Source organism: Chiloscyllium plagiosum, unplaced genomic scaffold (assembly GCF_037043375.1).
Source record: "Chiloscyllium plagiosum isolate Xiang-an unplaced genomic scaffold, Cpla_swu_hap1 HiC_scaffold_25, whole genome shotgun sequence".
Taxonomy (NCBI): domain Eukaryota; kingdom Metazoa; phylum Chordata; class Chondrichthyes; order Orectolobiformes; family Hemiscylliidae; genus Chiloscyllium; species Chiloscyllium plagiosum.
In genome coordinates, this window is record NW_028270163.1 from 37,975,693 (window position 1) to 38,047,781 (window position 72,089).

The 72,089-nt window shown below is 41.2% G+C and overlaps 1 long non-coding RNA gene across 1 annotated transcript; it reads left to right on the top strand.

The window, feature by feature from the left end:
* Positions 1–19,005: 19,005 nt before the first annotated feature.
* Positions 19,006–45,517, top strand: LOC148145319 (uncharacterized). The gene is made up of 3 exons (XR_015761461.1): positions 19,006–19,044; positions 28,186–28,333; positions 45,496–45,517. It is a non-coding gene; the product is annotated as an uncharacterized LOC148145319 (long non-coding RNA).
* The last annotated feature ends 26,572 nt before the right edge of the window (positions 45,518–72,089 follow it).

Sequence of the window (72,089 nt, forward strand, 5' to 3'; positions counted from 1 at the left end):
GTGGGCCTGGCAGGGAGAGCTGATGATGAGTCTGCTGTGGGCAATGGTGCCAGAGGAAAATCAGCTGAGTAGTGAGAGATGGCATTTGAGGAGCAGCAACTTCAACGTTGGTGGAGTCCGGTGTAGATGGCGGTGAGGCAGAGGTGGAGGGATGATGGTGCAGGCATCATTGATGATAAGCTGGCTCAGGACCGATGTAGCTCTTTAAGCTACATCTTTTTTTTCCTTATTTTTAAAACTATTCAAAATGGCACCGGATAGTGGAAACATCGGACAAGCTTTTCGCTGAGGTTTATTGTTTCTCTCACCATAATATAACATGATATTTTATCATTCATTCATTCATTCAGAGTCTATCTCAGATTTAAATGTAACTATTGTCACAGTTTTCATCACAATCGCATCCATTACATTTCCCTGGATAATAGCCCCTAAATATATACAGCGTTAAGCCAAAGACTCCACATTCATTTGCAAATAGTTAATTCCTCAGTTATTTCCAGATTTCCGGGCACCCAATTAGCTCACTGTTTCCTTTGTTGACAGGTTGTAAGCTATTGTCTCTTTTTTGCAGCCCTCTGCTTTCTCCCACTTGCCCACTTGTAACCTCCCTGACATCTCCTCAACTAATCCACAGCCTCCCCTAGCCCATTGCAGTCTCCCACTAGCCCCCTTGCAGCTTCCCTTTCTGCCAACTCTTCTTCAACCTACATCTCCTCCTTAATCCCCCAACCTCTCTCACAATCTCCTCTTCACCTTACACCCTCCCAAGTATAGTTTCTAAGGCCTAATTCTTGGCAAAAGGCAGATACAGCTCCCTCTGGTGATGGCTCACTACTGGCTATTGTTTTCTTTATTCTTACTGTGTTTACTGCTTACAGGGTTTCTACTGAACCAACCAGTAACCAACATTGGAGGAATGCCGTATTGGAGGAGCCACTCTCACTGATTGTACTTAGGCAGGTAGCTATTACCTGTTTGGTTGCCCACGTGTTTGAATTTTTCTGGGCCCTGGTTTGGGGCCTTGCGTGTATGCTGTGCATTGGAGAATACTGTTTCCTTTAACGGAACTGTCCCTGCATGGAAAGGTTATATCTCCCTAAATGCCCACACACACCCTCTCACAGGCTTATACTCCATCAAACTCACACACACACCTTACCAAGCATGCACATACACAAACACATACTCTCTCACCTGCACTCACACTCACATTCACATGCACACACTTACACTCCCTCTCTTATGACACGCACGCACACATATAAGTCTATGGGGTGAATTTGCATTTGCAGAATTGTAATTGCAGATACATTCTATTTTGTTCAAAAAGCAATCTGTAGGCAGTCAATGCAGGCAGTCAATCCATGCAGTATTTTATAAATTCCACTTTGGAAATAGAACCAGTCTGACTCAAAATTGGAATACTGACATACTCTAACCTCACCATGCATTGTCTGAGCTGAGATGTCACTTTTTTTAAATAAAACCTTAAGTTATCTCGAGAATGTGATTTTAGATTAGATTACTTACAGTGTGGAAACAGGCCCTTCCGCCCAACAAGTCCACACCGACCCGCCGAAGCGCAACCCACCCATACCCCTACATTTACCCCTTACCTAATACTAGGGCAATTTAGCATGGCCAATTCACCTAACCTGCACATCTTTGGACTGTGGGAGGAAACCGGAGCACCCGAAGGAAACCCACGCAGACACGGGGAGAACGTGCAAACTCCACACAGTCAGTCGCCTGAGGCGGGAATTGAACCCGGGTCTCTGGCGCTGTGAGGCATCAGTGCTAACCACTGTGCCACCGTGCCGCCCACCCGAGGCACGGTGTGATTTAAAAGAAGTTCTGGGATTTACATATTAATGAACTGAAACCTGCAATCCATTCTAAAAGATGGAAGACTTGTCAGCAATTTAGGTTTGTTCCATATATCATTTCAGTTGCATGACACTGTAATCTTTTGCTATAAGTTCTGTGTCTTATGATCCTGCTCCACAATCACCTGATGAAGGAGCAGCGCTCCGAAAGTTAGTGCTTCCAAATAAACCTGTTAGACTATAACCTGGTATTGTGTGATTTTTAACTTTGTCCAACACTGGCTCCTCTACATCATGGCTCACCCTAAATGCATCAGGGGAATGAATGTGGTTACATTTGCACTACATCATCCAGAATGCAAGCTGGTTGTCAGGACTATTGGCCACAAGGACTCACATCCTCACTCCAGGATGATTTGATTTTAAACAAAAAAAACTGAAAGAAATGCAGTTGCTGGAAATCAGAAACAAAACCAGAAATTGCTGGAGAAACTCAGCAGGTCTGGGAGCATCTGTGGAGAGAAATCAGAGTTAACATTTTGGATCCAGTGACCCTGCTACAGAAAAAGATTGGAGTGAATTGGAGCTTAAGTTCTCGAACTTTGTCTTGAAAGCACAGTGCATGCTGCTCTTTGAGCATATTGAGGGCTTCAACAGAGGGGCATACTGCAGACATCCAGGCCCCACCTCAGGCGTGGGTTTTGTAATTAGCGCTGCACCCTAACACTTCTGCACAGTAGCAGCAGTGTGAACCATCTAAAAGACACAGTACAGAAACTCACCAGGCTTTTTTGACAACATCTTCTAAACTCATGACCCCTTCCACTTAGAAGGACAAGAATGGCATTTATACAGCAACATCACCACTTTCAAGTATCCCTCTAAATCACACAACACCCTGAAATGGAATTATTTCATTTATCCTACACTGTCACTGGGTCAAAATCCTAGAACTCCCCTCCTAACAGCACAGTACGTGTATCTATGCATCACAGACTGCAGTGGTTCAAGATGGCGGCTCACCATGACCTTCTTAAGGACTCTTAGGGATGGATAACAAATGTTGGCTTAGCCAGTGATGCTCATTTCACATGAAAGCATTGAAAAACAATGAAGGTAACAACCATTTTCAGAACAGTGTGGAAAGCACTTGCAATGAATTCATTTCAGGAGTGAATTTGTCAAATTTCAACATAAGGTGCTATAAGAATGCATCTCCAAACATTCAGTCTTGCTGCATGTTGATTCAACTTCAGGGTGCTTTCCACAGTTTTCACCACAGAGAATACCTAATTAACCAACACAACTTTACACTTTACAATGCACAACCATTCACTTCTTTTCTCTTGATCACAAGCTCCTGCAATATTTACTCAGGAATGACAGAATACAGATGGTTAATGGTGATGACATTCAGTAAAATGTAAGTACCCTGCCGATGTATTATATTGTAGGGGGATATTTATGCAGAAAGCATTGGTGGGTGATTAAACTGATTGTGATAAGTAACTTGTGGTTAATGTACTTGATTTATTCACATGGAAGGCTTTATAAAATCTCTCTTTGTACACATCTTGATCGGGCTGCTCTGAAAAATAAAGAACACAGATTTTCTTGCAGTTCCCTGAAGCGAAAGACGATCGGTGTCCCTCACAAACATGCCTGTCAGAGATCTGTCACACAGATATTAGAAACGATTGCAATAATCAGAGTCCTGCCCCTCACACACATGCCATGGGGTGTTTCTCTCCCTCTAATGCATCACACATGCCAACCTTTTCAAGCAGAGCAGCGAAAGATTTTTGTGAGATGCTGTGGAGCCAGCTAGCCCCTGCCTTGTGGGTAATCCTGCTAAAACCTGCCCTAACACCATGGGCTCTGATGATACTTTCACAGTCCGGAAAAGTGATCTTTCACCGCAGTGAAAATGAAAATATTACAGTGGTGTGATAAATCGCACAATAATATAATTTAATAATGCAGGCCTTGTCACTCTCCACGGCTCATTTGAGTGTTGTTTGGCTATCTTTTCCTGTATTTAATTACCTTTGACCTTTGGGCCTTTTCATTTTTGTTCTGTTTGCAATGATTTGCTGTTGTGGTTTCACTGATATTGTCTTTCTTTTTCTGATACAGTAGTTTCTCTCACAGTTAAGGTGTTTAGTAGAGACAGATATAAGAGTCGAACCTCATGTGAAATGGTATTATTTATAAAATACAATCTCACATCCATTCCAGTTATGCAACTCTCCGGTTAAGTCAAACTCTGGCCCCAAAACCCTTGGTGGTCAAAGGGAATGAACATGGAGTTTTTGGGATAATCTTCTTCAGGATTCAGCCCCATTGTTGCTGATGTTTTAAATTCTAGTAAATATTTCCACTGCCCCCAATACCCCAAGCCAGTAATTATTGGAAGAACCTCAGAATCAGGTTGTTTTTTGCAAAACAATACTTTATTCACAAAAAAAGAAAATCTTTATGTGCGTACACATTTAAAAAAGCAGTTCAGATCTGCACAGTTGTTGTGTACAGAAAAAAAAACAAACATTGGGTTTGGATTTTCTCGATAGTTACAACTAATTCAAAGGCATTTCTTAATTATGCTAGATGCTAGGAACTATTTAGATGTATCTGAGGCATCGGTAGGGTCCAATAACTGAACGGAACTTTGTTGTACATTGACATGAAGGCCTCAGACAGTGGTCTTTCCCCACTGTGCCTTGGCAGCAGCTGCCCCAAGCTTTAGTACGTCCCTCAATACGTAGTGCTGGTTTTTGGAATGTGCCAGTCTGCAAAACTCAGTCAGGGTCAACTCCTTGTTCTGGAAGACCAACAGGTTTTGAGCAGACCAAAGAGCATCTTTCACTGAGTTGATCGTCCTCCAGGCGCAGTCAATGTTTGTCTCAGTATGCATCCCGAGGAACAGACCATAGAACACAGAGTCCTACGTCGCAAGCTGCTTGGGGCGATCCTTGATAAAAACCGCTGCATCTTTCTCCAGACTTCCTATCAGTTTGTTTGTACCAGGAACTCCACCCCTGAATCTGTTCAGCAGAGCTCAATCCAGTGCATCACTGAGTGCTTTCGAAAGACCTCTAACCTTTTAAACATAAGGACTTGCATTCATGTAGTGCCTTTTCTGATCTCAGCATGTCCCAAAACTCTTGGCAGTCAATGAAATGTTGTCATTATTCAAATGCACATAGGGAAATGTGGCAGTGAGTTTGTGTGCAGTAATATCCCACAAGCAGCAATGAGATACATCTGTGTTGATGATGTTAAGGCAAAAATATTGGCTCAAACTTTGGAAAAATATCCCCTATTCTTACTAAAATTGTTGTCATGTGATTTATGAATTATTATCTTGAGCAACAACGTAAAGAGATTTAAAGTGTATGGAATAATTTGGGCCAGTCTTTGAAATTAGAGTCATAGAGATATACAGTACAGAAGAAGGCCCTTCAGCCCATTGAGTCTGTGCTAGTTAAAAACAATCACCTCACCATTCTAATCCCATTTCCCAGCACATGACCCATAGCCTTGTATGCTTTGGCATCACAAGTGCACATCTAAATACTTTTCAATGTTATAAGCATTTCTGCCTTTATCACCTTTACATCCAGTGATATCCAGAGTCACACCACCTGCTGCGTGAAACAAACTTTCCTCACATCCCCTCGAAACCTCCTACACCTTACCTAAAATCTATGTACACCCATGGTCATTGATACCTTTACCAAAGGGAACAGTTACCCCTCAGAATTTTATACATCTCAATTATTTTCCCATCAGTCGCCTCTGCTCCAAGGAAAATAGCCTCAATCTATCCAATATCTCTTCATAACTAAAACTCTCCGGCCCAGATAACATTCTGGTAAATCTCTTCTGCACTCTATCATACTCCTCCTTAACATGGATTCCAGAACTCCCCACAATATTCTCGCTCAGAATTCCCTCAGACAATTCAACTTTGTCAGGTAACAAATAGACAAGTTCCAATGGTGTTAATTGACCTCTCTCTCCCCCTTTAACCCCTTCTCTGCATGTATCATCTTTGATTATGGCTTTGGTCATTGCTCTTAATGTCCTGCTCCTTTGGCTCAGTTGTGCATCTGTACCTTGACTATGCCACTACGAAGCACCTTGAGTTGTCTTTCTGTGCCGAAACATGTTGTAAAATTTTTCCATGGGTTATTTGTTATTCTTCCCTAATTGGTTTGGAGAAGATGGTGGTGAGTTGCCATCATGAACAACCACACTTCTTGGACAGTAGGCACACCCACAGTGTCTGCAGGGGAGTTTCAAGAGTTTGAACCTGCAATATTGAAGGAACACCAATTTCTGGTTTTTTGTAACTCCAAGCAATCTGTGCTGAGTTGATCTCTGCCGGAGGTGACCACTGTTTTCTGCAACCTGCCCTCAAGTCAAAAGGAGTAAATCATCCCAACTTCCTGTTCGTTATTGCAATCCAGCGGTTTACGTTGAAAGGCCGTGTGGCTGGATTGCAGGTGGAGATAGAATCTGATGCCAATATGTTGGTTCCCACTTTGTATAAAAGATTCACAAGCGGGAATCTGGTCTAGTCTTAGGAATCTCCTCGGAGCTAAACTGCCCTGATCACCCTATCTTTACCAGGAATGCCATAGGGACCCTCTTTACACACAAAAACAGGGTCTTGGAAGGCCTTCATGCTGTTCTAACAGCAGAATAAAGAACTTAAAAACAGTTTTCTGACAACTACAATTACTAACTACAATTAGATGGGCAGCATGGTGGCTCAATGGTTAGCACTGCTGCCTCACAGCACTAGGGACCCAGGTTCAATTCCAGCCTGGGGTGACTGTCTATATGGAGTTTGCACATTCTCCCCATGTCTGTGTGGGTTTCCTCCCATGTCCAAAGATGTGCAGGTCAGGTGAATTGGATGTGCTAAGTTGCCCATTGTGTTTAGGGATGTATAGGTTAGGGACATTAGTCAGGGGTAAGTGTAGAATAATAGAGTAGAGGAATGGGCCTGGGTGGGTTGTTCATCAGAGGGTCGGTGTGGACTTGTTGGGCCAAATGGCCTGTTTCCACACTGTAGGGGTTATAATAAAATTTTTGGAACAAAATGCAAAGCAACATGAGAAAAAATGAATATTTCACTCAACTGCCTGTATTGAATTCAGCCTGATGAAGGGCTTTTGCCCGAAATGTTGATTTTCCTGCTCCTCAGATGCTGTCTGACCTGCTGTGCTTTTCCTGCTCCACACTCTGAACTGAATATACAAACACATTATGAAAAATGACAATTAGGACTGTGTCTAAAATTGGACAAATTTAAATTGGACTGAACCGTTCCAGGTCAGAGCAGCACAGGATGTGCAAGATTGACCGTTTGCTAGTCATCAGCCAATGTGTTTTTGCTTGAATTGTTGAGTTGCTGATTTCCTGCTTCCCTTCAATTCTCTTTCCTGAAGGAGCTGGCCCCAGGTTGACATGTGGTTGCAGGCAGCAAGTCCCTCCAGGCCCTGCACTTGAATGGCCATTCCTCAGCCATGAGCACAGTGACTGAATATTTGGAGGAATTTCCAGTTGACAGAAAGACACTGTCTCCAAATGACTGGAGAAATGAGGGAGGGAATGCACAAGCAGTGACAAGGTGGAGCAGAAAATTCTGAAAGGGTTGAGGGCTGGAGGAGGTTACAGAGATAGGAAGGGGTGAGGCTAGGAAGCACTTCAAACATGAGGTGTTTGGAAAATTAGGAGTCAGTTAGCAAGGGCGTGACAACAGGCTATCGTCCGGTAGGATTCTGTCATGTACTAAACTCAAAAGAGAATGCAAAATTGCAGATGCCAGAAATATGAAGCAAAACATTAAAGACTGAAAACACTCAGCAGACCAACATACGCTCTCACAATGAGGATCCTATAAAGGTATATAACCAAACAAGAATCACTGTCAGTTCGTGTAACCTTGCCCCCTCCCCTGACCCCTCTGCACAAGGTTAAAATTGGTTGTAGAAGCTTTACAGTGTCAGAATTATGTTTATCCAAGGACACTTGTTGTTAATTTTCCCATTCACCGGCAGTGATAATTCACACTTCACGGAATACAAAAGCGATAACACTGTGCACACATGTGAATCATCACTTAATGCTCCATGCTGCATGAAATCTTTCAGAACCATTTGGAAAAAAAAACCATTCCCCGGTCTCTGTAGATGGTAGGTTTCCATTGTTCTTTCATTGATGGGGTACAGTATTGTGAAGGTGGTTCTTAAAACTCATTGAGAGATGTCAGAATCTTCTCACAATAACCTGACAATATTTTGAACTAAAATTAACAAGGATTAAGGTTTTGTGCATTTACTATTGTGAGATACCTAAAATATAATTTCAAGTCCTGACAGAGGGGCAAGAACATTCCCATCTCCCCTTTTTCTTTTCAAACTGTGGCTTAATATTTCAGCTTTTGGCGATGCAATCACAAGATTAATTATACTGCTGCATGCACCTAGGCAATCCGGCTCCCTTTAAGACCTTTTTTTTATATCGAAGCAGATGCTCTATTACTCCTGTTATCAACAACATGCTTTAATATAAAGAGATTGACCATCAGTGAACCCGACAATATTATTGTTCCAGATTTTGCTGAATGTCACAGGCTAAATAGACTGCCTCCATCTTAACTACGACTATCCTCTAGCTCTGCTTTCTGACAGACTTTAATTGGAGCGACAGTGGCAAGCAAGCTCAGTAAGGGACAACACTGTATAGAGGTCACAGGTCTCTGTTTGAGATCCAATTCCATCTCCCCCCACCTCACCCCCCTTCTCCCAAGACAACTTAAGACAATGTTAAATATTGCAATCACCGCTTCCAGTTTCCCTGAAAGCATCTTCTGCAAATGCTATCGCGTTTACCAAAAAAAAAGACATAGCGGGGATATTCTCGAAACGTCCTCGTGATATTTTGTAAACTATTGCAATCATAGGACCAGCAATCACACTTCATTTCTACTTTGTCGCCTTCTGTTTCATGCCCACATTTTTAGGGTGGGTAAACTCAAAGTGACAATAGCAAGATGGACTGTTTCTAGAAACGATTTGGAGGTATTTCTGAATATTTCAAGCTACCTCAAAATGAATTTAAAATATCGCTAAATGCGAATTTGTCTTGCCACCAAAGCATAAAGGCATTCAGCTGAGTGCGAGTAACAGGCAAGTCAAGCTGTCTGGGCTTGAGGTGCTGTGTAAATAGCTGGAGCTAATCTCGCCCCACGTGGTTTTGACATTCCCACTCGTCTAGATCATCATAGGGCTAATTCCAGCCAATCATACTGCCTCAAACCCTAGGCAAGCCCTTATTGGCTGAGAAATCCTTTTGTTCTCTTCGTTTCGAGGTTAACTCCTGCAGTGCTGAAATTTTGGCTGCTTTCCTATTTAACTGCATTCATGTCCCAATGAATGATGTTAAATTTCTTTCACCAGTTCAAGCCCACAATAAAGATTCGAACAAGCTGCCCCCAGGACATAGTTAACCTTTATTTAGGTCTGTCCTGCTATTTTCTTTCTTTCCGCAATCACGAAAACCTTTAATCTGTGAGACAGTGTTCTGTGACTCAGGGATAGGGAACGGACGAAGCTTCATAAATGTTAACTTTTGCTTGATTAATTTCAATATTGATAAGAAGAAAATTTCACACAACGTCCAACTTTTCATCAGTCAGAAATTAAGCTGTGGAGACAATGACGGTATGGATGGCAGAACACATGCCCCGCAAATTGTAGCTATTTGTGAAATGTTTTCAACTTTTATTCATTTATTTACAGAATGTACTATTAAGTAAATAAACTGCAATATTACTGGAATAAAATAATGCTTTTGTACTAACCTTACGTTGTTGCAGTTTGTACTGCAAAGAGCTGCAATATGCTCTGAGTGCACTCTTACCCAGAAAATGACCGTTCCATGCTCCCAGCCCTCCCTTACTTTTGGTCCATGTTTCCTCTGGAAACTCTCTATCTCCCCCAGCCTTTCTTCCTCTCCTTCCACTTCTGAATACCCCCTCAGGACACTTCTCGCCATGGTTTTTGCTTCCCCCGCAATACTTTCTGCTTTTCTGTTTGATATCCTTTTGTATCCATTAAGCTACAAAGAACTCTGAGTTATCAACCTGGTTGTAATGAGCACTATAAAAATGTCATTTTTGCCCTATATTTTATGCCTGGCATTTGAACAACAGTAAGGACATTGTTGTACTAAGAGACTCCAGACTCCCAACAATGTTGACTCCTAACTGCCCTCTGGAGCGACCTAACAAGCCATTCAGTTCAAGGGCAATTGGAGGTGGGCAATAATTTCACCTGAAAATGTGTTGCTGGAGAAACGCAGCAGGTCAGGCAGCATCCAGGGAACAGGAGAATCGACGTTTCCTCATTCCTGAAGAAGGGCTTATGCCCGAAACGTCGATTCTCCTGTTCCCTGGATGCTGCCTGACCTGCTGTGCTTCTCCAGCAACACATTTTCAGCTCTGATCTCCAGCATCTGCAGACCTCACTTTCTCCTCAATAATTTTCACCTTACCAGCGATGCCCACAACCCAAGAAAGAATATTTCTTTTAAAAATCAGTTTAGGACCAGTACCTTCTGAGAGTGACTCAGGACCAATAGTCTTGAGTTATACTGCTGGTCTTATATTGCTTTCTACTCTGATTAAAGAGAGCTTTGGAGACAATATCCACATAAAGGTTACCAGTATTGTGAGGTGTGAAACATGACAGTTCTGTTAGAGTATTTAGAGATTAAACATTAATTTAAAATCTTTCTGTGGCCTCCATTGCTAAATTCACTTTGCTCTGGTCCCACAACATGGGAGCATAAAGCTTAGTCCAGAGAAATTCAAATTCGATCCAAGCTTTCCCAGTCACATTAACACTACAATTATATAAATGTGAAGCTGAAACTGAATATAGTAGGTTCTAAGCTGATATGTTTAAAAGTAGCATTTGTTATGAAAAATAACGTATTAATGAGAGAAAGTTAAGCCCTCACCTGAATCTTGAGATTGAGGTTATCACCTTAAGAGGCTAAATCCATGTAGCAGTGTACAATATCACCTCGAGTCTTGGAGTGTATTACAGGTTGCAGAATTTAATCCCAATTATCTTTTGTTTTCTATTATACAATATAATGAAGAATGTATCGCACCAGGGAACAGACCCTTGTAAAACCCTTCAACTATTCATGTGATTGATATCTTGCACTTACTTATGTTAGAAAGTCTTGTATCTTGCTTTTGGTAACATTACAATGTGGAGAGATTCATAAATTAAAAACAAACTAACCTAGAGTCTGGTCTTTTATTCACAGAGTGTGACCACTTATATTCTAGGAGGAAAAATGGGTGTGCTAAGACGAGTGACAAAGAAGTATGTTCAAATTTAGCAGCATTAAAGATTTTGAGTGTGAGTGGTTTATTAAGCTTTTGGGCATAATTTTCTATTCACTATCAGTGTGCCAGCTGTTGAGGAGATATGCAGGCTGCCTGGGAGGAGCAGATGCCCAAAGTATTAGCAAGTGGAGCCCTGTCTTCCCCTCTCTCAGTCTGAATATTTAAACATTTATTAGAAAACATAACAAAAGACACATATGCCTTTGTGTTCCATTTTGTACAACCCTTTTTATTTTTCTATGTGGAAAACATAAAAGCCTTTCCTATGTCAAAAGGTAGCGTTGTTTATGATGGTGAGCAATTGTGTATAATGGCAGCTTTCTGGTAGATTGCAATTCACTGGAAAGAATTTCATTTTACTGTCACCATCTACTTCTATCCAAAAACCACATGCCTTGCTGCAAAATGTGAAGAATAATTTTAACTTTGATAAGAGCATAAAACAACAAAATTACAGCCTTTTTACAGATTCCAACTGATTTGAAGATATGTTGTGATGTGCCATAAATGAATGTGGCATGAGCATTTTAGTAAGTGACTGATGGATCTCCATATGAGATGCTTACTATTTATATAATATAGATATTGGATATTAGTAAGCATCTACAAATACAATTGTTACCCCAATTTTACATTTCAGGTCCCACTATTGTGTGTTAGCACCATCCTTAACACCACACAGAATGGCACAATTTGGGACACAAATCTTTCCTTAGCAACTATTCAGATTGTGAAATACTTATGGATCAGGAAGCTATTCAGTCTTATATTAATTAATTCATTCAAAATAACCTACATCCTCCAATCCATACAGTCTGGCAGTTACTTAAATGATTCCTCAATTTTTTGAACTCTATCATTTTGCCTTGGAGTTGATTCAAGTATTGGTCACTCTCTGCACAAAGGGGAAGCTCATGATAACAATCCTACAGTTACTTTTTACAAGTTTGAGCCTACGTCGCTTAACTGTGCTCTCAAAGTCCTGTTTACAGTGTGTTTTCCAGATTGTTCTGTTGTATCATTTACCATGTTGCACACTTTTATGCAATAATCTCACAAGTTTATTTTTCCAGTGGAAATGTCTTATATACTCCTGCTGTTGCTTTATATATCAGACCCCTGAAACACAATCAGTCTGTGCCTAATGTCTATAGTGTTAAAACTTGTTGGCTACTCACCTTGTTCCTTAAACAGTAGAATGCAATTTAATTAACTTGCATTCTACTGTTTCAGTTATGTGGTTTCATTTTCTATTGGCTTTTTAAATTTTCTCTCTGTTGATCTGATATTTTGAGGTTGTTTAAAGTTTTGTATTTGTCAAATTTCATTTAGTTATTTCTACAGCATTTGTTAAGTTTGTCTATTGTCTATTTTTCCTTTCTTTAAGCATTACTGGACTTTGTGTTAAATTTTACCTAGCATTGTTTGGCTAACTCTTGTGTTTGACCTGCTGTTGGCCTTCCTGGTTCACTGTCACCTGCCAATGTCACTCAGTAATCATCTGGCAGGAGACATGTGATGTTACCCCATGCCCAAGTTAGATCATTCAGTTATTATTAAACTACTCCCAGTTTTATTTCACACACAAACCAGCAAAGCCGTTAGACATCAGGGTTTATGTTAGTCAAGGCGGAGAGTCACCTGAAACTTGTGAGGGTTCACATCCATCAGTGTGACTGCAGCAGGATGAAGCCTCTGACCAACTATAGATGGGGCAGGACCATTTGCAAAGCTGGCACAGGAGCATCACACTTGTAAAGGCACTTTGAGTGACACCTGCTAACTGTTCTTTCACAGTGTAGGGACCTGACAATGGCCAAGGAAATGTTTTTAAAAATTTCCTCTTGAAACACGAGTGTTGACAGCACGACCAGCATTTAGTGCCCGTAATGGCGTTCCACCATCTTGAACCTAAGTAAATGCAGAGCACCTTTTTTTCTGTGAAAGTTTAATATTTAGGGCGGGATGGTGGCTCAGTGGTTGGCACCGCTGCCTCACAGCACCAGGGTCCCAGGTTTGATTCTGGCCTTGGGCGACTGTCTGCGTGGAGTTTCCACATTCTCCCCCTGTCTGCGTGGGTTTCCTCCGGGTGCTCCGGTTTCCTCCCACAGTCCAAAGATGTGCAGGTCAGGTGAACTGGCCATGTTAAATTGCCCATAGTGTTAGGTGCATTAGCCAGAGGGAAATGGGTCTGGGTGGGTTACTCTTCAGAGAGTCGGTGTGGACTTGTTGGACCGAAGGGCCTGTTTCCACACTATATGGAATCTAATCTAATCAAACTGTGAGGCTTCTTACATCATTTCATGCAATGAAGTGTCAACCACATTATTGTGGATCCAGAGACCTATGCAGACCTGACTTGGTACAAACAACTGACTTCTTCTCAGGACATTATGGTGAACCTGATGAGATTTTTACAACAGTCTTTATTGAGCATGTTATTCCTGGTTTGTTAATTAGTTGAAGTTAAATTTCCCCAGCTGCGATGGTGGATTTGAACTCGTGTGTTTGGGACCATTATGCCTCTGGATTAAAGTTATCACTATGCAATCCCTCGATTACTTAGATTACTTACAGTGTGGAAACAGTACCGTGTCTGGCATGATTATTTTTGACAGATCCAGTAAACCATCTCTTTTGCAACATGACTTTAAACAGGGACAGAATCGAAAACAAGACCAGCCCAAAACTACAATAGAGGAGGAAAAGGGTTTGCACATTTATTTGAATACTTTAGACATAAACCTGTAGCATCCCAAAGTATTGCTTTTATATTAATGAAGAGGTTAATTTAGTTCATTTTTAAATTAGTTTAATTGCTTGGAGGTTGAATGAACACAAAAAATACTCTCACCAGTGTGTTGTCCCTTTCGGCTCCTCAATTCTTGAATCCTGGTATGCAAGATCTTGATTGAGTTGTACTGTATGAATCCTACAGCGTCTGTATTACCTATTTTGTACGGCATTGGACATCAAATTCATCTGACCTTGGTGCTCCTGTCAGCTTGTTAACCCAGTCTATTCATACTAGGATGATTTTTATGAGGTAGAATAATAAATGACTATCAAAAATCCCTCCTGCCTTCCTGAGCTGGTTTGGCCTCCCATGCGTGCTTGCTTTACAGACTCCCAGCTTCTGCGCTTCAAGTCCTGTTGTAAATATTTCCCTGGAGAAAGTGAGGACTGCAGATGCTGGAGATCAGAGCTGAAAATGTGTTGCTGGAAAAGCGCAGCAGGTCAGGCAGCATCGAAGGAGCAGGAGAATCGACGTTTTGGGCATTCCTGAAGATGCTGCCTGACCTGCTGCGCTTTTCCAGCAACACATTTTCAGTAAATATTTCCCTGAATACTTTCAGAAAAGAAAATGCACAATTTTTTGTTATTTTGGCAGATAACTTCTGGCTATTTTGTCAACTCTTAATTTGTCCAGGAATGCACCAACCCTCAGGTTCATCCAAAGCCTAGGGCATGATTTGGAATGCTGCAGCTACTGTGAACGCACTGAAGGGGGAAAGGGACGATGCTGTCCATTAAGGGGCAGAGAATCTTTTTGTATCTAAGAACATTAACAGCAATTCTTTCCAATTTAACTTTGACTGCCAACTTAATTTGGAACATTGAGTTTTGCTTCTTGCTGGCAGCCCCTGCATAGTAGCCACCAAGGTCCATGTTGAGGAAGCGTCTATTCAGCCATCTCAATTATGGGCAGGTGCTGTAATCCAGATGTTTTGACATGGATCCACAGTAAAGGCTCAATATTGAGGCCCAGGATTGCATGGGAGTTTTGCAGGTAGGAAGCCTGGAGCAGCGGGGCCACATACACTTGTCTCCTTTTGCTGCCTCGACACAGACAACACTCATCAAACATTGGCTCCAGTGTCACACCATTGCCATGCTTGTGCCATACCCAGTGCCAGTCTCATGCTGGTGTGAACCCATGCGGAAATTCAATCCAGAATCCTGGGCGAGCTTTAGAAGGTACATGCCTGAGATTATCCTGTTCCCACTCCTGGAAACAACATTGGTAACACACAGACTGTTTAATGAATATTTATTTGATATGTGCTAGAGAACAAATAAAATGTAAATTGTACCAGCCTCCTGCCAGGCCTCACAGACACGACTCAATATTAGGCAGCCATTTTAGTGATTCATTGCATATTTTGTTCCTCCTGCACTAAAAGACAAAATTTTTTTAAGGACAGACTATCACTTTAAAACCCAGAAACATCGATCATTTAAAAACTGTGAAAAGAAATTTCTGCAGTAATCATTGTAATAAAAGTTCAACCTTTTCAGAATTTTAATTCACAAATAAGCACGCTATTTCTCACTTTTCTTTGCTGATCTCTTAATTCAGCAGAGTTTCTTCATTCAATTTGGGGAGTGTAATAACATCCTTCAAATCAGAAACAGCTCAGAGGAGGATACTCAAAACACTGGAACTTACCTTCCCCTGAGAAGCGGTTGTGGGAATATTTGAAACTGAATGTGTAATTTATATCGAACAACATTACTTAAAAATGTACTTAAATACATAAAATTTGAAAAGACATTAAGATATAACTCCTTAAGCAAAAGTGCAGCTTCAGATTTATTGTTTAGTCATATGTCATGATGTGGAGGTGCAGGTGTTGAACTGGGTCGGACAAAGTCAGAAGTCACACGACACCAGGTTATAGTCCAACAGGTTTATTTGAAATCACAAGCTTTCAGAGCGTGGGCCCTTTGTGAGGTGTAGTCTTTCACCTTCTGCCATGTCCTTATCCTGGCCCCCACGCACCAGGCCCTGCCATCACATGGGCTGCTAACACAAACATTTTTGATGAAGGGCTCCAGCCCAAAATGTCAATTTTCCTGCTTCTTGAATGCTGCCTGACCTGCTGTGCTTTTCCAGCACCACACTCTCAACTGCTACCACAAACAACTCATTGTCAGCCACTATGGCCCCCAATAGAAGCTATTCATTCTCCCAGGCTGTCCTTTCCCCATTCCTTTGTCTGCCCAACTGTTTTTCTCTCACTGGGCTCCATCTCAATCTATTGCTTACTCCTACCTCCTCCTCCTACCCTATCTTTGGCATATATACTAACCTTTTCCCAAAGACATTCGGATCTGAAAAAGGGTCACTGGACCTGAAACATTAACTCTGCTTTCTCTCCACAGATGCTGCCAGACCTGCTGAGTTTTTTCAGCAATTTCTGTTTGTGTTTATATCCATTTTGCATCTTTTTTCTCTCTCTCTCCATTGTTAATAACCCCCTTTGCATTGAGTATCTACCTTTGTCAAAACTACAAAAAAAATTCTTTTACCTCTGAAGAAGTCATACCAGACTCAAATGTTATTTCTGTCTCTCTCTTCACAGATGCCACTAAACCTGTGTTTGTTGCATCCAGGTTAATGGTGGGACAAAAGACATTGAATAATAAAAAGAAATGCAAAGTATCACAATTCGGATTCATTGGGCAATTGTGAAATGCTTTTTCTCAACCTAATCAAACTTCCCACACCCGATTCCAGATCAAACAGTCATTTAGATACCATTCTGTTCAACAGCTCCTTTCAAATACCAGATGTGCAATACACAGGAAGAGATGCACTCCAAAATAACGGAACTTTTCATACTAACCTATATCAAATCAAACTAAAGAATTTTGTAGATCATGCATATGTAATTGCACAGGAAAATGCACTGTATTGAATGATTTATAGCATGCCACATTGAAGATAATTTTGCAAATTTTAAACATGCTTTAAAAGGATAAAACATCAAATGTCATGTTGTGTCATTATCAATTCAAGTCGAGTAATCATTTGTGTGTGAATATTTATATGTATACAATAAAATATTGTCAAAATGTTCATGCAATATGTGCAATTTGTGAGTTTAGTTTATTACTACTTTGACTGTTATAAAAACTTGCCATTGAACTTTGTCAAAGGCAGTTAAAATGATGGACAAATTTCAAAATATTGCAGAAATTATGCAAAATCATGGACACTTATGCAGAAGAGTGAACAGGAAGTCTGAAAGAACTGTCGGTATTGTAAAAGTGTTGCTGAAAGAGACCCATGCCTTTGAAAAGGGCAGCGCCCATAACATCACCTGTGATTTAAGCAGCGAACAAACAGCCTTTTGTTTATTCTGAATAAAGGATCAATCACTTCTGTAAGATCACAACTACATCACATATTTCATTGATAAAGGTTCTAGTGTATTATCAGGTTTTTGCACATTGGGAAACAATCTCTCATACAAGTTCACATTTTTGTTTATAACCTTTCAATGTTTTCCACCTTAAGCAGATCATTAAAAAGTTAAATCTCTCAATATTATCCTGAAAGCTTGCTTTTGGATTAGTTTTAACTGATTGGATGCCCCAGATGTAAAGCTGGAATGCCAAACCTGGCTAGCATATTTCATGCAGAATCTAGTCACTGTTCTTTCAAGAAATAATAAATTATCAATCCTGATTCTAGCATTTTAATGCAATCCCTTGTTTTATTTTCCTTACAATGAATCTTAAAATTAGAATTAAAATTAGACATTATGGATACTTCATAGTGTAATGGTGGAGACATTCTCAAGAGCAGATGACTTATTAAATTTGAAATCACTCTTTTTTTACAAAATAAACATAGTTCTTGTATCTTCACACAATTGATGGTCACATTTTTTGCTTCCAGCTTTTCAACAAACATTTCAAGACGATCCTTGAATAAATGAATTGTCTGAAAAATGACTGTAATTCTCAAAGACTGCACTGCCATCAGTGTAGCTGAACATTTGGCAATGTAATTTCAAATTATTAATAGAAACACATGAACATCTAGTACAATTTCCTGAGGTGTACATGAATTTGAGCCCAATTTGATTGTATCGTACCATTTTTAATCCTTTAAATCTTCTTTGTTAGGAATGTATCTGTTCAATTTACAACAGAATAACAGGTATAATCCTTCCACTTATTTAACAGTTTGTAGTGATCAGTTAGGTTAGAAACCTTATGACAGATAATAAATGCTCTTGTGAAGCATTTTTTTCTCTATCAGTCACTGAATAGCGTTTGTGCCTTCAATTCAGCAGAGAATGGATCTTGGCTGATTTTATTTTGCATCCAAATCAAAAGTCAGAGTGCTTGTTAAAGATATCCTACACCTCAAAGATAAAAGTCTCATACACCTTGTTAATAATAGGCTTCTGACAGTATACAGAGCCCTTCCTCTGGTCATTGGTGTATTCACTCTGACTAGGGATACAGCACTGGCAGACTTCCAGACCTAAGGAACCTGCCTGGAAATCACTGAAGTATTAAGTAATAATGGTCATCTGGCTGTGCCAGACTGGGGAATTGAGAATAGACAGGTTGATTGAAGGACAAGACCACAGGTTGAGTCCTTCAGTTGTTCTACTATCTTTAGTCCCTCAGCACAATAGACAGTCCATCCTAATGCTTTGATCACCGCTCCAGCTCCTATTATGCTTTGTTTCTCTGATGCTTTGCAGCTTTCGAATAGTACACAGTTGGGTAGTGGTGGAGAATGTTCTAATGCTACAGATGACACACTGATTGTTGATGGGGTGATTTTCTTTGTGCCACTCAGCTCATGAGTACTAACTGTACTCAATCAAGGTTGAAATGACACCATTCAACCAGTCAGAATGTCGTATTTTCAGAAACACAACACAAAGGAAGCAGCCAAAGCTGCAGCACTTTGGTTAAGAAATGCGACATGACCTACAATCAGGTCTGCTGAATTCCCTCACATTATTTCCAGTAAGTATTAACCATAGACACGCGGAGTAAGATTTATTTTCACAGGATTATCTGCTAGCTCAGCAGATTAAAAGTCTTTTAATGTAACCCAGAAAAAAAACTTACTTCTTCAGAAACAAATTGTTCATCACCTTCTGGTGCTGTAACTTTATTAATATTTTGCTAAATCTGGTATCAGAAAGCCTTCGGATATCATATTTCAAGTTATTATTCTCTATTCCTATCACCTCGTTAAGTCTAAATAATTTTCTTGCCCATTGTATTTTGGATGCCAATGTTTTAAAACAATTTCAGACTTAAGATGTGTCTGTACAGTAGAATTCAAATATTTTCAGAAGCATTCAGTTGTCATAGCTTTGCACGACTAGCAGTAAAAAATATTGCTAACGTGCTCAAGACCATCAGAAAAGCACAATCTGTCAGTAGGTGTGACCCTTCTTACAGACATTAATCTCTGGTGGGACACTTGCATGATTAGGATCAGGCTGAATCACTACTGCAATGTAACGTGAATACTCTTTAAGAACAAGCAATAACTGGTAAACATCCACCATGTTTATATCATTAAACTTAAAATACTGCTGAGATAAGTTAGTGCATTTATGAAGCATTTAAAATAACGAATAAAATAATTAAGAACCTCTTTAAAATAGGCCCAATAAATACGCCTACACAGAAGTATTGTAAATATGCAATAAATGCATGTATCTGCAGTTGGAGGTAACATAGGGATTCTCACAATAAACGGTTACATCTTCTTGGGAACCCTGGGTGATTTTAATCTGACACAGATTGTTTCAATATTATCACTTCAAAGAGATACTGAAATCTAGATACTGTGGACAATGGAGCAGCAAAACAAATTTATTTTAAAACTGGTCTTTTTGGGTTAGATCAGTGGGTAAATAATGAAGTATCAAACTGATCCACACAGAGAAGCACAATTAACTGATTAGCAAATGCAAAGGTAAAAATGGTGCATTAATCTGCTACTTAAAATGTGTGCAGACTGGGAAGCAGATGCTTAAAGAGAAAATGACTCAATATTATACACTTAACAGAACGGGTATCTATGGAAACAAGTGGGGTGTCTCGGCTTGGAAAAAAACGTTTTTATAACAGAATTACACCAAGCCTCAATAGATTAAGAAATATTTGATTAACGTGTATTTATTTGTGTGCATGTCTGCAAATGGAAAAAAAATTACCATTTACAATATTGCAACTTTACACTAGTGACTCATTCTGTGACTGAATATAAATGGATAAAAAAGACTTGATTTTTAAAAAATCTATTTTCCTGTTATATTTCAGAAACAATTGCAAGGGCCCTCACATCTTTCATACACAGGTGATAACGTGTGAAAGAATAGACTTATAAATATGTTGCTGTTACCTTCAGCAAAATAACAACAGTCAATAGATTGGGTATCAATGTTCTGAATATCCAACAAAAACTGCTGCTTAAAGATTTATGTTTGGAAAAGGTATTCTGTCCACTGCACGGGGATGGGGTTGGGGTTAATGGTGAGGATGGAGATCTCTGCAGCAATTCAGTGGCTGAATCAGGAAAGTCTGTCTGAATTCCATGCTTGATTCGAGTTCGATCCCAAGTAAATGTGTTGCCTGTAATGAGAAGCAGGCTTTGAGGATTCATTCTTTATTTTTCAAATCATTCTGTCTCAACCCATTGGAAAGCCCTCGCTCACATGGTTAGTGGATCTGGGTGCTGTTTCCCTCTTAGGCTGCAAAGTACAACGAGTTTCATACAAACGGAAACCTTGTTGAGCTCTGCTTGCTCAAGCTTCTTACAAGCAGAATAAACCATCCTGGGAGAGGAAAGAGGAATGTTGAGGCCATGCTTAACTACATCGCCAGCTGGCTGATTGCCAAGCTGCCCTGTCAGCAGTTGTGAGAGAAGAACCTATTTGCCTTCCCATCAAGAGGCAAAGGGACATATTAGAGAGAAATACCTATACGCACTGTTACGAACAGTGAGGAGCAGTGAATCAGCTTCTTTCTGTGATACCTCTAGTTATACCTCATTAGTTAATTCAGATTATATTAGATTCCCTACAGTGTGGAAACAGGCCCTTCGCCCCAACAAGTCCACACCGACCCTCCGAAGAGCAACCCTCCCAGACCCATCTCCCTTTCACTAATGCACCTTACACTATGGGAAATTTAGCAACGCCAATTCACCTGACTTGCATATCTTTGGATTGTGGGAGGAAACCGGAGCACCGGGAGGAAACCGGAGCACCGGGAGGAAACCCACGCAGACACGGGGAGAATGTGCAAACTCCACACAGACAGTAGCCCGAGGCTGGAATCAAACTAGAGTCCCTGGCGCTGTGAGGCTGCAGTGCTAATCACTAAATCACCGTGCCACCCCTAATTTGTTCACCAGAAATAAAATCAGGAGCCAATTACAAGGTTTTCTTGAATAAAAGGAAGAGCATTAACTGCTAACCCAAGGAAAAATATTAAAGATGTGACATCAACCACAGGTACAGTTACTACATTTAAAAGACGTTTGGATAAGGACATGAATAGGAAAAGTATGCAGGGATATGGGCCAAACACAGGCAAGTGGGTCTAGGTTAGTTTGGGAACATGGTCAGCATGGACTGATTGGACCAAAGGTTTTGTTTCCATACTGTACGACCCTATGACTATGACACACAAACACAAGCAAAATATTTTAAAGAGGATAGTGTTGTGTACACAAAGAATGTGCAGTTTAAAGGTCTTAAGATGTCACTGTTGGTTAACGGAGTCCTGGATCATTATCAGCGATGAATGTCACAGATATCTTTGGGTTCTCAGTTTTTGGATGTTGCTCAAATTTGTTTTTGTCAGTGTTCCCTTGTCCTTCCTGATCCAGAGCAGAAAAGAGAGCACCTTTCAGTTCTGCAGTTACCAATCCCTTTGCTCTGCCTCATTCATACCTTCCAGTTTATAGGACTTCTTTCCAAACTGGATAAATTATTGAATGCATTTCATCTCCAATATATGCAACTTATCAAACAGATTTAGAGTCATAAAGTCATAGAGATGCACTGCACGGACACAGACCTTTCGGTCCAACCCGTCCATGCTGACCAGATATCCCAACCCAATCTAGTCCCACCTGCCAGCACCCAGCCCTTATCCCTCCAAACCCTTCCTACTCATATACCCATCCAGATCCCTTTTAAATGTTGCAATTGTACTAGCCTCCACCACTTCCTCTGGCAGCTCATTCCATACACACACACACACCACCCTCTGCATGAAAAAGTTTCCCCTTAGGTCTCTTTTATATCTTTCCCCTCTCACCCTAAACCTATGCCCTTGAGTTCTGGACTTCCCCACCCCAGAGAAAAGACCTTGTCTATTTAACCCACCTATGCCCCTCATGATTTTATAAGCCTCTATAAGGTCACCACTCAGCCTCTGCCAGGAAAGCAGCTCGAGCCTATTCAACCTGTTCTTATAGCTCAAATCCTCCAAACCTGACAAGGTCCTTGGAAATCTTTTCTGAATGTTTCCAAGTTTCACAACATCCTTCCGATAGGAAGGAGACCAGAATTGCATGCAAAATTCCAATAGTGGCCTAACCAGCATCCTGTACAGCTGCAACATGACCTCCCAACTCCTGTACTCAATACTCTGACCAATAAAGGAAAGCATACCAAACACCTTCTTCACTATTCCATGTACCTGCGACTCTACTTTCAAGGAGCTATGAACCTGCACTCCAAGGTCTCTTTGTTCAGCAACACTCCCAAGGACCTCACCATTAAGTGTATATGCCCTGCTAAGATTTGCTTTCCCAAAATGCAGCACCTCGCATTTATCCAAGTTAAACTCCATCTGCCACTTCTCAGCCCATTGGCCCATCTGGTCCAGATCCTGTTGTAATCTGAGGTAACCTTCTTCGCTGTCCACTACACTTCCAATTTTGCATCTGCAAACTTACTAACTGTACCTCTTATGCTCACATCCAAATCATTTATGTAAATGACAAAAAGTAGAGGAGCCAGCACCGATCCTTGTGGCACTCCACTGGTCACAGGCCTCCAGTCTGAAAAGCAACCCTCCACCAGCATCCTATGTCTTCTACCTTTGAGCCAGTTCTGTATCCAAATGGCTAGTTCCATGAGATCTAACCTTGCTAATCAGTCTCCCATGGGGAACCTTGTGAAACGCCTTACTGAAGTCCACATTGATCACATCTACTGCTCTGCCGTCATCATTTTGATTGTCTTTAAAAAAGGTGTGAGTGTTTTTCACACCTAATTGGATTCAGTGTATTTTGATTAAAAGGGTTAATTTCAGTTCAGACAGTTTAATTTATTTCACATTGATTTCCTGAAGCTGGGGCTCGGCCCACGGTTAAGTGATCACGGCAGCCATCTTAAAGTGTCAGTGTCTTTACATTTCAGTCGAGAATGTGGTGCTGGAAAAGCATAGCAGGTCAGGCAGCATCCGAGGAGCAGGAGAATCGACATTTCATTGATTCTCCTGCTCCTCAGATGCTGCCTGACCTGTTGTGCTTTTCCAGCACCACACTCTCGACTTTGATCTTCAGCACATACAGTCCTCACTTTCTCCTAGTCTTTACATTTCAGTCCATGTAAGTCCTATGCATTAAAATCAGATGATTGAAGTAAAAAATTGATAGTGCATATTTAATCACTTTCATGATTGAGCTCAGTTCAAAGTGACTTCCCTTTTAATAGTGTGAGTGTGTCACATCATTCTTTAATGACCTGCTTCGGTTGGACAAAATGAATTCAATCTGCAGTTCTCCGATTCATCCCACAAAAAAACCTTTCAATTAGCAATTCAGCCATTTCAAATTTTTCCAAAATTTGACCAGCAGAAAGAAGCGCAGAATCCCTCCCCTGTTGAAAGAAGCCTTTCAGCCCATCAATTCCGCATTGATCCTCTGAAGAACATTCCACCCAGACCTAGCCCCACCCTCCCCCCATTTCCAGCATTTACCATGGCTAACTCACCTAGCCTGCTGATTCCCAGACACTATGGTCAATTTAGCATGGCTAATCCATGACTAATACACATCTTTGGACTGTGGGAGGAAATCCACACAGCCATGAGTAGAATGTGCAAACTCCACAAAGACAGTCACCCAAAGCTGGAATTGAGCCCAGGTCCCTGGCACCGTGAGGCAACAGTGCTAACCACTGAGCCACTGTGCCGCCCACAGGGACAATACCATGTGTAGCAAAACACTTCATTCTTTAAGGAGTTCACTGTTAGATCACCTTGTGAACTCTCCACTACTCCAATCCTGGTCTCTTCTGTTTAAATCACTCAGCTTTTGGTAACTGTGTTCTCATCTGTTGGGCCCTAAACGCTGGAATTCTTTCTTTAAACCTTTCCACTTGTCTAACACTCTCTCCTCCTTGAAGATTTGCAGTTTGTTAAAAGGGGCCATATCAATACAAGATATTGTTGTTGTATGGATTACAAAGTAGGTACCACCAAGTGCTATTTATACGATGAAATATTGTTAGTATATATTATTACTGTAATACCTCATTACCTGTAGCTTAATAAAGTACAACTGCTACTTTATTTTTCTCTACCATCATTAAGAGTCATAAAAACTCATTTGGCTCAAACCTTGCTTCCTGTGCATATTACATTGAATACTTACATGAATACTGAAACCCTGAAGGTCAAAGACTGGCCTCATGATTACAACAGTGTCAAAAGTTCTTTGATCATTCTTTTTTAAATGTAAGAAAAACAACCAAAGTGCTTCCTTGCAATGTTATGAAACAAAACTTGATCTTGAGTCACAGGGTTAAAGGTGAATTCCCAAAACCTTGGTCAAAAAGGCAAATTGTGACTTATGCAGTAGTACAGGTTAAATCTGATTGTAATGTGCAATGAGTCAGTCTCCAACTTCACAGGAATTGATGCAATGCCACATGATCTTTCTCTGACTTGAAGCCTGGTGGCAAGATGAAGCCAAAGTAGGACATTGCTTCAAATAAATTTAACGCTTTTCTTTACCCCAGCCGACTCGTTGCATATTCTCAGTAGCATGAGACCAAGACAATTATATGTTGGCAGCAAATGAAAGAACAACATGGAAAAGTCCTTGCCATTATTAAAAAGCTTCAAGCAGTTCACAGGTCTCAGTCAGGCAGAACCCTGGCTGAACTGGTGTCAGAGGTTTTCCAGGTGTCGCACCGCATTGTGTTTTGCTATGAAGCAGAGGGCCAAGCAGATCAGTGTGCAATTGTACACAATAGATGGTCATGCAGACAATATCCTCGTCAGGCAAGGGATTGTCAAAGAACAAGCTACATATGGGGATGTCTACTATCTGCAAAAGAAATACACTGTTGTTAAGCAGATTGAATTTAACAAGCATACCCAGCAAGAAGGGGAAGGATTGCTTCTTCTATCAATGATCTGCACAGACTTGCAGAGAATTGTGAAACCTGCAGCTTAAGAAAATAACTAATCAGGACAGAATTATGTCTCAAGATGAAGCATTGTCTGACTACTTGTGGTCAAGGGATGACTTAACAATAATAAAGGCAATTCAATTGAGCAGATGAGTTAGTGTCAGGAAGTAAAATCAATCAGTGGTTTGAAGCGACACGGAGAGCCAAATCCCAAAAATGACCGAATCAGCAGAGTGTGTTAAATTTAAAAACAGAGATGTGACTGTACAAAAGGCATGAAAAGCATCCATCAAGAACCCCCCTAACTGTTATTGGTGTTACAAGGTAGAAAACACTGTCACAAAATTTGTCCAAGCAAACATGCTGAATTCTACTTGGTATGAGGAAGAGTCACTTTCAGAGGATGTGGTGCAGCAAGAAGCTAGAACAAGTTGGACAGAATAATTAAGAAGAGAATTCCTTGAAAGATGCCCTTATCCATAAAATTGAAGATATTAACGATGTGGAGACACCTTTCTTTGATTCAGGAATCAATTGGAAGCTGTTGGAGTGTTGACGTCCTCGCAGAGGAAAACAAGACAGGATTTAAGTTTGGCACAGTTGCAATAATTTTGGTTCTTTCTGATACAGAGTCTTGGTTGTTCCCTTCAGCCATTTTTCAAAACATTATACAGGCCAGGAGGTGTAGAATTCAAAGACATAGTACCGCTTTATCCAACCTTTCAATAATGAGAGAGAAAAGCATTAAACCATAATATGCAATCCATTACTTGAGCTGTTCTCGCTTCTCCAGGAAATCTGGCTAACTTAAATCTGACTTGGAGGAAAGTCATGAAGACCTCTGAAAGCTTTATCACTGAATTTCCATAGTTGTCCACAGGACTAGGAGAACTGAAGACAACAAAGCATCATGCGCTACATCCTGAAATGAAGCCAGTGTGGCTGCTTACACTCTAAAAGGTTGCTCATCTACTCTTGCCAAAGATGGAAAATGATTCCATGTTGAAGCAGGGGATTATTTCATTTGCGATAGAATCAAGCAGCAAGCCATTAGGGATGGTCCAGCTGCCAAAACCCAACTTAGCTCATCAGAATCAGTGTAGATTTTACACATCTAGACAAAACAGTGGACCACAACATTCATCCATATCCTCTGTGGACAAGAACTTAGCAAATGTGGAAAGAGTTTAATCTTGACAAAGCTACATGTAAATAGTGGTTTTTGGCAACTACTTGTTGATGAAGAATCTGAGTTGCTCACAACCCTCATTACATCAGTTAGAAGATTTTGTTTCAACAGATTACAGCCAGGAGGGCATCTTACATACCACACTCTCAGATAGTACTCTGAACAGAGGGGACGCCTCAGTACACTGGATTAATACACTTTGTGACATGATGCTTGGTCATTTCCAAAGTCCTGAGACTCAGTACAATGCAACAATTCCATCGAGAACATTTGGGTCTCACCGAATGTCAAACCAGAGCAAATTATTCTGTTTGATGGTTAAGTCTCTCAATATCAATGCAAGAGGTTATTTCAAGCTGTATTACTTCTGGTATTTGCTGTCAGGAGACAAGAAAATCATTTATGTCACCTTGTTTGCCATCAATAATTTGGGAACATCAATACAGAGGTAATGCTCTTGACAGTGGTAGACTACTACTTCAGATGAATACAAATCAAGTTACTGAAGCAAAGCTTTAATCTCTAAAAGATATCTTAGCAATACATGGAATCCCAGAACTTGTAACTTCAGACAATAGATGACAGATTGTCAGTGAATATATCAAAGCATTCACAGTGTATGTGAAATTGTCCATTACTATCAGCTCACTAAGAAATCCTCAAGCCAATAGTAAAGCTGAAAGAGGAGTACATGGATTGAAAGCACTGCTGAAGAGTAATAATGACATTCAACTTGTATTTCTGAGCTATTGTTCAACTCCAAACCAAAATGATTTAACTCCAAGTGAGATCCTCATGGAAGAAGACTTAGAACACAGGTCTCTCCTCTTCCATATACATTCTTGCCATGAGTACAAGATGATGATTTGGAAAAGGTGACGGGGAATTAGGATGAGTACTGTTCTGATCAGATGTGGAAAATCAATAAACATCATAAAGCTTCCAGCCTACCAGAACTCCAACCAGAAGAGCTAGCTGAATTCAAGACCAAGTCATAATGGACAAGTAGTGGTACAGACACCGCATTTGCAGTCCTACCTCATTCCAAATGAAAATGTTGCAGTGTGGCAGAATGGATGTGCACTAGCTTCTGCACAGAATTGACCTTCTACACAGTTGAAGCATCATCAACACAGTAACACAAACCAGACATGCTGTACACATCAAAAGGCCTAGATGACAGCTTGACTGTTGAACCAGGGGCATCCATCAATGCTCCTTTTACCCAGCAGAATCTGAAAGACCATACAGAGGATTTGAATTCCTAATCTCTTCTGAAGGAGCTGGGAGCTCATAGAGGTAAACGAGTGAAACTGTCAAAATGGTTGACCTGGTAAAAAAGAAGTGAAATTCAGAGACCTGGGAGGGATGTAGTTTAAGGAATTAAGTTTAATTGTGTAATATGCTAATAAGATACCACACACATAACTGCAAGAACTGATACAATGTTAGATGCTTTGGCTTTATCTTGCAAACTTGTGACATGATTCTTAAATGAAGTCAATGCCTTTTTTACCTCAGCAGACTCTATAAATATTTACGACAAGACAAGAATAAAGGCAAATATGGCAGATGCTGGCAATCTGAAACGAACACATAGAATGCTGGAGAAGCTCAGCCTGCCTGGCAGCGTCTGTGGAGAGAGAACAGAGTTGACATTTCAAGTCTGGTATGATTTTTCTGCAGAACTGGAGTTCTAGGTGAAACATTGCAATGATTTTAAACTCAAATACTGCTCAACCAGGCTATGTTGATCAGTGAGCATTAGCGAGATAGGTGAATGGTACGTGCTGCGCATTAGCGCACAGGAACCAGAGTTTTGTACGACCTCAATGTAACACAAGATAAACAATGTGAGGACAGCCGGAAAAGTCTTCAGGTAATAAAGGCAAGAAGAGAGTGTAAGCAAGAGAACATCTTGAGGCTGGGTCAGAGTCATGTAGTTTATATAGGTGGGAATAAGTGAAACCTTTTTAAAAAGAAAACCTTAGTGATGCCATTGATACGTGGTTAAAAGTTTATCACTGGGTCACAGAGTCAAATACAAGACCAAACTTATGAACAGCTTGCTGCTCAGCCAACTCCCAGGAAGAAGGAGGAAGTTGAAGTTTGTAAATGGAGTACAAACTGATAAAGAAAGGATCATGTTTATTCCTAAATATTAAGGTATTTGTGAGTAGCAGATATAATGTTGGACGTAGAACAGTGTCTCCCAACTTTTTCCCACTGTGGCTTCATATTGAGGCTTGAAAACTGTAGTGATCCACTGGTGAATACTGAGAGATGGAAGGGAGTGGGGAGGTAGAGAGTAAAACTATGAGAGCACAGGGCAAACAAGACAAGGCCTGTGAAAGCAGGAGGAGGCAGGGCAGAGTACCACCCACAGCTTGCGATCCTAAAATTGCAGCTCATGAGCCCACTTGGAGATGGTGTAGAGGGGTAGAAGAAAACTTGCATCATTGCAGTACTGTTTGTAACATCACAAGGTCACAAAGTGCTTAACCAATTCATGCCGTTGTGGTGCAGTGTTGCAGTGTAGGAATGTCTGAATTATTGCACAGTAAAGTCGGATTGGAAACAAAAACAGAAATTGCTGCCAGAACTCAGCAGATCTGCATCAGAATTCTTCTAATGAAAAGTCACCAGACTGGAGACGTTAACTCTGCTTTCTTCGCACAGATGTTACCAGACCTGCTGAGTTTCACCAGCAATTTCTGCTTTCGTACCAGATCCCCAATGTCAGCAATTCTTTGTTTTATATTAAAATCAGATCAGATATTGTGATTTGTTTTAGTGGTGTTGCTCAAGGGATAAGTGTTGACCAGGGCATTTGTCAACTTCCCAGCTCTTTGTTTACCAGGGAGGTGACCTTAAGGTATAGGAATCAAGTGCCTGCCTGACCAAAGGTGATGGTATTAAAAAATATATTGTTTAAAATTAACATGAACTAAATCCAAACCATTTGGCCCAGAGCTGTAGACACTACCACTGCACCCAAATAAACTAGCTTGCTATTTCTAGAAGATGTGGTGTGCCTGAGGAAAGGCAAAAAAACTTAATTTTCACCCAAATTTGAAAACAAACAGTGTTTGCTTATGTTCTGTTACTGCCTCAGCAAAATGCAGAGGAAATGGTGTGGTTCTAAATGAATTGGCAAACTTCAAAGATGATTGGTCAGCAGATAGAAGTACCTTAATGTGATAATCATTGAAAGTATTCTTCTGCTTGTATTGGCCTCTATAAGAAACACATTCCCATTTTGTTTGAAAAAGTTGATTGTGACCCTTTTAAAATGCAACTCTCTCAAATTTGTTCCAGAACACAATATGACTTCAGAGCTCGCTGTATAGCAACAATCTTAATTGGAACACACAGTTGCTCCCTTTCATTTATCCAGCACTGTTTCAGTGAAATATATAAAATGTTTTGGGTAAGATCATCTTGGCAGCTGCATTGCTCCCCAGTGATCAAGGTGACCTTCCATCGTTCTGTCCTGTAGACTATCTCATCAATCAAGCCCCTACAGCCCACAAACCACATGGAATCTCTAGCATGCCTCAATAACCTCTTCACTACAGCAAGCTGTGTGTCATTTTAAATCCACAGTATGACCACTGATGACAACAGCCCCATTTTATGTCAGTCATCCTTGTACACGTCTCCTGAAACACTGAAAAAACATCGCAAGTGTCACAAGGACAAGTTAGAACCTTGAAATACCATGCACATTATAAGCCTTAAAGTACAAAATGTGTTTTTTAAAAGGAATCTTCTACAACCAAACAGACAACTGCAGATGTAAATTAAGTCATGGTCTGGCAAAGACCTTTGTGAGGCCCATAGAATGATATACCTGAAGAGTGTCAGGGAAACCTCAAACAGAGAATGAAGCATGAATAGGAACAGGTTACCAGGGTGATGAATATTTCTCCTCTCTCAACAGAAAGCTACAGTTTGGAGAGGTTTTGTGTTATGGCCTTCTGGGAATATACAAAGAATGGTTAAAAGCTAACTGCAAGTGTATGTTAATGGTCTTATGTCCTATTAGGTGCATTTGTGTACAATGGAAGTCTCAGCTTGGAGAACCGTATTTAAACATGCCATCTGAGTGTTAGAAACCAACTAGCCAGCAACTATCATCAAAAGGAATAGGATAAAGGAGTTTCAATCAACCTACAAAGCCTTGACACAAAATCGACTGTTCAGCTACTATCGTCAGCACTAAAAGTAATAGGTGCTGCAATAAGATAATATTCAACAATCTGCTTTTCATGAACAATTCAGAGACTGATTTATATAACTTCTTTTAGACTTTATTCTTTTTCACTCACCCCGAATCACTAATCTGTGTGTGTGGGAACATGTGGGTGTGTTTGTGTGCTTGTGTGTGTGTTTGTGTGTGTATGTATGAGAGAGTGTGTATGTGAGTGGGTAGAGACACGTGTGTGTGTTTTTGAGTGGGAATATGTGTGTGTGATTGTGTTTGTGAGTGTGGGGGAGTTGTGTGTATGTCTGTGTGTGCCAGTGTGTGTGTATGTAGGTGGGACGTGTGTGTGTGTGTGAGTGGTTTGGGAATATGTGTGTGTGTGATTGTGTTTGTGAGTGCGGGGAGTTGTGTGTATGTGGACACGTGTGTCTATGTGTGTGAGAGTATAGGTGTGTATGTGTGGGTAGGAATATGTGTGTGTGAGTGAGTGTGTGTGTATGTGGGTGAGTGGGAACATGTATGTGTGTGTCTGTGTGTGAGAGAGTGTGTTTGTGTGTGTGGGTGGGAATACATGTGTGCATGTATGTGTGAGTGTGTTTGTGAGTGCAGATGTGAGAGTGGGTAGCAAATTGTTTGTGTGTTTGTGAGTCTGGGGGGGTTTATGTATATGTGGGTGGGTGGGAACATGTGTCTGTGTGTTTGTTTGTTTGTATGTTTGTGTGTTGCAGTATTATTCTTCCTTGCATTTAGTAATTAAGAAACTCTCTCTTTCCATTAATTCAAGAAAACCTGGTTAAATTGGCTCCTTTAAAAATGTAAGTTCATTTGGATTTAGGAGAAAAGTATCCAAATGGGAAGGGAAGGGAAGGGATCCATTTAAAATTAACTTTGATGCAGGTAACAGAGGGACTGGTGAATAATCAAGATTAGCGTCAAAAAGTGTGGAGCAAGAGAGTAAACATTTCAAGCATAAGCTCTTCATCAGGAATCAGGCATCCCTGATGAAGAGCTTATGCCCAAAACGTCAACTCTCATGCTCCTCGGATGCTGCCTGACTGACTGTGCTTTTCCAGCACCACACTTTTTGACTCTGATCTCCAGAATCTGCAGTCCTCACTTTCTCCGAATAACTAAGATTACCCCTACTTATCTGGGAGTCTCACGGTTTGAGGAATCATGTTTGGAAATGAAATTAATTGGGGAGCCTCACTCAGGGACTAGTTATAAAACAAGGTAGCCTCACACTTTTTTAGATTACATTACATTACAGTGTGGAAACAGGCCCTTCGGCCCAACAAGTCCACACCAACCCGCCGAAGCGTAACCCACCCATACCCCTACATTTAGCCCTTACCTAACACTATGGGCAATTTAGCATGGCCAATTCACCTAACCTGCACATCTTTGGACTGTGGGAGGAAACCGGAGCACCCAGAGGAAACCCACGCAGACACGGGGAGAACGTGGGAATTGAACCCGGGTCTCAGGCACTGTGAGGCAGCAGTGCTAACCACTGTGTCACCGTGCTGCCCACATGCCACCGTGCCGCCCACTTCTATCAAATGTTATGAATTTACTGGGAGATATGTAAAATTCCAGTTAGACTGCAATTCAGGAGAAAAGCAATTCGCACCAGCTTTCATTAGTAAAAGAAAATACCTCAATTTATTGTAGCACATTTACCTTTAACAAAAGGTAGAGGAAATAAAAGAGAATTTCTAATCTGCTGCTATACAACTAAATCCATACCGTTAAAAACTCTAAATACCTACATGCATTCACGATTAAATGAGAGAACAAAACAAATGGCTTGATACAGCTACAATGGATGGAAAAAGAAGATGGGATAAACAAAATTTTGAAGATCGAAAGTCAAGATTTCAAGGCTGGGTTAAATAGTTTCACACAGTTGCTTTTGTGTTTTAGTAATATTTTGTCTGTAAAGTGATGGGGGTTCTTCACATTGATACTTGATCTGGCAGACCCAGTTTTAAGGTTTCTTGGTTTTCTGTCTTTTTCTCACACAGAGAGGGGGAGGAAGAGAGAGATGGATGCTTTCAGTTTGCAGGGTCTGGCTACATTCCTCTTTACCACCCTAGCACTTGTAGCTTTTTAACAGTCTGCAACTAAATCCATCCGAAGGCCATTGTCAGGCAGAATTTCCGTAACCTGAAAGATTTGCAGTTCTGCTCAGACTTAAAAATCCCTCCCTCAAAGCTTCAAAAAACATCATTGTCTAATGCAGCCAAATATATACCATTCTTGATTTTCAAGTTGCAAAACTCTCCTGGCATTTTGGTTATATAGCAGTCTAGCAGTTTATAGTCTCAAAAATGAAAAATATGTGGTCTCTGACAAAAGGCAGATTTCTGGGTGGAGCTGGCACTCAGAATTAAAACCAGACACAATGGTTTGCAAAAAAATTACCAAATGCAAGTATTCACGTTTTACAGTTGTTGCCCTATTGTCCATGTGTTGCAGATTTCTTTCCTAACTCTTTCCAGAAAAAAGACACTTCCTCTCGATAGTGGTCTGCCTTATCACGACCTTGATACTGCAGATTTTAAAGCTGCAACTTCTTAATGTCTATAGTGTAATAACTTAAATGTCATTTTTTAAAAAAAGGATACTGTGGTAGGGTGCAGGATATGGCTTCATGCTGTGATTTCCCACATCTTGATTTACCAGTTATCCTGCTGGTCCTGTCGTAGTACCTGATAATCCCTCAGAAGGAGGAAGTAAATACTTGAGAAAGCACTCTGTCACCTCATATCCTTTTATTGGAGGTGGTTGCAAGAGCATAGTGCTCAAAAGCACCATAACCTCTACACACCAGTTACCCCAATTTGCAATACTGCCTGCTGCTCTTATCTGAGCGACAGCAATGAAGTCCATAGTTCAAAAGGAGAAGAATCAGAATCCATGCTTTTAGCTTGAATGAAAATGCAGTGCGCCAGATCTCTGCAGGTCAGCTCATGGATATCAAAGTGTGAAGCACAGAGTAAGACCGCAGCACATCTGCAATGAGTAGAACGCTATTAATGTAGAGCCATCTTGAAGATTGCTCTCATACACTCCACAGCAACCATTTGCACTCTTAGTTTAAGTACAATGCTTGATCAGACATGATGGGACAAAAGTGGAGGAAGAGATAAACAACGAATGTGTTTTGCAAAGCGGAGGCAAAATGACAAGGAAAAATAAATTTTATTTATCAACTTCTGACAGGGAAGTGCAAAATAAATGTAATTTTCTTTCATGCCCTAGGTTTCAATTTGAATGGAGGAGAGCAATTCTATTTTATCTTAAAATAGACCTTACGAACAAATGAATGTAGAATGTCACAGTACCTCACAGAAAAATCTAATGGGGCTGGATTCAGCCGATTCTAATGAACTTTAAGTTAAAATAAAAATAGCTGAGTTATTGAAAATTAAAAGTGTAGCCTCAGCAGTAGAGCACAGGTTGTAATTTCAAGCCCTCCCCCTCCCTTTTAAAGTTATGATTGATCTTGATGGGGAAGTATAACAGGTTCTCGGTCAGGTTTTGGTGGATCAAGCCCTGCACATCAGCAGAACATTTCATCTCAGGGCAGGTTGAAGCTCCCACAACCACTCCTGTTCATCTGTTTTTGGCTAATCATGGATTGGCATTAGCCGTGAATGATTCAGCTGGGCTTTCCTCCCATTTGAGAACAACACTATCCATCTAGCAGGCTTCTGGGAAAAGGCAACAAGTCAGCAAATGAGGGCAAACAAATTTAAATGCCAGTCAAGGCCAGGATTCAAACTCCTGGCCCTTAGTTTGGCACTCCAGTGTCTATCAATGCCGTCACTGGCTGTCTTACCTGATTACTGATGATAAATTGCATGTACTGCTGTGCCATTGAGTTCCAGCATTAGTGATCACGCCATGAATCCTAATACATGATTCTGATTTAAACCAAGCCAATGAGTGCAGATGAGGGATTTTGCCTGCTGAGGTTGGGGAAATCAGGCAGTGAGTCGTCATGTTGCACTTTTATCCATCTCCAAGAGTCTGGTTTAAGACCGATACAGCTCCCTGCGAGTAATAAGCTGCCGGCTCAATTTTCCTCTCCACGTGATTGAGCTCTTCAGCTGTTCCATTGCATGCAACTGTCTGCCTGGAGACAGTATCCTTCCCATCAACGGTTCTACCCTTTGCCTTTGTAGTGGAGAATTTGCAAAGATCCGTCACAAATTAATGGACAGCATTTAATCTCATATTCATGTGATCCAACAGCAGATCCCGGTAGGAGTGACTGGGCTTGGGTGGATGGAAATGGTGGAGGGTAAGAACTGGCCTCAGCACTCATTGGACAAAGGATATGGGATCTCTGCTGGAATTCTTGCTTGGGAGGGGGGGGGATATTACTGAGGGTCCCTATACTTGATCATTCATTAAGAATCCCTATTGAAGGCACACATCCATGGATGGCAGTCAACGGCAGAGTTGGATTGGGCTGTGACCTAAGCCCTTGTCTGAAGCTCAAGGTTCACACATGACGACTGGTTGGTGGAGTGAGGATAACTGGAAGCTATGGGGCACTACGCCAGCAAGGAGTGAAAACCTTCAGGGGGCTTGAAAAAAACTGCTAAGGGAAAATATCCAAAACAATATTTTTTAAAAAGCTGTTGACGATTCCACAATTAGCACCTTGCACGGGAGCGACATTTCCCAGAGAAATCCTCACCCACCCATTCCCAGTCAAGGAAAAACCTATGTAAGTGCAAGTCGGTGTCTGTGCCAGGGCAGTACATCAACTTCAGTGCACTGAAATACAGCATTGCCCCCTGGAGCCAATATCTGATATTACAAGTGAAAGTCAGATTTAGTTGTAAAGTGATTAAAGCAAATGCTTTTCTGCAAGATTTAAGAGTCAGACCCTGTGAATAGTTTGTAATTTATTCATTGGTAATTATGAAAGAAATGCTGTGGCGCACATTTTGGGATCTTTTTTATTAGAGACCCTAATAATCCAATTTATTTAATGATGCCACCTGTAGCAATCCAAAAAAAAGCTGCTTGCATTTCTGAGTGCACTGTTATACATCCTTCTGGCAATTCATCATTCTTCATTGACAGCTTGGCTTTACCAAAAGATAAAATCCTCATTTTTTTCTGTTTATGTGGAATGTGATAATTACTGTTTTCTCTTATATGTGAATTAAACAAATAACTAGGTCCTTACCACTGCTTGGTCTTGTTTCAGTCAGCGTCAATATTCGATGGCAGGAAGAGAGATTGTTACTCAGAGCCAATATCAGGGGTGAAGGAGCACTGCTTTACATTAATGAACCTCCCAGTTCCAATGACAAGGGAGTTGACTGTCATTATGCTGCATCACCCTACTTGAAACCAAGACAGAATTAAATTGCTCTATTTATTCAAATTCCAAGTGTACCACATTTGAACATAATCCTGCCCTCACTCAGGGTCCATGCACACTCCCACTGCCTCTGCACACACCCAAGGTCTGCACACACTCACAGTACCCACTCTCATTGCCCATGCCACAGGCTGCACATAACTCCAAGGTCTCGCTGTGTGCACGCTCAGTGTGTCTTCAGACACTCCCAATGTCTACACATACTCTCATTGCCCATACACAGTCCTGGTGCCTGTACACACTCCCAGGGCCGGTACACACTCCCACTGCCCATCCACACGCCATTGCCTGCACACACTCCAAAACCTGTGCGCACTCCCATAGCATCAATTCTCCTGCTCCTCGGATGCTGCCTGGCCTGCTGTGTTTTCTAGTACGACATTTTTCAACTCTGCACTCCCATAGCCTGTACATTGTTCAATTGGGGTCACTGATAGTTCCTTGAAATTGGAGTCACACAGGATAGTGAAGCAGGCATTTAGTACACTTGTCTTTATTGATCAGTGCATTGAGTATAGGCTATTTTTGGAATACCGCATTCAATTCTAGTGTCTCTGCTACAGGAAATATGTTGTTAAACTTGAAAGGATGCAGAAAAGATTTACCAGGATGTTGCTGTGATTGGAGGGTTTGAGCTATAGGGAGAGGTGAATAGAGCTATTTTCCCTGGAGTGCCAGAGGCCAAGGGGTGACCTTATGGAGATTTATAAAACCATGAGGGACATGGATAGGGTGAATAGCCAAGGTCTTTTTCCCAGGGTGTGGGTGTCCAAAACTGGAGGCACAAGTTTAAGGTGAAAGGGGAAAGATTTAAAAGGGACCTAAGGGGCAACTTTTTCATGCAGAGGATGGTGCGTGTGTGGAATGAACTGCCAGAGGAAGTGGTGGAGGCTGATACACTTACAACATTTAAAATGCATTTGGATGGATACATGAATAGGGAGGGTTTGGAGGAATATGGGCCAAGTCCTGGCAAATGAGACTAGATTAATTTAGGATATCGAGATGGAAATGTGTTGCTGGAGAAGCGCAGCAGGTCAGGCAGCATCTAGGGAACAGGAGAATCGACGTTTCGGGCATTAGCCCTTCTTCAGGAATGAGGAAAGTTTGTCCAGCAGGCTAAGATAAAAGATAGGGAGGAGGGACTTGGGGGAGGGGCGTCGGAAATGTGATAGGTGGAAAAAGGTCAAGGTGAGGGTGATAGGACAGATTGGGGTGGGGGCGGAGAGGTCAGGAAGAAGATTGCAGGTTAGGGAGGCGGTGCTGAATTTGATGGATTTGACTGAGACAGGCTGGGGGGAGGGGAAATGAGGAAACTGGTGAAATCCGAGTTCATCCCTTGTGGTTGGAGGGTTCCTAGCCGGAAGATGAGGCGTTCTTCCTCCAACCGTCGTTTCGCTGTGGTCTGACGATGGAGGAGTCCAAAGACCTGCATATCCTTGGTGGAGTGGGAGGGGGAATTGAAATGTTGAGCTACAGGGTGGTTGGGTTGGTTGGTCCGGGTGTCCCAGAGGTGTTCTCTGAAACGCTCCGCAAGTAAGCGGCCTGTCTCCCCAATATAGAGGAGGCCACATCGGGTACAGAGGATGCAATAGATGATATGTGTGGAGGTACAGGTGAATCTGTGGCGGATATGGAAGTTTCCTTTGGGGCCTTGGAGGGAGGTGAGAGGGGAGGTGTGGGCGCAAGTCTTGCACCTCCTGCGGTTGCAGGGGAAGGTGCCGGGAGTGGAGGTTGGGTTGGTGGGGGGTGTGGATCTGACGAGGGAGTCACGGAGGGAGTGGTCTTTACGGAATGCTGATAGGGGAGGGGAGGGAAATATATCCTTGGTGGTGGGGTCCGTTTGGAGGTGGCGGAAATGACGGCGGATGATGCGCTGTACATGGAGGTTAGTGGGGTGGTAGGTGAGGACCAGTGGGGTTCTGTCCTGGTGGCGGTTGGAGGGGCGGGGTTCAAGGGCGGAGGATCGGGAAGTGGAAGAGATGCGGTGGAGGGCATCGTCGATCACGTCGGGGGGGAAATTGCGGTCCTTGAAGAAGGAGGCCATCTGGGATGTGCGTTTTTGGAACTGGTCCTCCTGGGAGCAGATGCGGCGGAGTCGAAGGAATTGGGAGAATGGGATGGCGTTTTTGCAGGGGGCAGGATGGGAGGAGGTGTAGTCCAGGTAGCTGTGGGAGTCGGTCGGTTTGTAGTAGATGTCCGTGTTGATCCGGTCGCCTGAGATGGAAATAGAAAGGTCGAGGAAGGGGAGGGAGGAATCTGAGACTGTCCAGGTGAATTTGAGGTCGGGGTGGAAGGTGTTGGTGAAGTGGATGAACTGTTCCACCTCCTCGTGGGAGCACGAGGCGGCGCCGATACAGTCATCGATGTAGCGGAGGAAAAGGTGGGGGGTGGGGCCAGTGTAGTTGCGGAAGATGGATTGTTCCACATATCCTACGAAGAGGCAGGCATAGCTGGGGCCCATGCGGGTGCCCATGGCTACTCCTTTCGTTTGGAGGAAGTGGGAGGATTGGAAAGAGAAGTTGTTCAGGGTGAGGACCAGTTCAGTCAGTCGAAGTTCAGGGTGAGGACCAGTTCAGTCAGTCGAAGTTCAGGGTGAGGACCAGTTCAGTCAGTCGAAGTTCAGGGTGAGGACCAGTTCAGTCAGTCGAAGTTCAGGGTGAGGACCAGTTCAGTCAGTCGAATTTAGGATATCTGCTCAGCATGGACAGCTTAGACCAAAACGTCTGTTTCTATGCTGTACATCTCTGACTATGGTATCATAATTCATATATTGCGAATGATGAAACATGTCTGTTAAAATAGCAGACAGGAATGTGCCAATCGTTTAGCCACTAACATTGAAAATGGGAATTTTTGGTCATATACATGACTAATTGTCTGACAGGAAGAGCCGTCAACTCCCTTACTCTTTATTTATGATGTTGCTGCCGGGATTCAGCACAGAGATGGTGACCTCCATCCTCTGACTGGAAATTTGGGGGCTGAGTCCACAGCTGTTGAGAGTCACAACCTGCCCCTCATGGTTCCTGCCTGAACTAATGGCCCACGGAACAGGGTGTCCCACATCCAGGAGTTGCTGGCCATCCTGAACAAAGGGCAGCCCGTCAGTCCCAGTAGCTCCATTATATTAGATTAGATTACATTACAGTGTGAAAACAGGCCCTTCGGCCCAACAAGTCCACACCGACCCGCCGAAGCGAAACCCACCCATACCCCTACATTTACCCCTTACCTAACACTACGGGCAATTTAGCATGGCCAATTCACCTGGCCTGCACATTTTTTTTGGATTGTGGGAGGAAACCGGAGCACCCGGAGGAAACCCACGCAGACACGGGGAGAACGTGCAAACTCCACACAGTCAGTCGCCAGAGGCGGGAATTGAACCCGGGTCTCTGGCGCTGTGAGGCAGCAGTGCTAACCACTGTGCCACCGTGCCGCCCATCAGCACAGCCGAAAGGGAGACTCTGAACCTCCGCCTGTCTATCCCAAAGATGTCAGCTTTACTAAATGAGCTCAGCAGAGATATGGTTTCATCATACCCTCCCCCTCACTCCCGGGCCCTGTGCATGGGCTGAGAGATAAGAGAGGAACTCTCAGGTGGGATAGTTGTTTGGTATCATTCCTGTTGCCTTCCTGCTTCCAGTTAAGGGCCCAGGATTACATCGCGCAGCTTCCTGACTGCCCCTCACCCCCGCCAACAAACAATGCTCAGGCTGTTGAAGTGTCTGTGTGTGTGTGTGTGTGTATATATATGTGTGTGTGTGTGTGTGTATATATATGTGTGTGTGTGTGTGAGAGAGAGAGAGAGAGAGAGAGAAAGGAGGCCTCCATTGGGTACAAGGTTCTCAAGCAAGAGGACCCCATCACTGAGCTAAACAAAGATCCTAAAGATCCTAAAAAGGGATGCTGGAAATCTGAAGCAAAAACAGAATAATGGAAAACCTCAGCCACATCTATGGAGAGAAAGCAAAGTTAACATTTTGGGTCCAGTCACCTTTCTTCAGTTCACTGATCACTGACCTTACAAGTAGGTCTTCAGCTTTTACTGGACAGCTTTCCCAGGTGCCAAAGCGCCCCTCTGCACGACTAAAATAGAAGATGCCCTTAACTGGAAGCAGGGAGGCAACAGGAATGATACCAAACAACTATCCCACCTGAGAGTTCCTCTCTTATCTCTCAGCCCATGCACAGGGCCCAGGAGTGAGGGGGAGGGTATGATGAAACCATATCTCTGCTGAGCTCATTTAGTAAAGCTGACATCTTTGGGATAGACAGGCGGAGGTTCAGAGTCTCCCTTTCGGCTGTGCTGATGGTAACACTTTGGCACTATCCTGACAGTGCTTTGCTGCCAACTTTCGGAGGAAATGAGATTTTAACATCCAAGGCTGGGTCTGCCTTTATTGACAAATAAATATCCTAGAACAACAATTTAAAGAAAAGCAGAATTTTCCCAATGGCGTAGTCAATGTTTTTCCCTCAGAAAATACCAGGAAAGAAGCTTGTTCATCTCCAATACCGGTTCTGGGCCCGATGTGCACTTTGTAAATGATTTGTTTAACTCAAGGCACCTTGTGATGTTCTAGGACGTGTTGTTAGATACATTTAACTTTCAGCTCCTGACAAAGTCTCCTAATCTTTTTTGGCCACACTAAAAGGTAGACGTTAAACCAAATGCCCAGTTTCACACTCCCTCTACCAAATTAAATAGCAATAATTAAAGCAGTGACCTACACCATTCGGCTCAGGATTCTTCAGCAATGCCAGTGGCTGAGATAGGTTACTGAATAAACATAATTATTTTGAAATGAAACTATAAACTGTGGATGCTGAAGATCTGAAACTCAAACAAAAATTGCTGGAAAAATTCAGCAGATCCAGTAACTTCTGTAGAGAGAGAAAAACAGAGTCAATGTTTCAAGTCCAGTTCTGAAGAAGGGATATTGGGCCTGGATCATTAACTCTTCTTTCTCCACACTGATGCTGCCTGATCTGCTGAGTTTCGCCAGCAAATTCTGGTTTTGTTAATTGTTTTAAATGCTGCTATCAAATGGAACAGGAGTAATCCCAGGCGCCAGGATTTTCTGCACGCCATTCTTTCTGAAGTTCCAGAATGTACCTTCAGCTTACTGCTTACCAGGCAAGCAGCACAAATTTTCTTTAAAAAGCTGAGAAGTGCTGACAGATCCTGCTAGTATTATTTAGACTGAAGACCCAATCTCTGGCCAGCTTTGGACCTTTTGTTTGGGGCACATCATCCATGCAATGAATCCCTTACAGGGCCAAAAACCGGGAGGGATAGTGCCTAGATCTGTTATCAAGCAGGAGAATAATGTTTTTTCTCCTGAAACTCTAATTGGTAAAGAATGATATTGGAACCAGACTTTGCTCAATCATTATTCATTTACAGAATGAATGGTTAGAAGCATACACCTCCCAACTCAACCTCACCACAGTTTCAATAAGTGTCTCTTTCCTTTCTTTAAATTAACATGTTATGGTACACATCTGTGATAAGTAGGACATGAACTTAGACCATCTTGTCCAGAGATATGGATGCTAACACTTCACGATGAGACCGCTAGTGTCTCTTTATAAGTGCTCAAGTGAAATCCGAATTAATGCCCTTCATGTGTATCCAATTAAACACAATTTAACCACAATTAACACAATGCTCTGGAATTTTCACACAACACATGCTGCAATTATTTTTCAATTCGTGCTTTAAGTACTTTTCCAGTATAACAGCACAGTTGTTTGAAAAATATTTAAAGAGGACCCTTGTTACTTCATGAATCCTGTTGGAACTACCCAATATTCTGATAGTAAAAACTATTGTAATCTTTGCACCATGTGCCTCCATGCTCGGTACCCTTCTATTTGTGAGAGATGATGGGAATGGAGCCTCAGAAGCTTTGTGAGGTCAGATAAGATCATCTGTGCATTTTTTTCTTTGGTTAAAGAAGCCAGTCTTGGAAAAGCAAAGTCTTTTCCATGTGCCACATTTGAAGTTGTCCCCGTTGATACCTTGTTTGCTGGGCTATTGTTTCATTTGGGGTTTCTAAAACTGCATGATCTTCATACAGTAGATTCCAACCCACTATGATTGCCAAATCACATTTCCAATTTATTATGATTGATGTTGGCAGCTCATCAGACGTCATCATTAAAACAGAGCACTTTGGGTATTTGTGGTATGGACTACGTTCCTATTCAACTAATCCTATGGGATATGTTCCCTGATCTTCAGTTAAAGTCACCATTTGGTTAGCTACATCTCAGAGAGAGCCTCTAAATCGCAACTGGAGTGAATGTGAAAGGGCCAGGAGGTGGGTGGACTTGGAGTAACCAAATTAATTCATGTTTGTAGTCCACCAGCCATTATAGAAGGAGGATTTCAGGATTTAGAAGATTATTGAATAAAACTGTCGAAAATGTGGAATGTACTTTGTAGGTTACAGAACTAAGTGTACACAGAACTAATCAAATACTCCAGGGAATAATAGCTGAAGCATTTTGTTGTGCAGATGTACATGAATATTCCATCTGTGCAAAGTAGCTGAATTTGAATAATTAAGGCATAGATGTATGTAGATATTTTGTCATATATCTCTACCACACGGCTGTGTCTGATGGTAGGGTATCAGCAATGAAAATCTTGTTCTTAGTTGATTTAATGAATAGGCTAAAATCCATTGTAAGAAAATTGTCTATGTTCTGTGCAGTGCAGAGACTTATTAGGCCATATATGTTCTCCTTACTGAATTTTGAAGTTTAATTTTGTTTTCATTTCTTCAATTTTTCTAAATGTTCAAAGTTTATAAAGGAAAATGGGATCTAATTTGTACAAAGTTAAAAATCACACAACACCAGGTTATAATCCAACAGGTTTATTTGGAAGCACTAGCTTTCGGAGCGCTGCTCCTTCATAAGGTGATTGTGGAGAATAAGATTGTAAGACACAGAATTTATAGCAAAAGTTTACAGTGTGATGTAACTGAAATTATATATTAAGAAGTCCCAGATTATTTGTTAAATCTCTCATCTTTTAGAATGACCATGTAGGTTTCAGTTCTTTCATATGTAAATCACAAAACTTTTTTAAAAAAGTTACACTCTCAAGTGCACTTTAACAATTGGTGTCATGTTGACCCAGATAATGTATTGAAGGTGTTAACTCCCTGTGAGGCTGTCTGTGCCACAATGGTCAGACTGATTCTAATCTAAAAAACAGATTTACAGAATTTTACATGGATTCATGCAGTTTTTGAGCAAAATAAAATGTAATTCTGCAAGTACAAAATCACCGCACAAACTTATATGTGTGTGTGTGTGTGTTGGGGTGGGAGGGAGTGTCTGTTAGAGGGTGTGTGTATGTGTGTGAGTGTAAAGGGGTTTCAGTCTATGAGAGGGTCTGTGTGAGTGTATGAGAGAGGGTCTGAGTGTGTCTGTGTGGCATGTCTGTCTGTCTGACTGTGTGCATGTCTGTCTGTCTGTGTGTGTGTATAGTGCAATGGAGTCACCTGTGGTGTGACATGAAGCCAAGGTCCCAGCTGAGGCCATCCCCGTGGGTACCGAATTCGTGCAAGTTATGTTTTTTGTTTTCAAAATTCTTTTCTGTTTCTTTATATAAACAAATAATCCATAGTTTTAAAACAAGGCAAAATGCTGCAAAGACTGGAAATCTGAAACAAAACCAGAATATACAGGTGAATTAACACCTACAGGGAGTTCAGACAGGTTAAAATTTAGGGGAGGACCTGTTTTTAAAGTATCATTTGTATAATTCACATCTTTAAAGCAAGCACCAAGGGCAAAAGGACAACTATGAAATCACCCTGATGAAGGACCACTGGACTCAAAACAGTAACTCCGCTTACTCTGCACAGATGCTGCCAGACCTGCTGAGATCCTCCATTAATTTTTGGATTTGATTCAGATTTTCAGTATCCACACTTCTTTGCTTTATTTTAATAGGATGAAATCACTCCTGTTGTCTGAATGATTTACATTAACCCTCTTCGAGGGTGAAAGCACCTAATCATACACAATTGAGCAATGCCCCTGCCTGAAATCTTATCAGATGACGTTACAGCAAAAAAAATATACAAATGCACATTTAAAATAGTCAACTAATAATGTTAAGTGTGGCGCGGTGGCTCAGTGGTTAACACTGCTGCCTCACAGCACTGGAGACTGGGTTCGATTCCACCCTTAGGTAACTGTCTGTGTGGAGTTTGTGTGGGCTTCCTGTGGATCCTCCAGTTTCCTCCCACGGTCCAAAGAAGTGCAGGATAGGTGGATTGACCATACCAAATTGTCCATAGTGTCCAGGGATATGTGGGTTAGCCATGGTAAATGTGGGGTTATGAGAATTGGGTAGGCATCTGGGTCTGGATTGGATGCTCTTCAGAGAATCGGTGCAGACTTGATAGGCCAAATGGCCTCTTTCCACACTGTAGGAATTCAATGATTCGAATTAATCCAGATATTAACACATCAAAGCCCAAACAGAATCACATTATACAAAAGCAATTTGAGAAACTGAAACAACTTCAAAACATCCCTGAAGAATCAAATATTCCCATGAGTCACAGAAATTCCTGGCTGTATCGTTTTTAAAAATTGTCATGATATCTACCCCTCTACCATCCAATTAAAATCAAATACAAGGACGAACATGTCAGAAACACTACTCCAAAGCAACTAACTGACCAGATGTGTTTCAGTGAATGCCGGATAATCAGAGGGAGGATGACTGACCAAAATGGAAAAGAGTCATTTGGGAAGGCTGTGAGCACATCGAAGCACTCTTCCGACAGCACCTGTAGGCAAAACAAAGGCATTAGAGAGGACATCAACCTCCAAACACCCATCCATCCAACACTTCAAGCATCACCTGCCCCGCATATGGCAGAGTCTGTCAGTTGTGCATTGGACATCAGAGTCCAGTAGAAATTCAGTCAACCAAGTGAAAGCGGTTCATACTCAATCCTGACGCACTGCTTAGGAAGGAAGAGGGAAGTTCAAAGCAGACACTCAGTTTATTATCCTTGAGACAAGTTCACTGAACCCTTTAAAGAGGCAATTGTTGGGTGGTTATACACCATAGAAAAATTTTGTCCTTTACTTATCCTTGATCTGTACTATTTACAAGATTGAAATTACATTTATTTTAATGTATTCAAGGAGGCTTTCTCATCTCTGACAGGGAATTGGCAAGATAAGCTGTGTTTAGATGTGGGGGCCATCCAGCAAGTAGGAAGTGGAGTCCAACAACATCTGTCCAAAAGCTGTGTTTATCAACATCCAGAAATAAGCAGTGAATTCATCTCTATAAAATGATTAAAAACTAGTGTTTGCTGAAAACAATGACAGACTCCATGACCAGACCATGTTGGATACTCCTTGAGTGCCTTGTGTCAGTGGGAAGGTTATTAATGACAACACAGCCTCTTTAGAGAATGATTTTAGTCTCTTTCCAACTTTAAGAGCATGCAGCTCAATTTGGGGCTAATACCTGTTGTTCAAATAATGTGTGTCTTTTTTTACGCTTGCTGTGTTCGGTCATAACCTGTCAACATCGAGAATAAAGTGATCTCCTCAAAGCATAGATTCTAAGATTCAAGGATTGCTAAGAGCAAGGCTTTGACATATGCTTCTGTGTAATGATACTGGGATGATATGTTTTTTTAATAATATACTGTGATATCTACCCCTCTACCTTCCAATTATAGTCAAATACAAGGAGGAACATGTCAGAAACACTACCACAAAGCTACTAACTGGCCAGATCTGTTTCAGTGAATGCCGGCTAATCAGAGGGGAGAGAGTTAAAGGCTGTCATTAAAACATAATAAATCACATGGTGAAGGGCAATAAGAAATAAAATCTGGAAGTAATATATTTTGAAACTTAATATTTTGACATTTTAAAAATATATTTAACTTGAAAAGGCTAAATGGTTATCTTGTTGGATTATTTGTATTTTCGGCAGTTTTCAGCAAAAGTAAGAAAAATGGAAATGTTGTGTTGATTAAACTGGAGAATTCCTCTGAAGTTGTTGCTGTGTGGGGTTTCTCGACACTGTTACCCTGGCTCTAGGCAACAAAGTTAATTAGCAATTTAATGTTGGTTGTGCAGTAGCTTCGGGAGAATTCATCTGCTCCCTTTTCTTATCTGTCACCTCACCAAATGATCTGTTTTATTACCAAACTTTCATCTCAGACCTGTTATTCTATGTAGGGCAAAAGAGACTGCAGGAAGAACAGCAAGGTCCAGACTGGTCTTTCTGTTCTCTGCACAGCTCTCTTCATTCTGTTCACATTCTGACATACATTAATGTGCATTACGCTTGTGTAGCTGCAGGTGTTCAAGAATCTAAACTCGAAAGAAAACATCAACCCCTCAAATTCTGTAGCATTGTTCATTAAGTAAAAGTTGCTACCTTTGAGGACAGTAGACCTTCTCATTACCTTTATATTAACAGCTTTTTATAAACTGATGAATAAAGATTACATTGAATATGTTGCTAGCAGCATTGATTACATGATCTTTAACATTTACATTGAAGAAGTTGCCTCCTAAAATTCTGAAATTGTTGTATATGAAGCCACTTGGAAAATCATGTAAATCAATGCTGGAGTTCACATTACATTCACATTTATCAAAAACATCAGTTTAGTTTTGCTGTAAAGTAAAGCTCAATTCTCATGAATCTTTTTCCAAGAGCATGCGAACTGTGAATGTCTGAAAAATACTTCCAACCATTATGAATGATTGCTTTATCTGTAGCATCAGATCAACCAATCAAAACACTGAAATGTAAGTCTGAACTGAACGCAACCCTGTTTCAAGCTACTGATTCAAATCAGTTCTCAAAAGAACAACTTTCAGTCATTGCGCTAACAATAATATAATTATTTGGCAAAATGTTCCTGGACAAATCCTTCCAATTCACCTAAATATATACTGGAATCACCTAAATATTCAGGAATTAAAATCAAATTCAACTTGTCTTTGTTCCCCTTTTGCCACTGAGTAACGACACTAACTAAATTGTACACATCAGAAAGTTCATGGTTGAGTCTGTGGTCTGTGTTTAATTAGTTGAACTTGGCTAGGCAATGATTTGGTGCATTGTAATTGTCCTGAACACCCCTGGATTCAGGAGAAGGCAATTCAATTTTCCTGCACCTGATTATTATCCAACATCTTCCTTCTAGATAGTGCATGTCTGTGAACTTTGAATGGGAGCAGAATTGGATTTAAGTATCTTCCATCTTCAAACAGCCTGTTAACTCCAACTATCCAGATGTAGAAATAAAAGTAAAATGCATTGCCAATTTACTGAGGAGCTGTTAGTGATGGTGAAACTCGATTACAATGTCAGAAATTTAAGGATAGGCATGGAAAAGCTGGGCTAAAAAAATACATATTCTGAGATTATTCAAACTTATTACTGTTCGCTGCAGGTATACAATGGCACAATATCCTGCAGATACATGGCAATATCTCACCAATTGCAAACAGAAATTGTCAATGTTAATATTCACAGATAATCTATCCAAATAAGATAGTTTTAGTGGATCGTTTTTAGAGAATGAGCCAAGAACTAAAGTTTCTTATAAGCAACGTTAGTTACCGGAGCAAAGTGACACCAGAGGAATCAGCAATGAAATAGTTTTAAAATGGACAGTGATAAATCCTGTCGTCGTCACAATGCCTCCCTCTCAATAAAAGGCTTGTGACAGCAGTGCTGACAGACAGTATCCAGTAGCAATAATTATACAACATTACTTAAGGACCTCCTCAGTAAAGCTTGTACAGGTTCTGACAGAGTGACACAGAGCAGAAACTAAGATGGTGCAGCAGGCAAAACATAAAAGATTCTTGTCATAATCAACTGAGTCTCAGTGATGGCTATTCTCTTTATGATCATAGAATTCCGACAGTGTGGGGACAGTCCATTTGGCCCAAAAAGTCCACATTGATCTTCCGAAAAGTAGTCCATCCAGACCCATTCCCCCCCCCCCCCCCCCCCCCCCCATTACTCGACATTTACCCCTGATTAATGCATCTAACTTACACATCCCTGAACACTTAGCATGGCCAATTCACCTAACCTGCACATCTTTGGATTGTGGGGGGGAAACCGGAGCACCAGAGGAAACCCACACAGACATGGGGAGAATGTGCAAACTCCACATAGACAGTAACCAGAGGGTGGAATTGAACCCTCAATGCTGTGAGACAGCAGTGCGAACAGCTGAACCAAAATGGCACCCAGATGAGGAGCATAGCATCACAGAAACCATGTATATAAAAATATCCAGATTGACAGTGGTACAGCTTTGTTCAGATGGCGTTGCTTGTGAATTACCTGCACAGAATGATTCCAAATCATATAGTGTGTACATGTACAGTGTGATGTTGCACTGAGTTATACACAGACAGAAAGAAGGCCTCAGTTTAATGTTTTCTGAGTTAGAAAGATTTCTCAAGACAAATGTGCCTTGGTTGTCAGCCTTTGAGTTGTACAGTTCCACTTAGTTTTTGAGGACAAGCATTAAAAGTTGTGATGCAGTGCAGTACCGAGGGAATGCTGCTGCATTGTTGTAGGAGCTGTCTTCTGGATGAGCTGTTAAAATGGAGACTTGAGTTGAATGCTTGCGTGGCTGATTCTGCTTCATTTTTTTGAGGGAGGAGAATTATCCCTCTTCTGGCCAATAATTGTCCCTTGATCCACATCACAGAAAGAAATTATATGGTCATTACTATGTTGCATCATGAGTCGATACAGGCCACAGGGCCTTTTCCTGTGCTGTACTGTATTTTGTTCTTTTTGCTGCATGTGAATTAGTTTTCACCCTTCCCATACTGCAAAACCGACCGCACTGCAAAAATAATCCATTAGTTTTTTGCACAATAGTCTATAAGTTCAAGTCTTTCTCTTAGTGGAAACAGACACTGTCATAGATTGGTTTCAACATCAAGTACCATTACCATTCATAGTGTGTCTATTTACAATTGTAAAATGTCCATAGAAGGCAACCTGACATTGACTGTGCATGCTTATACAAGAAATGCAGCTGTGGTGTTGTTCTATATTGAACTCTATAATAGTGTAACCATCTACCATCTTATAGAACAGTCTTAAGGGAATGGGAATGAACAACAGGAAATACATTTATGTAATGCCCTTCATAACATCAGAATGCTCCAAAGTGCCTTGCTATCGATGAAATAGATTAGATAGATGGACTCCCTACAGTGACCCTCCGAAGAGCAACACACCCAGACCCATTCCCCTACATTTACCCCTGACTAATGCACCTAACACTACAGGCAATTTAGCATGGCCAATTCACCTAACCTGCACATCTTTGGACTGTGGGAGGAAACCGGAGCACCCGGAGGAAACCCACACAGACATGGGGAGAATGTGCAAACTCCACACAGACAGTCGCCCAAGACTGGAATTGAACCTGGGTCCCTAGCACTGTGAGGCAACAGTGCTAACCACTGAGCCACCATGCCGCCAATGTTCCTATTATCTCTGTTCCAAAGTCAGAAATGTGGCAGATAATTTATTCAAAGCAGAGACTAACAAAATCAATGAGATAATATTTGATAATATTGGATAAGGGATAAATATTGGCAAGGGCATGGGGGAAAATGTAAAATTGCTATCAGGTCTTCTATGTACATCTGTAGGAACAGGGACGGCCTTGATTTAATGTCTAAAATAAAATATAGTGTCTCCCTAGTAATGCAGCACACCCTGAGCACTGCATTGAGAGTTAGCCGAGATGTGTTAAGGATCCTGGAGTAAGGTTGTGAACCCAGCCAGGGGCAAGAGTGCAACCAGCTGAGCCAAGGCTGACACAAAGAAAATAAATCGAAGGGCGATAAAGAGATGGATAGTATTAGAGTTCTATTATATCATCAAATTCATCTACTCTGTTGTCAAAATGCATTAATTGATTGACAGTCCTATTGAGGTGATTGTTTAAGAGTGTGAGTGAATAGAAATTACAGAAAATGCTACATAAACCTTGTCTCCAGTGAGGCCTGCTGTTAAATTGATGATTTGATAATGTTAAACATTGGTGCTACAGTAATGTCATAAATCTTTCTCTTTTTAACCTGCTGAGCTGTCATTCCTTTCATACAAAAGCCAACATAAGGCAAGTAGGAAAATTAAAGATTTGGAATCTGACATTGTACAAAGATTCATCCAGTCTCTCTATTACTGGCATTGGGAAAGTACACAGCAAACTTCAGTGTTTTATTCTGTTCAGAGAGAGTTCTCTGAAATTCAAATTCGACTTTTGCTTCAGGAAGGATCCAGAAACTCCTCAAGTGTTGTAGAAAAGTAACCATCAACTTCAAAAATAGAACTCGACAATATTGTGTACGAGCTCTGAATCTATTGTTGTTCACAAAACGCTCATTTATTAAAATAATTTCGGGTTTAAACCAATAATTCCTCAAAGAGGAAGCAACGCTAGGGTGCTGGATTTCACAGCCCCTTGCACGCAGGATCCCGGTAAAATGTTGACTATATATTTGCTCAATCTGCATGTCTAGCCAAAATGTTGCCTATGTCAGGGGAGAATTTTGCCAGCTCAGTGGCCTGGGCTGAATGAGGTCCTTGAGTGGGCGTTCCTCTCACTGGAGCCTTTCAGCCTGGCCAGCTGACCCCCACATCTTGTACCTTCTTCTTACTCTGGCTCCATGGCTGCTTATGGGGACTGGGTGTGGTCCCAGCAGTGATCACTGAGCCCCCAGAAGACTGGCAGCTCTCAGAGATGTGACCCCCCACCTAGATGTGGAAGGAAATGCACCAACCCCTCCTTGCAACCCTTCAGCCAAGAGCCATCGTGGGGTGACCTGTTAGAGTGGGGGTACAACTGTCCCTGAACTTTGCATCAGGAGAACACGAACTGCAATGCTGTGCAACATCCAGCCCAGAGAAAGAAAGGGCAAGGTCAAAGTCTGAGAGTCTCTTAAAAAGAAACCAGAATACACGATACCTACTAATTATTTACTTTGCACACCTTGTGTGTCTGCACTGTTTCTTACAGGTAAATCCAACTGTCAGGTTCATGTTACAATTAAAGAGCCTGTTGTAACATTAGGTTTCTCAGAAAAGCATACAATGTAAACTTATATTTGAATGTGAGATAAACATTGACAAAATGATAGCCTTCAAAAGTATTACAAGCAGGTTGTTCAGGAGAAATTCATGAATTGAACATAAAAAGAGGACACATTTTATAGGTTAAAAGACTGTATGAATGTCAGAAAAACAAGGGTAAAGAGTATATATGGTCAAATATAAATATAAATCTTCCCCCAGTAATTTCCCTGAATGACAATCTGTAGCACAGAATAAGCTTGGAATAATTTCCATGATACTTCATTAAAAGCACATTAATTTCCTTTTGTACCGATTGGTTATCAGGATAACACCCTACCTTTTTTCTTGGAGTTTCAAGCAGACTTAGTTCCTTTAACAATGGGAAGTGTCTTCTTCTGAAAAAACTTCCTTGTGGAATTTTCCAAGGAAATTATTGTAAGTATTAAAACTTCACAATTTAAGGAAGTGGCACAGAGTTAAATTTTGAGAATAGTTGAAAATAAATATTTTGCCTCCTTTTTTTTACATCACCGTGAGATGTGGAAATCTCTAGAATGGCCTGTACTTATTATCCATCCTGAATTATTTTTGAGAGTATAGTAGTGGGTATATGAAATGAAGGCAGTGGTGTTTGGAAGGGAGTTCTAAAGTTAATACGCAGTAACAATGAAGGAATGATGTCACTATTCACATCAGGATGCTGTACGACTTGGAGAGGAACTTGTAGATGGTGGTGAACCCTCACATCTGCTTCTCCATTCCTCCTGGATGGTATAGGTTGCAAATTTAGATATAAGTCCTGCTGAGGCCAGGATTTTCAAATCTGGGTTAGGAGCCCAAAGCCTGGATGAATTTCAAGTTCTGACCCCATGCACAAAGTGGAAACCACCTGCCTGGTGCCAACAACAAAGGCAAATGGCAGCCATCTTGAGGCCTGTCACTGCCATGCTGAGATGGGCAGACAGATAATCAGAACACCCAGACAGATGATTGATTGACACTGAGGGCAAGTGGCCATGGCAAGGTACCATGCACATTTTGATGTGAGTACTCATGTATCTGATAACTTATAAGAAGATGATGGGAAGGTGATGGCCTAGTGATATAATCACAAGAATATTAATCCAGTGACCTAGGTAATGTTCTGAGGACCTGGATTTGAATCCTGCCCTGGCAGATGATGGAATTTGAAACTGGAATTAAAGTCTAATGATGACCATCAAGCCATTGTCAATTGTCAGGAAAGTCCCACCTGCTTTATTAGTGTCCTTTAGGGAAGTAAACCTACCATCCTTACCCAGTCTAGCCTATTTGTAACTCCAGAACCACAGCAATGTGGTTGACTCTTAACTGCCCTCTGTGCAATGAGGGATGGGCACTAAATCCTGGCCAAGTCAGCAATGCCATATTGTATAGATGAGTTAAAAAAAACTTCCCTTTCACCCTGGAGTGATCCTGATAGCTGTGCACAAATGTTCAATTTTGCCCAAAATTTCTTTCAAAACTACTTTCCCCAAATATCCTGGCCCTTTAATCAGCTCCTCTGGGTCATTATTTGAATACGTGTTCCCTGTTCCCTCACCTCCTTCCCTACCTGGATCAGAATCCTGCGATAATCACTGATTTTCAAATTGCAGTGACATTGAGACTTGCGATGATACTGTCACTTCACAAAGGTTATTTTGTCCTGGTTTTTTAAAAGAGAGGTTGTAAAATGCAGAGGTGCTGAACTGGCTACTGAACCTTTAGGTTTTTTAAAACATTTGTAACAAATTAAGGCAAGTGGTCAGCTCTCACAGACCAGGCTTTCTAGTTTGTTTCAGCTAGAGCAGTAGAAGCTGTTTGGGTCCCTGAAGGGTTGGAAACTTCAGTAAATGATTCCTAGCTGCTACTGTGTCTGAAATCTCTCTTGATATTGTTTCCTCCTGAATTGCAGAATTGCATGTAAGAAGCTGTGTCAGAATTTACCTTTTTTTGCCAAGGGGTGTGTTTATAGGATGTTACTCTATTGGAACAATTAATCAATAATTGGTACTGAATCTATTATTCGGTTAAGCTTTCCAATTGTTCAATTATTTTAATTTTTTTTGTTTGTATTTAAACTATAGAGTCATAGGGATGTACAGCATAGAAACAGACCCTTCGGTCCAACTCGTCCATGCCGACCAGATATCCCAATCCAATCTAGTCCCACCTGCCAGCACCCAGCCCATATCCCTCCAAATCCTTCCTATTTATATACCCATCCAAATGCCTCTTAAATGTTGCAATTGTACCAGCCTCCACCACTTCCTCTGGCAGCTCATTCCATACACATACCACTCTCTGTGTGAATTTGCTTGTCATCATTACCCTACCATTAAGCCTACCTTCTATCTTCATCTCTGCCCTTTTACGTCTACTTTCCTCTCTAATTGCCAACTTCTGAAGTTCAAACTCTCTCTCTTTCTGCTTTTCATCTCTTTCTCTCTTCCTTCTGCTCGGGTCTTCCTCTTATTTTTCCTCTGCTTTTAATCATCATTTAGACTGTTTCACTTTCTTTTCATGTTCAAGTTGATTCATCTGCAATTGAATTCTAGCCATTTCCAAAGATTCCAATGGCACTTGCAGCAAATTTAAATGTCGGGCTATTGCTGTAATTATGTCTTCTTTCTACACAGGCAAAGGCAACCCCAACTCCAGCTTGCCTGTAATGCCAACAGCTTTGCCTTGTTCACTCTTTGTAAAACTCCCAAAGTCACATCTTGTACTCAAGAAAACTCTTCGTGACTGAAAGAGCTATTACTACACAAGGCACACCCTGTTTAAACCAGCTGAGTCCAACGTACGAAACAAAAGACACTAACACCTACCACTCACTGCCTTTGAGTCCAGCAATCCTAAACCCAAATTGGAATTGTAGATTTCGATCCCAGACGAGTCCCCAAATTGTTATAGTCCAGACTGGACCCCCTAAGAAGGTAGCATAGACCCTGTAAGCTGTAGAGAGCGAGTGCAGGCAAGTGATTCGACTACAATGGCATAACAGCCAAGTTGAATCCTATTATCACAGCTGGATGTGTGCACATACTTTCCCAACAGGAATATTGGGATTTCAGTCAATTCAAGTGTGTCAGAGGGTGACCTGAGCTTGATATTTCAAATGACTGTGGTTCGGGACTGTTATGACCCAAACTAGACCCCCTCAAAATATTTTAAGAAGATAGTTCAGATCCTAACTGTTTCTTGTTTTAAAGATAGATGTGAAATGCCGTGTTCCAGATATGATGCAAATGGTCAAACTACTCAACGTTAAACAGAACATAATTTATTTAAACACACACACAAAAGTGGATAAATCCCCAGGACCTGATCAGGTGTATCCTAGAATTCTGTGGGAAGCTAGAGAAGTGATTGCTGGGCCTCTTGCTGAGATATGTGTATCATCGATAGTCACAGGTCAGGTGCCAGAAGACAGGAGGTTGGCTAACATGGTGCCACTGTTTAAGAAGGGTGGTAAGGACAAGCCAGGGAACTATAGACTAGTGAGCCTGACGTCAGTGATGGGCAAGTTGTTGGAGGGAATCCTGAGGGACAGGATGTACATGTATTTGAAAAGGCAGGGACTGATTAGGGATAGTCAACATGGTTTTGTGCATGGGAAATCATGCATCACAAACTTGATTGAGTGTTTTGAAGAAGTAACAAAGAGGATGTGATCTATATGGACTTCAGGAAGGCGTTCGACAAGGTTCCCCATGGGAGACTGATTAGCAAGGTTAGATCTCACGGAATACAGGGAGAATTAGCCATTTGGATACAGAACTGGTTCAAAGGTAGAAGACAGAGGGTGGTTGGGGAGGGTTGTTTTTCACACTGGAGACCTGTGACCAGTGGAGTGCCACAAGGATTGGTGCTGGGTCCTCTACTTTTTGTCATTTACATAAATGATTTGAATGTGAGCATAAAAGGTACAGTTAGTAAGTTTGCAGATGACACCAAAATTGTAGGTGCAGTGGATAGCGAAGAGGGTTACCTCAGATTACAACAGGATCTGGACCAGATGGGCCAATGGGCTGAGAAGTGGCAGATGGAGTTTAATTCAGATAAATGTGAGTTGCTGCATTTTGGGAAAGCAAATCTTAGCATGACTTATACACATAATGGTAAGGTCCTAGAGAGTGTTGCTGAACAAAGAGACCTTGGAGTGCAGATTCATAGTTCCCTGAAAGTAAAGCTGCAGGTAGATAGGATAGTGAAGAAGGCATTTGGTATGCTTTCCTTTATTGGTCAGTGTACTGAGTACAGGAGTTGGGAGCTCATGTTGCATCTATACAGGACATTAGTTAGGCTACTGTTGAAATATTGCATGCAATTCTGGTCTCCTTCCTATTGCAAAGATGTTGTGAAACTTGAAAGGGTTCAGAAAAGATTTACAAGGATGTTGCCAGGGTTGGAGGATTTGAGCTATAGGGAGAGGTTGAACAGGCTGGGGCTGTTCTCTCTGGAGTGTCGGAGGCTGAGGGGTGACCTTATAGAGGTTTACAAAATGATGAGGGGCATGGATAGGTTAACTAGGCAAACTCTTTTCCTGGGGTCGGGGAGTCCAGAACTAGAGGGCAGAGGTTTAGGGTGAGAGGGGAAAGATATAAAAGAGACCTACGGGGCAACTTTTCCACACAGAGAGTGGTACGTGTATGGAATGAGCTGCCAGAGGAAGTGGTGGAGGCTGGTACAATTGCAACATTTAAGAGGCATTTGGATGGGTATATGAATAGGAAGGGTTTGGAGGAATATGGGCTGGGTGCTGGCAGGTGAGACTAGATTGGGTTGGGATATCTGGTCGGCATGGACAGGTTGGACCGAAGGGTCTGTTTCCATGCAGTACATCTCTATAACTCTGTGAGGTGTAGGACAAAGTGGATGTTATTAGTTCAGAGAATTTAACTGAGTTACAACAGCAAGATGAAAAACTGAAGCAGTTATATCAGAAAGCGTACCACCAAATTTTTACCATTCCCTTTTTCTATTTTTCTGAACCTCCTAAACCTGAAAGCCTTAATCGTGCTCCCCTTCAGTCTCCTCCCCTTCAATGAGAAGAATGTCAGTTCTCACGTAGAGTCATAGAGCTGTACAGCACAGAAAAGACCCTTTGGTCCAACATGTCCCTGCCGACCAGATATCCTAAACTAAGCTAGTCCCATTTGCAAGCACTTGGCCCATATCCCTCTCAACCCTTCCTACACATATACCCATCCAGATGTCTTTTAAATGTTGTAATTGTACCAGCCTCCACCACTTCCTCTGGCAGCTCTGCATGAAAATGCCCCCCCTTAGATCTCTTTTACACCTTTCCCCTCTCACCTTAAACCTATGCCCTCTAGTTCTGGACTCCCCAACCCAGGGAAGAGACCTTGTATATTTATCCTATCTCTGCCTCTCATAATTTTATAAACTTCTATAAGGCCACCCCTCAGCCTTCATGTTTCTCTCTCTAGTCTCCTAAACATTCAAGTTATTTTCTCTCTACCCTATCCAACTTAGTTGTATCATTCCTGTGATGACAGTTCCAAAACTGAACACAGAATTCCAAATCTGGTCTTATTTATTAGCAGAAGCTATTTTCTCCGTGTCTCCAAGTAAGGTGCTGAGTTGTGAGTGGCATCATAGGCGAGAATTATCTTTTTATCACATGATGTCCACACATGAACATTTCCAGCAGATTTCACTGACTAATCATCAAGAACAAAAACTTACCCTTTCACAGGCATTGAGGTCAATAGAAATCACTGTCCTCTTGCCCAACACATGCTTTGGCACCCTCTCACCTCAGTTCAAATTAACTAAAATTCAGAAAGAAATGTTTAAAAACACAAAACCGTATGAATTGAACCCATCAGAGTGTTTATTTTCAACAGATTAGAGAAGTACCATAAATTTCCAATTGCCAAAAAAATGTTTTCTCACTCATACCTATTTATATACTATTCTATGGTAGAATCTACAAAAAAAACCTTGGGTGGAGGGGGAGGCAATAAAAATCTTAACGTTTTACAAACAAAGACTATCTCCAGTCTTTCTTAATTAATGTTCTTTTGTAAGTTTGTTAAGATTTAAAGATAAAAGATAGAACTGGCTGGACCAGTGAAACCTGTTATGAGATGTGTTGAGCCAATAATAGCCAATTCCATGTTCTCTCACCGATAATATCATACCAGATCCTTCTGTGTTGCTATGGTAATAGGTAAATAACACCCTGGATACCATTGCTCATAAATTAGGCGTGAAATTATGTTGTGGGATCCTTTGCAAAAGTCTTCTCATACTTGTCTGAAATTTCCTCTCTACTTCAATTGAGGCATTCACTCACTGGAAATGCTGGTATATAGTCATTTTCTTTTACTACATCTCCTTGCAATTCTCCTCTTGGAAACCGAATTTGCCTATAGCACTACAAATCCAGCAGCTTCTTTGAATAGTGAGCTGACAAACACCTCAATCAATTGTTACAGGTATGCAACATTATGACAAGAGAACAAAGTGCTGTGGTCTTTTGGCAGATAATGGCTCAGTGGTTAGCACTGTTGCCTCACAATGGCAAGGATCTGGGTTCAATTCTGGCCTTGGGTGACCAGTTCTGGTCTGTGTGGAGTTTGCACATTCTCTCTGTGACTGGGTGGGTTTCTCTGGGTACTCTGGTTCCCTCCCACAGTCTAATGATGTGTAGGTTAGGTGGATTAGCCATGGGAATAGAGGGATGGGAAGGTTGACGTGAACTTGATGGGCTGAATGGCCTGCTTCCACACTGTAGGGATTCTATGGTTCTATTTTTCCTTGCCATCAGAACTAGGATCACCAGTGTCTGTCATGAAAAGAGCTTTGCATATTTAAAGACTGGAAGGCGGGGTAAGTTATGGGAAACCATAGCTTTTCATACTTACACACTCTATCTCCAATGATAGAAGTGATACCTGACAATAAAGCAAAATGATCATGATTATCTCAGCTGTAGGGAAAGATTCCAGTCCCAACTTTCTTCAGCTGGGTCATCAATACTCTTCCCACTATCATAAAGTCAGGCCTGGGACCATATACTGATGATTCCATCTTGTTCAATCTCAAACTCCTGCCCCCAGTGAAACCAACTGTGTCAGTATACAGTAGGATTTGGGACAGAATCCAGGTTTATTCACGTTGTTTGTTGCTAATTGATGGTTGGCTTCAACAAGCCAAATTCCCCACCTGCTCCTTCCAGTGCCATTGCTGAAAACTCCCCCAAGCAACATCTCCGTCACCACCGCTGACTAGAAGTTTAATTCAAGAAGGCAACACTGAGGCCAATTGGAAAACCAATGGTGCCTTGCCTTGCTGCAGAAGTGAGTCACCTCTTGATTCCTCCCAGCCCTTTCCATCATTTTTACAAAGTTCAAATCAGGACTATAAGACCATAAGACCATAAGAAATAGGAGTGGAAGTAAGGCCATTCGGCCCATCGAGTCCACTCTGCCATTCAATCATGGCTGATGGGCATTTCAATGCCACCTACCCACACCCTCCCTGTATCCCTTAATTCCTTGCACGATTAAGAATTTATCAATCTCTGCCTTGAAGACATTTAACATCCCGGCCTCCACTGTGCTCCATGGCAATGAATTCCACAGCCCCACCACTCTCTGGCTGAAGAAATGTCTCCTCATTTCCATTCTAAATTGACCCCCTCTAATCCTAAGGCTGTGCCCACGGGTCCTAGTATCCCCGCCTGAAGGAAACAATTTCCCAGCGTCCACCCTTTCTAAGCCATGTATTATCTTGTAAGTTTCTACTAGATCTCCCGTCAATCTTCTAAACTCTAAAGAATACAATCCCAGGATCCTCAGCCATTCATCGTATGTTAGGCCTACCATTCTAGGGATCATCCATGTGAATCTCCACTGGACACGCTCAGTGCCAGTATGTCCTTCCTGAGGTGTGGGTCCCAAAACTGGACACCGTATTCTAAATGGGGTCAAACCAGACCTTTATAAAATCTCAGTAGCACATCACTGCTTTTACATTCCAACCCTCTTGAGATAAATGACAAAGGATGAAGGACTATGAGTGAATACTGAACACTCTTCTCAAAGTACAATGTTACAGTGACATTCATAAAGCCCACAAGAATTCACAATGTTTGATAGTCACACATCCACTACAATACATATGACCGGCAGTATGTTTCACATGTGTTTAGCCCCCATGTCTCCATAATTCTGTCCTGAGTGATGTCCACTATTGGGCCGAGAGTTGAAATACCATAGAATATTATCACCTTCAAACCACATCTCATCTCAATTTGGGAACATATTTTGCCATTTTTACATTGTTGCTATGTAAAACAACTGGAGTCCCCAACTCTGTATGATTAGAGGAGTATGATCACCACTGGGAGGCTATGGCTCTTGGAACTAACTTCTCAGGTTCTTTCCAGTGCTGCACTTCTCCTGTCAACATCTAATATTAAAAGGTTAATTAATACAGTTTGTTGTTCTTCTGCTGGTTAAGGTTTTACCCCAGGCATTAGGTGAGGGACAGCAGACAGAAACAAAGTTACAGATTGAGTGTACTGCACTGCTATATGATGTACTCAACCCTGCATTATAAACTGAGGCATGCCCAACACAACACCACAGCTTCATGATCAATTAAAACACAATTGGTTTGATGGATTGCTGCTTAGCAGATTCTCATTTGCACTTGCCCTCCTTAATGTATTTATTCACCCTCCTTTTTAGGTAACATGGTCTTCCTACTATGAATTTGTTCTGGTTAATCTAATTTTCTTCCCATCTACATTTCCCTCTGATTTTCTTCACTTCTGTCTTGGAAGCAGCTTCTAGAGCTGGAACAACTCATTGGCTGGAACATGTGTTCTTTTTTTAAGAATAATGGGAGTTGTGAAAATTGGAAATATGAGGTATTTATGAAATGTGTTTTTAGAAACAGTTTTCTTGTCTTTGTTCCCAAATTTAAGAGTCCTAATAAACCAGACTAAATATAGAAAATAGATTCTTTTAAAAATACATTTCACAAATGCCGAGTGCTTTCAGTTTTTTTCAACTGCCATTGTTATAAAAATATGACAAATATTTTTCAGCCTTTCCATTTCTTCTCCAGGTGAACACAGCTTTGAATGGTGTAAGATAGCTTTTATGTACTTATGCTTCCACCTTAGAGCTTTACACACTAGAAGCATAGGACGTTCAGTCTCTGAGGTTAATGGGCCCTGCTGGATCTTTATTTCCATGCAGATGAACAGATGGAGGGTTGAGCAAAGCTCACTGACCTTCAAACCTGAAGCGATCTCAATGTGTGAAGATCGCCAAAATCGTAAAGTCTACCCTTGATTGTCAAATCGGTTATTAGATCTGGAGACTTTCAAATCCAAATTCTAATTCTTCCTTCACCTGTATCCACAAATGCACATTTGCTGCAGAGTTCATTGCCAGACAGTGAAAGGGAACAGGAACAGGAATGTTTAGGATTTTCATACCTTCCAGTTTAACCCTGGTATTCTCAACTTCTCCTAACCTGCAGCCCTCTCAGACCAGCATTGCAGAAGAATCCAACTCTGTTAAAGAGACCATAAGGCTATAAGGTAAAGGAGCAGATTTTTAGCCATTCAATCCATTGAGTCTGCTCACCATTCAGTGAGATCATGGTTGGTCTGATAATCCTCAACTCCACTCTGCTACCTTAATCCCATAACCCTTAATTTCCTTATTGATTAAAAACCTATCTCAGCCTTGAACATATTTCCCAACCCAGCCCTCTGCAGTAAAGAATTCCACAGAGAGTAAAAGCATTCCTCATCATCTCTGGCTTAAAGGGGCGATCCCATACTCTGAGATTTTGCCCTCTGGTCTTACACTGTCCCACAAGGGGAAGTAACCTCTCAACATCTACTCTTTCAAGCCCCCTAAGAATCAAATATATTTCAATAGAACTGTATTCTCCTTTATGTTGGCAAGGAATATGAACTAGTTGCTTTCAGGTTATTACAATCCCTGGGGTAAATGGATTGAACACTTTAAATATCTTTTAACCATAGCTGAAGAATTTCCCTCTCTCTCTCTCTCTATCTCTTTAGCTGTAGAATGCCCTGCAGTTCTCAGAAAGATGTTATCACTTTTCTCTTGAAAAGAGAAAAATACACCCACACACAGTGGATTGTTGTGTTAATGAGTCCGTACAGGGCTCATTAAAATCAAGATTGAAGGAATTAAGTCCAATAAAAAACCTTTTGCTGGGAAGAATTTAAAATACTACTAAACATGGTACACTGGGACTCATTCAGATAAACACAAAAAAAGAAGAAAAATATTATTTTAAAGAGAAAGTGCATCTCCCAACTCCAGAGAGTGTGTCAAATCTCCAAACCTTTTACTCGCATCCATTGTGGGAAGGAGCAATCGTCATTTATGGGAAAGCCCACTGATTGAGCAAGGTTGAACTCCATGCTGGTAATCTCTTGTTAAACCTATTTGAAATTGTTTGCACCTACTGATTGCAGAGTCTAATCCCTCTGAGCCAGGGGCTCCTTTCATTGGAAGCTGCAGAACTGATGCCCCCTCTGATTTGTGAAAGGGATTAGTTGATGGCCAGTGGGAGAGGATGGTCTGAGAGCAGGCTGCTGGGCAGGGGATGAGATATCTGTAAACAGAAATGTTGAACAAGCTGTTGAGGCTCTGTGTGCATGACCTCAAGGTTAGGGCTTCCATATTTGTGGTCTTCCAATCACAGGAGGCAGGCAGTACTGCTGGGAGCTGTCATTCCTGCTGCAGCAGAACAGATGCAGTTAACTCCTTCAACGCTACACAGCCGGGCTTCCCTGGCACTGTGACAAATGTAGCTTGCAGTTTGCTCATTCCCACTGAAGTATTTTCCAGTCACAGTACTGTGTTTTGTTTTATCTCTTTCCAGTGTATGGCAGATGCTGATGGAGGCACCTCCTCTTTCAACCTGCTCAGAATTTGTTCCTGTTTTCTCCAATTTTCACCTCCCCATTTTGGGAGGTCACTTATTTCTTGCATGGATATACTTCCATGGCTATACTACAAGAGCCTCACCCGTGTGATCATTTTGAAAACTGAGGCTGTAGGCAGAGAGTGCCAGCAAGTGTTTCGACTGCAATGGCATCACAGCCAAGTTGAATCCTATTATCCACAGCTGGATGTGTGCACATACTTTCCCAACAGGAATATTGGGATATCAGTCAATTCAAGTGGGTCCGAGGGTGACCTAAGCCTTGGTTTTTCAAATGACTATGGGTCGGGACTGTTATGGCCCAGACCAGGCCCCCTCAAAACATTTTAAGAAAACAACTTAGACCCTAACTGTTTCTTGTTTTAAAGATAGGTGTGAAATGGGTGTTCCAGGTATGATGCAAATGGTCAAACAACTCACTGTTAAACAGAACATAATTTATTTCAACACTATAATTTAAATACAAACAAAAGTAAAGATGAATTTAAAATAACTGAACTATTAGAAAGTTTAACCGAATAATGAATACAGTACCAACTACGAATAAACTGCTCCAATAGAGTAACATCCTACAAACATACCCCTTGGTTAAGAATGAGATAAATTCAGACACAGCTTCTTGCATGCAGTTCTCCAATCCAGGAGGAAACAACATCAAGAAAGATTTCAGACACAGTAGCAGCTAGGAATCATTTACTGAAGCTTTCAACCCTTCAGGGATCCCAAACAGCTTCTGCCTGCTCCAGCTGAAACAAACTAGAAAGCCTGGCCTGTGATCACTTGCCTTCCTTTGTTACAACTGTTTTAAAAAAACCTAAAGGCCTCCTAAGTTATTTACTTACGCCATCTTCAGTAGTCAGTTCGGCACCTCTCTGTCTTTACAATTTTTGTTCAAAAACACCCAGGACAAAATAACCTTTTTAAGGTGACAGCATCATCATACCTCCCTGTTAAAAAAGAACCCCGAATATAGAAAGTTGGCTTCATTTTTAAAACTCGTGGTCTTACACTACTAGTTCAACACAATACATATACATTTCTTTGATTCTATCCATGCAAACATTCACTTCTACCTTCTATTTCTGACCATTTACTCCATCCACCGATCACCTCCAGCTTTCTTCTTCAAAGTCACAACAATACATCGGCAGTTGTGTTTTCTCGTCCTGCCGTGTATATAGTATTCAAATTGAATTTCTGCAATAATAAGCTCTATCTATGTAGTCTGGATTTTTTGTCCTTAAATTTCTCCAAAAAGCTTAATGGGTTATAATTAGCATATACAATTGCCTCAGATACATTGCTGGCAATATAACTGTTGAAATGTTTTAATGCCAACACCAAGCTCAAGGTTGCCTTCTCAGTGATGGAATATTTCAATTTTCAATTTTCTGGAGTATTCAATTTTCTGGAAAAATACTCGATAGGTCTTTTTTACTTTCTCATCTTCCTCTTGTGAGAGTACATCATTTGCATCGATAGCCATCTTGAATGGCTTTGCGTAATTAGGTGTGACTAAATACTAGTGTTGTGGTTAACACAGCTTTCAGGCTGTTAAATGCCTTCTGACAATCTGCTATCCATTGAAATTTTCTGCATTTCTTCAATAAATCAATCAGTGGAGCAACCAAACTGCTAAAATTCAGAACAAACCTCTGATAAAACCCATTCAATCCCAGGAATCATACTACTGATCTCTTTGTCAATGGTATGGGAAACTCCCCAGTAAACCTCATTCAATGGGACCATCTGCCCATGTCTGATAACGTGGCCCAGAAATATGACTTGGGGTTTTGCGAATCCACTCTTAGCCAGGTTTATCATCAAGCCTGCCTCCCAAAGTCGATCAAATAATCCCGAAAAATTCTGCAAATGTTCCTTCCATGTGCGACTAAAAATCACCAGGTTGTCGATGTACACCATACAATTGGGCAATCCAGAAATGATATTATTGGTTAGTCTTTGATACATGGCTGGTGCATTTTTCATACCAAATGGTCTGACTGTCCAAATTGTCTACTTGGTGTTATGAAAGCCAAAATTGTCTACGCTCTTTCAGATAAAGGTACCTGCCAGCATCCTGAGTAAGTCCAACTTAGAAATACAAGTTTCTTATCCCATCTTCTCCAAACTGTCTTCCAAATATGGAATAAGATATAAATCAGATTTTGCAACTGCACTGACTTTGCGATAGTCCACATGCAATCTGGTTTTGACACCATTGCTATGGGTGAGATCCAGTCAGTGCAATTCACTTCAATTATTGTCTTTGAGCATGGATTCAATCTTTTTTTGAATCTGTGCCAAACTTAGAAGGTTAAGTCTATCAAGATGTTGCTAAATTGGAACAGCATTTCCTTTATCTCTATGATGTACAATTAGATTAGCATTTCTGAGCTTACTCCCACGCATCTCCCCATGTGATAGTAATAACACATTCAGATCATTTCAATTTTCCTGTGGAAGGTAAGTCAATAATTTATCCCAATTTTTTAGAACATCCTCATTGCTCAATTTAATTTGAGGAATGTCTGTACTTGTGTTGCAACCAATAACACAGTCTCCTTTTGCTTTTCTTTCCTGTCAAAATACCTTTTAACATATTCATATAACACACTCTGTGAGATTTCTTTCTAACTCGCGTTATCAAATAATTCACCTCACTCAATCTCCTTTTAATTTGTTAAGATCCAGTCAACCTTGCTTTTAAAGATTCATCTATTGCAGGAAGTAACACTAACACTTTATCTCCATTAACAAAATGTGAATTTTTGATTTCTTGTCTGCTATTTATTACATCTACTTTTAAATGCTATCTAGCCAACTCACCCGCTTATTTAATCTTTCTCTTAAATTTGACACATAGTCCTAATATGTGGTCTCTGAACTCTCACCAATTTCTCCTTAACTAATTTCAATGGTCCTCTTACCTCTTGCCCAAAAACTGATTCAAATGGACTGAATTTGGTAGATTCATTTAGTGCAGCCCTCATTGCAAAGCATACAACCGGAATTCCTTTATCCCACTTGTCTGGATAGTCTTGACTATGTACCCTTAGCATGGTCTTTAAAGTTTGATGCCACTGTTCTAATGCTCTGTGTGCAGTTCTTGATGTTGCACAGTGGATTTGAATTTTTTTTTCCTAAGCTATCCATAACTTCCCTAATTGTAACTGTGTATTCAACCTCTTTCAAAATTCAAGTATTACTTCCCTGCAGCTACTTCACCTGCACTTTGAATTAAAATTTGACCCTTGATCTGATTGTTTCTCTGTGGGTAATATGTATCCAGTAAAAAATTTAAGTAACTCTTCTACAATCATTTTGGCTGTGATACTGTATAGTGGAATGGCCTCTGGAAATCTAGTGGGCACATCCATTATTATCAACAAATACTGATTTCCACTTTTTGTTTTAGGTAAGTGTCCTAAATCGATTAAAACCCTTGTAAATGGTTCCCCAAATGCAGGAATTGACATTAAAGGTCCTGGTTTTACCAGTGCCTGAAGTTTTCCAACTACCTGAGTTTTTACGGCTTTTCAACCACAATAGGCAGCATTCCTATCTGTGATCCAACTATTCATTACAAAGGACATGTCTGGTAAAATTCTATTATATCTTTATGCAGTCCAGGCCAGTAAAAATGTTTTTGTATTTGGGCTTGAGTTTTCATTACTCCCAAATGGCCTCCTGCTAGTAATTCATGTGCTACCTGCAACACCTTTCTAAAATCCACCGGTATTACAATCCATTTCTCTTCTGGCTGAATATATGATGGTCTCCATTTCCTCATCAAGACCTTATTTTGAAGATAGTAACATTCTGGAATACATTCAGATTCTTCTTCAGATTCAGAATATAGACCAGCCAGCACTTATTTGATTTGGAGCAGTGCAGCAAAACAGTAATATGAGGTAGAAAGAAGTGTATTCAACCTCTTTCAAAATTCAAGTATTACTTCCTTGAGAGGCTGGGTTTTTGTTTTAGTAAGATGCAACATGGAGGGATAATGAGGAAAGCAGCGAAGATCACTCTGAGGTAAACTCGGACAAGTATCTAATGAAATGCCCCATCGCTTTAATGCTGAGACAGTAAGAAGAACATCACGATGGATCAATGATACTTTCCAATCTACAGATTTTTAATATTTCTATGCTTATTTGATCACAAGGCCAGAAGTGTCTGCTCCTTTAAAATGGAGTGGGAGCAAGGGACCTTTTCACTGGAGCATAGGAGGTTGTGAGGTGACCTTAAGAGGTTTATAAAATAAGCAGGAATACAGATAGAGTTAATGGGAGTTGTCTTTTCCCTAGGATGGGAGATTTCAAGAGTAGGGGGAACATTTTTAAGGTAAGTGGAGAGAGATTTAAAGAAGACATGAGGAGCAATTTTTTTTTAATGGAAGGTAGTTTGCATGTGGAATGATCTTCCTGAGGAAATGATGGATGTGGGTATAATTACAATGTTTAAAAGACATTTGGATAAGTATATGAATAGGAAATGTTTGGAGGGATATGCGTCAGGTGGAGGAAGGTGGGACTAGTTTAGTTTGGGATTATGTTCGGCATGGACTGGTTGGACTGAAGGGTTTATTTCCATGCTGTATGACTCTATATCTCTATAAACATGGTTACAGTGCCAACTACACAAACTAAGAGGCACATGTTAGTTTAGTCTTCCTACCACATATAGGATAGCAGTTCCTAAGCCTATAGATAGTGGGCCTGGAAGTGGAAAGAGAACTGAAGGAGATTTGGTAAGGCAAAACAGAACCCCACTACCTTCCTGCATCCACCTGTACTAAGCTCTACATGAGGAAACCAAGACTCCACCATCCTGCCCCACTGCCAATCAAGGCCCTTAAAAGTTGTCAATTAATGATCACTAGATGGTCTCATCCCACTTGGTTTAAAATCCTTTCAGCTCCAGACAAGATAAGAAGCAGTTGGTGGATCAGTGTGGGCAGGCTTCGCATGTTGATGTTGGTTGTGCAGTCTCCAAGAATCTGTATACAATTGAGAATCTGGACATGGGGGAGAGATGTATTCTGATAGCCAACCCTTTCCACCCCCATTCTCTTACCTCTTCCATGACACTACCGAGTTCTGGACCTACTGACCCCTGGCTGACCAGCAACTTTCGGTGCCAGTGAATTCTTGGACCTGGGTTTTAATACAGGAGTGGAGTTTCCTTTTAACCCATTATAAGGAAGCAGAAAACACAAGTAGGAAGTCAAGGTGCCTAGATAATGTCTTTTTACAAGAAGTAGATGTGTGCAATAAGCTCCCAGCCAATGTTATTGGTGAGGTCAATTAACTCCTCTGACAAATGAACTGGATAAACAGTAAATACTTAAAAAGCTTTGCATAAGCATGTTTCCCATTGGAAACCAGGGGATTTTGGGTGACCAAATTGTCTTTTGCCCAACTTTCAATGCTGCTAACACAGGGACCTGTTACCTGCTGAGTGCCACTACAGCCAGGGCTGAATGGAAAGGTTTGTACTGTGCATTTTACACTTTTCCAAGATTTCTTAGATACAGGAAAACGTGAGGCTCAAGTCTTAGCTGTGGCTGATTTGGGCACCTCCCTCAGGACAATAAAGGTGATGAAAGCCTTCATCTACCACTGTAGGAGGGAACTCCATGATCCATAAGGGCTTTTCTCCACTTTCTACTTAAACCAGAGACACAAGCAGTAAGTAAAAATAAAAAAAAAAGGAATGGATTTGAGTTGAGGTCATTAGGAGCTCTTTATGCATGCTTTGAATAAATTCATGATTAGACAGGCATTAAAATCTGAAGTAGCAACAATCATGTGTGATCAATTAGCTGTCATTTCTACTGATTTGCTGGCCCCTAGTGACTGAATGTTCCAATTACAATTCTGACTATTTCCAGCAACCCTTACAGCCACCAGGGGCTGATAATGTACTGTTTGCATATCTCTCAGATTCTGCCACAAATTCTGCATCAGAAGTAAAAACAAAGACCTCCTTACTCCCTTTTATGCAAATTGGAACTGTCATTTGTAGAATCAGTGTGACCTGCACAACATTTATCAATTTTCAAGAATGCCAATAGCTAAGCCTGTAAAGCAAAAGAACTTTAGTTCGTAGGTTACAAATACACTCACTATTTATGTAACATCATGGGGAGTAGTTGGCAATCAATAATTGTCACTGTGATTGTGAGAGTCCGAAGGCATAATATGAACTTTCCAGTCATAGTGCATTTGTGCAGAAAAGAATTGTCCCTAGACTATGTGCATTGACACTTTAACAAAGAAACTGGAGTTAATTCCATATCAACTAAGATTTCAATATTTATTTATTAGTCCAAAATAGCCCAATTTGGATTATTTCTCATTATGGAACAGACTGTTGCTCTTTGCAAAGAAATCACTATGGTCATATAATACCCTACCAAGAACAGGGCCCTTCAGCAAGAAGTGGTCGTTGACATTCTCAGTACTATGGGCCATGTGCTGGCAAATGGGGCTAGATTAGGTTGGGATATCTGGTCGGCATGGACGAGTTGGACTGAAGGGTCTGTTTCCGTGCTGTACATCTCTATGACTCTATAACTCTACTATCACAGAATAGACTCAGAATGGATTAATTAATCAATTCTCTAATTTCACACAACACTTTTCTTTTGGTCTTAAAGGTTGAATAGCTCAAAGCTGACTCTAAGCAATGGATTTCCAGCTTCCATTGGTCAAGCAGACTCCAATGAATTGCAATAGAAAGAGGAAGAGAGTTACAGTATGTGCCAGTTCATACACAAGAATGGCCCCAATGTTTCCGTAAGCTGGTCATTTTAATACTGCATCCTGCTCGCATGCCCACTTGTCTGTCCTCAGTATGCTGCAATGCTCCAGTGAATCACAGCGCAAACTAGAGGAACAGCATCTCATCTTCAAATTAGGCACTTTACAACCTTCTTCATTTAACATTGAGTTCAACGTCTTCAGATTGTGAACTCACTCTCATTTCTCCCCTTTTAGCTTTACTTGTTGCATTCTCTGTCACCATGTCCTCTCTCCCCTCCCCACACTCCAGTGGGGCTCACTGTTCTTTCCAGTCTAGCAGTTAGACACACCATTGTTCTGCCATTCTCACATTCCAATCACTTAATCTGCACAATCAGCACCTTTTCTCCCCCAGCATTCAAACCATCCCCCCAACCCCATTATTGCAAAAATGCTGCTTCCTCCACACTTCACATTAGCTCTGATGAAGAGTCACCGAGAGTGGAAATGTTCGCTTGCTCTCCACAGATGCTGCCTGACCCGCTGTGCTTTCCAGCATTTTTTGTTTTCATGTGCCAGCCATTGTCTGAGGAGACATGCCTTAAATTTTTCTGATCTTTCCCCTATTTGCTATGAAGACAATCAGAACCCATGTGGGCAGGAATTGTGAGAGTGGAACAAAATGCATGGTCAAACCTATTTGAGAATGCTGAGATTTGGAGGACAATGAGGAGAGATAAGGGCAGCGCTTTTGCAGTTATGAAAGATGTACTTGCCAATTCTGGCTGTAAGAAGATGAATTGGTGGGATGGAAAGCAGATTGAAAGGATTTCAATGGTGAGCGATATGAAATATGAGCACAGAAACTGAATGCTGAAGATTGTTCCAGGAACTTACAAAAGAAAGGAAGATCAGAGAAAGAGAAGCTTGTGCAAGTCATTGATCTGACAGTGATTTCACAGTCATTGTCAACAATAAAGACTCAACTCACCCCACAACCCCACTGCCACATATCCAAGAACTGAAAGGTCTTTTTCCCTCAGTATTGTTAAAGTGTAAATTGCAGAAAATATATTAGATGGTGCATCTGATTATGAGGTGCCCATCCTTCTAGAGGTAGGTGTACTGCACACTGTCACATGTTGTTGATAGAAACTGTAAGGGAAACTGAACATATGTGTGGATGTTACACAATGCATACCTGAGCAATGGTGCCAGAATAGCTTTCCCACTGGGAATTTCTCAATATGTGTTTGTTTTCAGAGAGAGAGAAGTGGAGAAACAAAGAGGGAAAATGATGCTGCTCCCGAGACTATTAGTATTCCCACACAAGAATATACAGACTGAATTCCACCAATTTTCATTCGTCCAAGGAGAGAGTCCAGTGGGGTATTGCCACATACTGTCTTGCTGAAACATTGCCATAGCATTGCAAATGGTTATTTACAGGTACAAACATTATCAACTCTTTGCGTTGGATCCTTTCAATGGGATTGTTGCAAATATCGCCTGACTAACAGTGCATGGAAAAATGAATGGAGCCATTCAATGCTGGCAGCAGGTGTCTAACCTGATTGGTCAGAGAGCCATGAAAGGTTTCTGTTGCCGCTTTACAGAAAGCTCCACAGTGCTGAGTGGCCTGAGCTGGGCAGCAGTGGGCATTCCCATGGATCAAGGAGCCCAGTGCTAGAAATCCAACCCATCAAGAGATGCCAGCCAATCAGAGGCTAGCAGCTCTGCACTGCTTAGCAATGTTATTGGATTGCTATAGTTCCTGAAGAAGGGCTTATGCCCGAAACGTCGATTCTCCTGCTCCTTGGATGCTGCCTGACCTGCTGCGCTTTTCCAGCAACACATTTTTCAGCTTTTGCTATAGTTCCTGCAGGTAATACACTTGAATAACCCAGAGGCAAAACACCAGCAAATCTAAACAATATTTGTGAATGAATACGATAAATAGACAAAGTCTTTTCCCTGTTGTGGGGAGTCCAGAACTAGAGGGCATAGGTTTAGGATGAGTGGTGAAAGATTTAAAAGGGACACAACGGGCAATGTTTTCATGCAGAGGGTGGTGTGTGTATGGAATGAGCTGCCAGAGGAAGTGGTGGAGGCTGGTACAATTACATTTAAAAGGCAGCTGGATGGGTATATGAATAGGAAGGGTTTCGAAGAATATGGGCCAAGTGCTGGCAAATGGGACTAGATTAAGTTAGAATATCTGGTCGGCATGGACAAGTTGGACTGAAGGGTCTGTTTCCGTGCTGTACATCTCTATGACTCTGTGAATGTGCTGGACCTCCATTTTGAAAGATGCAAGACGTTTCAGACCAGTGTGTCTTATTTGCCTGTTTAAATGATGGAATCACCAAGAGATGTAGGTCACAGATGAGTGATGTTGGGAGGAGGATTGTGGGATCAGATTTCATTGGGGTGAGGGGTGGTTAGCAACTAGGAACAGATGGTTGCCTCACAGAAGTCTCCTTCCTCTCTTGCCAATGCCAGATTTCAATGCGGCATCAAGGTGTCTGAATGAGGGAAAGACTACCACAAGCAACACTAATAGGATTTTCCCTGTGGGCTTCTCACTCAGCAGATCAACTAAAGAGCTCTGTATTTTCAATGCAATAGGCTTAAAGTTCTGATTTGAGTATACACACCATCAGATGTATGGCAGCATGTTGTATGTGCCCATGCAAACTCGTGCTGCCAAGATACCTGGTGGCATTAGGTCTGTTGCCATATCGATCAGTGCTCAAGACAAGAATGGGCATGGACAATGATGCCAGTTTTTAGAATTTTTTTTCATTAAGCCAGCAATTATTGCCCATCTTAGGGGCAGCTTCTCCCTGGCTGTTATTAGACTGATGGTTGGAATTTCTAGCCCCAAATAATGCTGATCTTGCTAAC